At 34.9% G+C, this 72,089-nt stretch overlaps 5 protein-coding genes across 5 annotated transcripts; 2 read left to right on the forward strand and 3 right to left on the reverse strand.

Moving 5' to 3' along the window:
* The first annotated feature begins 12,526 nt into the window (after positions 1-12,526).
* On the forward strand, positions 12,527-14,034 carry LOC131615105 (ethylene-responsive transcription factor RAP2-12-like). The gene is made up of 2 exons (XM_058886610.1): positions 12,527-12,868; positions 12,968-14,034. Exons 1-2 carry the CDS (start codon positions 12,697-12,699, stop codon positions 13,756-13,758), a joined length of 963 nt encoding a protein of 320 aa, XP_058742593.1. The 5' UTR covers positions 12,527-12,696; the 3' UTR covers positions 13,759-14,034.
* A 4,529-nt stretch (positions 14,035-18,563) lies between these two features.
* On the reverse strand, positions 18,564-19,811 carry LOC131652373 (uncharacterized). The gene has a single exon (XM_058922222.1). The coding sequence runs from the start codon at positions 19,809-19,811 to the stop codon at positions 18,564-18,566; it is 1,248 nt and encodes a 415-aa protein (XP_058778205.1).
* A 6,178-nt stretch (positions 19,812-25,989) lies between these two features.
* Positions 25,990-27,655, forward strand: LOC131615110 (large ribosomal subunit protein eL19y). Its single transcript, XM_058886613.1, has 5 exons — positions 25,990-26,152; positions 26,649-26,771; positions 26,918-27,231; positions 27,349-27,416; positions 27,490-27,655. The coding sequence occupies exons 1-5, from the start codon at positions 26,041-26,043 to the stop codon at positions 27,512-27,514; spliced, it is 642 nt and encodes a 213-aa protein (XP_058742596.1). The 5' UTR covers positions 25,990-26,040; the 3' UTR covers positions 27,515-27,655.
* Positions 27,656-33,288: 5,633 nt separating this feature from the next.
* On the reverse strand, positions 33,289-39,739 carry LOC131643943 (fumarate hydratase 1, mitochondrial). The gene is made up of 17 exons (XM_058914315.1): positions 39,461-39,739; positions 39,227-39,344; positions 38,967-39,116; positions 38,045-38,155; positions 37,836-37,919; positions 36,815-36,913; positions 36,647-36,697; positions 36,511-36,560; positions 35,993-36,074; positions 35,751-35,845; positions 35,576-35,642; positions 35,389-35,439; positions 34,783-34,878; positions 34,128-34,226; positions 33,995-34,024; positions 33,849-33,914; positions 33,289-33,582 (listed from the first exon to the last, which is right to left on the reverse strand). Exons 1-17 carry the CDS (start codon positions 39,604-39,606, stop codon positions 33,496-33,498), a joined length of 1,482 nt encoding a protein of 493 aa, XP_058770298.1. The 5' UTR covers positions 39,607-39,739; the 3' UTR covers positions 33,289-33,495.
* A 16,400-nt stretch (positions 39,740-56,139) lies between these two features.
* On the reverse strand, positions 56,140-61,922 carry LOC131643945 (kinesin-like protein KIN-14I). The gene is made up of 19 exons (XM_058914316.1): positions 61,486-61,922; positions 61,209-61,375; positions 60,974-61,117; positions 60,596-60,832; positions 60,433-60,504; positions 60,104-60,172; positions 59,911-59,985; positions 59,687-59,818; positions 59,516-59,597; positions 59,341-59,436; positions 59,065-59,238; positions 58,878-58,984; positions 58,554-58,734; positions 58,258-58,417; positions 57,901-58,154; positions 57,615-57,778; positions 57,332-57,520; positions 56,684-57,171; positions 56,140-56,596 (listed from the first exon to the last, which is right to left on the reverse strand). Exons 1-19 carry the CDS (start codon positions 61,592-61,594, stop codon positions 56,467-56,469), a joined length of 3,030 nt encoding a protein of 1,009 aa, XP_058770299.1. The 5' UTR covers positions 61,595-61,922; the 3' UTR covers positions 56,140-56,466.
* Positions 61,923-72,089: the final 10,167 nt, after the last annotated feature.

The following is a 72,089-nucleotide window of genomic DNA, read 5'->3' on the forward strand; positions in this document are numbered from 1 at the left end:
CAGACGTTTGATCCTTAAAGATGTTATGCCTAAAGTATGGTAAAGATAAGCAAGGAGAAGCTTACCTAAAGAGACCTTTCGACCTTCATGAATCTGAATAGCCAAGGTATGTAAGCTTTGGCAATCTGAACTGATCCTGGACAAAACAGATAGTATGAGAGCCAGTAGGTGAGGAAGGCAACATGCTCTTCGTCAGAGACTTCTTCTGTCGACTTGTCATAATGATCTTGCATATACTTGGTGATGGTAGCGTTGGTGAAGTTGAAATTCATTTCTGTGGGAAGAGTTGGGTCGAAGATCTCACCCAATGGTGAAAGCCCTGTGATGGCAGCCACGTCGAAGAGAGTGGGAGTCATCATTCCACAAGGAAAGTGGAAGGTGTTAGTCAAACCTTCCCAGAAAAATATCGAAGCAAGTAACATTGGAGGACAAACCCTATGACCAGTTCTGGATAGTTGTATGGCGTCGAAGATGCCCAATTCCTCCCATCTTTGTTGCTTTTTCGCTTGAACATTGTTAAGCCAAGCCAAATACTCTTTGTTGCCAGGAGCTGGAGTCGAACGAAACACCCTAAGTGAAGGGTCCATAAACTTCAAGTCGAGGGGACGTGGTTTGTCAAAAGCTACAGGCATAGTGGTTTGGAAGCAAGGAAAGAAACCAGTGGTTTGTTCTGGATGATAACGGTGATCTGGTAATGGCCCTGAGAAAGCCATTAATCTATCAGTAATCTGAAAAGGGATTAACATCTGGTGTTGCCAAATAATGGCTTTGGCCTCTGTGAGGTTGGGTTGAGGAACAAAATCCAACCCTTATTCTTCTTCTTCACGAGACATAATAAACCCTAAAGGGTTAGTACCTGTAGCGTAAACGGTTGTGTTGGTGGTTGCAGCAGCCATTGTTGTGCATGGAAGAAGAAGAAGAAAATGGTGAAAGGTTAGAAAAGAGGGGTATTTCTTTCTGAAACGTTTGAGAAGAGAAGGAAACGAGAAGAAAGAAAGAAAAAGGAGAAGGAACCTGCACATATATATAAGCTGGTAGTGACGTCAGCAGAAAACGTGCAAAAAGAAGTTGTAGAAATCAAAGGTCATGTCAAAGAAACGCTTTGGAAACTGGTTTTTAGAAAGTGGGGAGCAGTTATAGCCCACTACCTAAGATTTAGGTAATAATTAGTACCTAGGGATGCGCAAAGTAATCATGGCGTCAGAAGGGAACAAAAGTCGAAACCTAAGAAAGAACTGAAACGCCATTTTTTCTCTTTCCTAAAGTCAGTCGAAAGAAGTCGCTTGGGGGGCAATTTGTTACCCTAGGATTTCGACTTATTAAATAATGGTAAATAATCCCTGAAACAGGTGAGATTATTAAAGAATCTAAAGAGAAAAGTCTGACTAAAAGGTCTTGTTTAGTCAAAGCTGACGTTCGACTATCTATAAATCATCATGGCCAAGGTTCGACTAGAATTAGTCAATATGCATGTTCGACTAGAACAAACAGAAAAAAGTTAGACGTTTTGTTTAAGTATAGCCCTGAAGTCGGAAGGCATCAGAAGTTAAGAGGCAGTTTCAAGCAGTTTTCTGGCAGTTTTCACAGGACGCGTAGAGGCCTCACAGTTGAAGATATTGCATGTCGAAGACACGTGTTGACTGATAATCAATCGACCGTTAGTAGTAGTTATTTTATTTTTACTATTTAAGCAAGTTCCATAGGAACAGTTTAGGGTCCGCATTGTCTACAAAACACAAGTAAACTCAAATCTCTGTGCAATAATGAGTGACGAGTGCAACTTTGGAATGTACGTATGCGTACCAGTTTGATTTATGCAATCATTTTACGTTAAATCTCATTTTCAGTGCACATTTACTGCTCTTTTATTGCTTTTATTTACTTTAAAGCCTTTAATTTCAGTGTTTATTTTTACTTTAAAGTTATTGTTGCATTTAATACAAACCAGATACACGTAATAAACAAATTAAAGCAATTAGTCCTGGAATATTCTAGTTGATTCCGCAAAAGTAACCTTTAAAAAGGAAACTAGCGCTTGTTTACCATTTTTCTGGGTAAACACCTTGTTATCCGGGACTGTTGGAAGCAAGATAGTCACTTTGAGAGGATTGTTCTCCTAGTGGACTTAGTGTAAAATTCAAGAGGATTGTTCTTGGCCAAGAGGATTGTTCTTGGTGTTTTTGGTTTGTCTTATACAAGTTACCAACTACAGTGAAATCTCTTATTGCGTAAGGGGACTGGAGTACTCTCGAGTTGTAAGGGGAACCAGGATATATCCTTGTGTGATTTATTTTTCTGCACTTTACCTCTTTCATAACCTCACCATAAACTAGAAAAATAATTTCATCTTCACTAAAAACCGTTAAAGCTTTAAAGAACCTAATTCACCCACCCTTTTAGGCGAATTTCATACTTACATAAATGTAAAGACAATCTGAAAGATAAAGAAATATGACTGTAAAGGGTTTGTTTTAAAGGTAAATGGCAAAGGAAGATAAATTGAACAAAAAAGTAAAGGTTTTCGACTGGAAAAGTAAAGGAAATGTAAATGGCTTTGAATATAAATAAATTGCTTTTAAACTGTAAACAAGAAAAGTGTTTCAAACGTACATTTTTCAGAGAGACTCGTTTTCCAATACACTAGACACTTTGAGTTTTTTTTTAGTATAGTACAATGTTGAACACACATAAAATCTATTTACTAAGACTCCTATATATACTAATTCGACTACAACAGTCTTCTACTCTAAAGATGACACGTTTCCGTCTGCATGTGCTTCGTCTCTTGCAAGCCTCCACGCGTCTTTCTCAAGGAACGGATAAAGCCAAAAAAATCCCGCCATTGGCCTATTTGAAAATCTTCCCTGTCGAACTCTAAGTCCGATTAACTTAAAATATTTTCTAAGTCCCAGATAGACCAACAGCCTATCAGTATGATTAGCTTCTTCGTCAAACATCTTTGTCGAAGATGCCTTCTGTTGAGAATAATGTAAGTGTGAGTAAGTGGGGAAATAGTCTCACATTGGATAGGAATGTGGTGATTTGAGCATTTATAAGTGGGAGAACTCACTCACCTATCACCTTAAGGTTTTAGGTGGACAAGCGGTGTGTCTCCCACAAAGGTGTGTTGCTCAAACGAAAAGTCGCGAAAATAAGAATGTTCCTCGCTCAATCCTCCCCCCAAAATTGCGCTAACACCTTCAACCTCTGTCGAAGTTAATCTTCCTTCATGAGATCAATCCTCTGTTTCTTCAGAATCTTTTTTTCAATGAGCGTCGAATTTGCAGCTAACATGTCGTCTCTGGAAATAAGTTGCGTCGCTACCCCTTTTTGGATGACAAAATCAATCTACTATCAAGCTATTAAAAAAGAAGTCCAGCATTCTACCCAAATTATCCTTTTTGTTTCAATAATTTACAAAGCAAAAAGGACTAAATTGTCTTTTCATAATCCAACCATTTTATTCAACTTCCTAACAAATCAAAATGCAACACATGTCCCCCAATCTTTCACTTTTCAAATTATCATTTTTCTTTTCTCTCTACAATATTTTCACTTTCATTTTAATTTTCTCTCTCTCAATTTTCTCTTTTATTTTTTAAACATAAATTAATTAATAAATTGAATTAACATAATTATTAAAAATATTATTTTCAAATGTCAAAATTATTCATAATTATTAACAAAAATATTTTCAAATGTCAATATTTCTATTTTCTCACTGAAAACTATCAGCAAAATACATATTTTATTTAGCAATTGTTTTTATTTGAGACACAAATTTCTTATTTTCAAATGTCAAAATTTTTATTTTTCTCATGGGGCACTATCAATAAAATATCTACATGTTTATTTAAATAAAATCTATATCATATTATATAAATTTGTAACGGGACACGATTAGTTAAATTCACGCAACTTTTTTTTATAAATATTGCTTTCAATATTTCTATTTTCTCACTGAAAACTATCAGTAAAATACATATTTTATTTAACAATTGTTTTTATTTGAGACACAAAATTCTTATTTTCAAATGTCAAAATTTTTATTTTTCTTACGAGGCACTGTCAATAAAATATCTACATGTTTATTTAAATAAGATCTATATCATAATATATAAATTTATAACGGGACACGATTAGTTAAATTCACGCGATTTTTTTTTATAAATATTGCTTTCAATATGCATTTGTGTATAAAACCACCATACAAAATTATTCTAACATATGCAAATGCATGAATATCATTATTCTTTATACAATTATATTTATCATTTAATATTATAAATATATAAACAAATTTTATATATATATATATATATATATATATATATATATATATATATATATATATATATATATATATATAATATTATATAATATCAAATAAATGTACCCATGCGGCAGCACGGGTGATTTACTAGTTCTTTTAAAAAGAACATTCATTGTATTAGGAGACACGACATTGTTATGCATGAGTCTTTACATTATTTGTAAAAAAAATCACTATTTTTGTGTTAGAAAAACAAAAAAAATTATAAATAAATAGTATAAAAACATATTAATTCAATATTATGTTATGAAGCAATGATATAATTTGAATTTTAAATTAATCTTTCGAATGTATTTATTGAAACTGGAAGTTTTTAGTTTTACTATCAACAACCATCTAAATTAGTAGAATTTATTGTGAGTATACCATCTAAATTAGTAGTATTAATTGTGATTAAGTTCTTAGTCAAAAAAGTTGTGATTATGTTCGGAAAAAAATACATCTAAAAAAAATGAAAGAAGCTTATTTTTAAAGACAAATATTTTAAATTAATAGTAGTATTTAGGGGTGGACAAATTTCAGCCGACCGATTCAAACCGACTAATTTATTATAATTTTTGTGCAAATAGTTCGGATCGGGTGTCGGGTTGATTTAGTTGCTTAATTTGGATAGTATATGATTGATTCGGTCGGGCTTGAATGATTATTTTGAATCTGTTGAAAACTGAATTCGACCGAACTCAATTAATATTTAATTTTTTTATTTTTATTATTAAATATTGATAATTTTAAAAATGGAGTTGAATAATATTGTTATGATATTATCTTTTTTTATAAGAGGTTGCTATTTATACACCATTGTTTCTACACTGCATTTTACATCCAGCATGATAATAAAGCAAAATGTATTGGCACATAAATCAAAGTTGAATAAATTATTTAAAAAAATAAAATTGATACTTTTAGTGGATGTTTATAAGGTGTAGGAGTAAGTTATAGTGTACATATAGCTTTTCTCTTTTTATAAATCTAATAATGACATTGCTTATTGAGAAGAATACAAGAAAATGCAATACAAAATTTTAATTGTTATTTACTTTGTGCTTTAAAGTATGACAATGATCAAATTAATTCAAATGATATTGAAAATATTATCACATAATAATAAAAAAATTTAATAATAAAAATATAATATAATTTTAGAATTTTGATTATTTTTTTTAAATTAAAAAATAAATGTTGCTGAATTTTATAAGAAATAATTTTTAAGAATTTGGTTTAATAAATATTAAACCGATTAAATCTATCCGATTTATTTAATAAATCGATCTAATTGAATCCATCAAAAATTAAAATTTTATCGATTAGTATTGAGCCTTTAAAATAAAATTATAATTTACGTCAAATTTAAATTTTAGACCCGATGTCAACAAGATCGAAGGAGTAAACATTCGCGTTAGTGTCACTATCATTCTTTTTATTATTTTTTTGAATAAAATAATAATCTCAACGAAAGAGTGGATTTTGTCCACGAGTTGGCCATACAATGTGCTCACTGTTCCTCCTGACTTCTAGACGTATTACTGGGCCTGGGCGAACCAACTTCTTTGAATTGTTCCTTTCATCTATCCGAGTAAATGAGTTGTCCATCAATAATTAGTACTCTATTTCGTCACCAAAATCTGATTATTAAAATATAAATAAAGTCAATTACCCTCGCTATTTTTAATCAATTTAAAAAAAAATAATAATTAGAATATTCTTAATTTTTAAATCGTTTATGATATATATTTCGAAAATTGCACTTTTTGAGAATACACGTAATTTTGTGAAAAAGACAATGCTAACAAGATGTTGAGCACCCAAAATCTGCACAAGAGCATTTACAATGGAAGTGGAACTTTAAATTTTGAATGTTAAAGTGGTTTCCGTACCTTTTATTATATATTTTTTAAATTATTATTTATTAAAGAGTTTAATGGATATGCATTGTCCGAGAATATAAAGTAGTTTTATACTGTCATCCAATAGAAAACGAACAGTCTGTCATGTCATTAACAAAATTTTAAAATATCTAATTACAATTTTAGTCCTCATATTATCCATTTTATTGGATTTTGATCCTCTATTTTAAAATTCGGAATTCTAATCCCTATATATTTTAGTTTTTTTGAGGATTTTGTTCCCTGCAAATCTGAACGCATTTTTAAATAAAATGACGCTCACATTAATGATGTATCAGTGCCAATTTAGCAGTGAAATGTTCAAAAAAACTAATTTTATTTAAGATTTATATTGAACATGTTATCAATGTGAGTTCTATTTCATTAAAAATTGCTTTTGAATTTGCAAGGGAACCAAAATCCTCAAAAAATTAAAATAAGTGACTAAAATTTCAGATTTTAAAATAGAGGACCAAAACCCAAAAAAAATATAATAGGGAGACAAAAATTACAATTAAATCATTTTAAAATAAAAAAGTGGTATAATTAAATACATGGTTGTGATTAATTAATACTGTAAAATTATTTTACATCACCCATTTTAAAATAAAAGAGTAGTATAATTAACTACATGCTTGTGATTGATTAACAGTTTAACCAATTTTCTCTTTAATAACACATAATATATTCAATCTATTTTATTTCTTTTTAATCAATATATTCTATTAATAATTTTTTATCATAATACTTCAATAAATAAAACTCTTTTTTTTATACAATTTATCAAATAGGAATGTGTCAGAAAAAGACAAAGATAGATAGTGTGATTCCATAGTTACTATTTTCTATAAATAAAATGTTTTGTGCGTATATAGTTTCATATTAGAAAGATAAAATCGAGAACTTGACAAGCATCCCCCAAAATATATCCTTCAAAAATTTGGATTTTATTATATTATTTTTGAATAAAAAAGTTTCATATCATTAATAACTTTTCGAATTTTGAGAAAATATATGCAATTAATTTGATTTTTTTTAACATTCTACCGAATTTGTCAAGTAAATCATTTTTTACGTTAATTTTTTTTATTTTTACCGACTATTTAAGATGTATACCGTATATTTTACAAAAATCATGCATTTTTACATACACTTTCGACGATTTTGAAAAATCTGATTAAATGACATGTATTTTTACTGACATTTTTTAAATGCCTGGTAAAAATGCACACATGCTTATCGGATATTTCAAAAAAAATTGTTATAAGAAATTTTGGTAGCCGAATTTTTCAAAAAATCCGATAAAGCCATGTTTATTTCTGGAATCTAGTAATTCGTATTTCTTTATTTTTATTTTGTAGTGAGGAATAAAGGACGAGACAACACAATTGCTTCTAGACGGACTAACAGTGCTACATAGAGCTCTCGTCGTGCAGGGGCTAATGGGGAGGATTCGTAGCTTTGAGCGGGTAGAATAGTCCTCATCGGTTCTTACAGGAAGGGGATGGTTGAGGGGTCACGTGCACCCCGTACTTTCTAGCATATAAGAGGTAGAACTAGACGCAATAGAGATTTTTATACAGAGCCCGGTGCTTAAGAGGATATAGAAACTCATGCTAAGGCTCAGGCTAACACTGAGGTGGAGATAGGGGTGGCAAAACGGGCCCCGCCCGTTGGGCATGCCCGTTTTGCCTGCACTTTGGTGCAGCTCGGGCCAAGAATTTAGACCCTCACCCTCTAATGTGACTGCCTCGCCCCGCTCGGTCTTGTTTTTTATGCGGGCTTTTGCTGACACACAAATTTTACATGATTTTTGATATTTTTAGGCCTAAAACGAGTAGTGTCTGCGGGTCCGCCCCGTTCCACCCTCTCTTTTAGCGCGGGGCGATCAATATTTTAGGCACGCGTCGTCAAATATGCTTGCCCTCCCCTACCCCATTTTTTTGTGAGCTTTTGCGGGGTGAACCTAAACGGGGCGGGCATGCCCGTTTTCCACCCCTAGGTGGAGGATTAAACTGAGTTAGAGATGACAGGGGCTGACATTGAGCTGGAGACTCATACTAACACTGGGGTGACGACTAAAGTTGGCGAGGACATGGAGAGTTTCACGCCTCTCAACACTCACCGAGAGCATATATGGCATGATGTTTTTCGCACGCATAACATCCCTCAACCACCAATCCCAAATGAGGACATCGTGGGCCTCGAGCCTAATAGTTGGTGTAAGTTCCTTAAATTTAGGGGCATCACATTGAGGACTATCTTCAACTCAAGAAAGAGATAGATCACCTGATCCAAGAGGGACACTTAAAGAAGTATGTTAAGCGTAGCCTCGGTGGAGGATTAAGGAGATCTAGTTCCCAAGGGCAAGACGTCCTCAGGATCACGAAACCTAAAAAAGGAAGATAGCCAAATAAGAAGGACGATAACAGAACTACTTGTCACACGCTTAACACAAATGTAGGAAGATTCATTGGAAGTAATGATACTAGTTGCACCCGAAAGAGATATGTCTGTCAAATCCTAGCCATTGTTGATTCATCCATTGACTCCAAGGCAGGAGAATGAGAAGCTCCAGAGTCCAAGACTATCTTCTCCAAGAATGATTCAACCGACATTCACCCGCACAATAATGACCCCATGGATATTTCAGTTTGATGCAATGATTGGGAAACAAAAAGAGTCTTGATTGATCAAGGGAGCTATGAGGGCATCATTTACTGAGATACATTTGAGAGGCTTTATTTAGATTTGGATGATCTCAAACCCTTATAAGGATCGTTGGTGGAGTTTTTGGACGAGCCAGTGCATGTAAAATGTTACATAATGTTAAAGACCACCTTTGGGTCAGAAGGAAATGCTAGACAGGTCATTGACAATCTATTATGAAGGTTTTGGTAATCATATGGGAAATCCTTGGGGAAAGGGAGGAGATTCTTAGTGAACTTTATAGCATCAAACAAGGCGGCCCTCCAAAAGGATGAAAAAGGGAGGAAATCATCCCCAATCAGTCGAGGCTCACCTTCATCCTTACCATCCTTGATAACCGTTAATTGTCCGCCCTTAGGGGCTTCAAAAGAGCCTTCTCCCTTATTTGGATTCTTGGAAGGGGGTTCATCAATAATAATACAATCCTCAATGCAATTTTTGACCTCCTTTGAAATTCGACAGACCTGGCAGCTTGGGTAGATGAATGGCGACTCACACTCAACCCTCTTCCTAGACAAACATTCATTTCTCTCAGCTAATGGGTTTTTTGACAGTGTTTCTATGCAAAAGATATAGATAAAATGAGTTAGAAAAATATTTAAGAAAAATCCTTAAACAAGGATGTTACCCAATGATAGACTTGCCTAGATATTCGTCTATCCCACCATCGTCTCCTAGATCCAAAGAGATCAAGGTACGGGAACACATAAACTTGAAGTTGGTTAATTCTTGAACCACCTCTCACATAAGGGGGTAAGATTGACGCGAGAAAATCAGTAGAGATCTTTGAATCACTCTTCCAAGAAAATAGAAAGCGGGGTGCACCAGTCGCCTCAACCATGACCATCGAAGCGCCAAATCGCCCATAACCTTCATAAACTTGTCCTTTCAATTTGTATAAGGGTTAGAGTATGGTTTCAGTAGCTTTTTTCCCATGAGATTAAACAAGGTCATCCAACCACTTATGAGGGTAGGTCTGACACTATAGAAAGAAAATAATAACCTAATGGTAGAACGGACCTTCAGTCGATAGCATAGAATCTCGGAGACCCTGATAATGTCGTAAACATTAGGTTTAATTTGAGAAGGGGAGACATTGGCGATCGTCGAGAATTTAGCCTCAAACATTGTGAAGGGAATTAAGACCTTCGAATCATAAATGATGGGAAGATGAAAGTAGAAATAGAGAGTGAGAGAATCATTCCCAATAGTAATATTAGCTTTCACCCTTTCAAAACATGGCTCCAAGATCACGTCTTCTTCGTGCTTAGTACTGTAAAGCCCAATTTGCCACCAAAAAGTCATTATCTATTCCTTATCAAAATACAGAGACACAAATTTCTTCATACTAAAGAGTTTGTCATCATTCCCCATTAATTCCTCACAAGAAATAGGAACGTAATGATTTTACTATAAAAAAAACACGTTGGCCTTCATCTCCTCAGAATCCCAGCTTGTGATGTTAAAAGCGCAACTTCTCCTCAAAAGCATCTCAAATAAAAGTAATTACTAAGAATATAATTGGTAGGAAAAGGATGGAGTCATATTTGTAGCTAAAAAAACTTGTGGAAAATGTGTTTTTCACCCATAAAACTCCTGATTATATGAGTAATAGTTTAAGCAAAAAAAAAGATTAGAGAAAAACACGTGAAATGAGGAAAGAATTTTTCTAGGAAATTTTCCTCCAGTGTGTTCCAGTTGGTCATCACGTGTGTTGGTTGATCAAGTTACCATTTCTTTGCTTTTCCAATCAATGAGTGTCGAAACACCCTCAATGATACTACATACTCTTCAGCTTCTAGAGCTTTGGGTGTACCAGACAACTCGTAAAATTTTGTGAGATGTGTATATGGGTTATCATTATCTAATCCTGCAAAAAGCTTAGTATAAAGAATTTGCAATAAACCTGTTTTAATATCATCTTTGTGGGTATTCCTTTGTGGTCTACCTATACGAGCTAGTCGTTTGAACTGTTGTGGCATGGCATGCCACCACCATTGTTGTTTATATTATTGTTATTTGTGTTGGCATTTTCCTCGTTGTTGTTATTGTTATTTCTAGAGTATGTCATGTTTTATAGCTTTGAGACAGAAATCTCTTCTAGATCTTGTTGCTTGGATAACAACTTTTCTTATCTATTCTTGTTGTTGCTTCTACGTGCAGTTCGTTCTATTTTAAGACCAAACAGAAGTAGTTTTTTCAAGAACCTTACTTCGCATAAACAAATATCAACATACTAGCAAATACTTGTTAGTAGGTTAGTAACTATAAACAAAATACTTAAAATGATTAAAAAAAACTATTGCAATGTCTTTAACACTAACACCTATCCTTGACAACAACGTCATTTTGTTACAAGTACAAAAAGCAAGTTCAGTTATATTGTCTCCACAGGGACTGGTTATGGATAAAGACCGCTCAATAGTTTATACTCCATTTGGTCCTTATTATAAGAGGAATTTCACTTTTTAGATTCATTTAATGATTAATATATTTGTTCTATATATAGACCAAATGCATTAATCATTCCACGAATCTAAAAAGTGAATTTTCTCTTATAATACGTACCAGGGGAGTATGATTTTAAAAATGGTTTATTAGATAAATGATTGTTTGTGAATACTAAAGTGTAAAATAACAAAAAGTGTTGCATTAGAAGTTTCATCCACCTTCACGTGGTCTCGAAACCCTAATTCCAGTCTATCTTCCATTCATTTCTTGATCAACTAACTGCTCTGTGAAGGAGGCTCTTTCTTGCCAGGTAGCCTCTGGCCAACTGAATCGTCGAAAAGGATCAAAGATGTTTCAACATTAGAAGGACAAAAAGTACTATAGGAAGCAAGATCGAGAGATGTTTCTTCATCTTAGTGTGAATGTTACAAGAATCGTGACTTGAACCAAATGAATCTGATTGTGAAAATTGTAGGAATCAGGAGTTAATTCTCACAGACGGTGCTATTATTCTCGATCGGAACTAGAGATTATTAGAGACGCAACGATGTAAAGTTTTGCTACGATAGACTTGAACTTCAAATATGATAGAGAGAAAATTGATCTGCAAAGTTAGCACCTCAACGTCTAATCTAATAAAAAAATAAGGAACGGAAGTTTTAATCATGTCTCTTTTTCTTTATGTGTTTTTCTTTTACGTGTTTTTCTTTACGTGGTATCTTTATGCATGATAGTTGATAATTGAGTGGAGTGTTTCAAATCTAAATTAGATATAGAATTTTTCTTATTATTGAATCTTTGTCCACTTAAAACAAATTTAAATTAAAACAATGAAAAATTTAATTTGTTCAAAACACTTAAAAGAATAAAGAAAAAAAAAATCTAGTCAGTCAAGTTATGTCAAAAAAATCTACTCAGTCAAAAAATATTTTAAAAATAATTTTTGACCGAATTCAATTTTTATTCATTTGAATTTAATTTATTACTATGGCAGCCACGCAAGCTAGTATGGACTTTGGTGAAAAAAAGCACAAGTAGAAGGCATTGCGAACTGTGTTTATGGCGGCGTAGGTAAAAATCGAGGAAGCTTCGCATGACATCTATCACGCATTTTTCTCCAACTTCATATAAAACCCCCCCTTACCCTCCAATTCTATCTACGTCCTGTCATTCTCATTCTCACCACACTCACACTTCACAGTTCACAGCACAACAATTCTTCTTCCTCATTAAAAACATCTTTCTTCCCTGCCTTTTCGTCACACCATTTCACCCTCCAAATAAAACCAGTAAAAAAAATATTCATATCATCCTAACAGAATGTGTGGCGGTGCTATCATCGCTGACTTCATTCCTCGCCGTGGAGGCCGCCGTCTCACTGCTTCCGAGCTCTGGCCTAACTCTCTCGGCCAACAGCTTAACTCCTCCTCGGAATTTGGTTTTCCTGATCAACAACCACCCTCTGCTCTCAAAAGATCAGACCCTCCCAAAGGTAGTACTTAGTACTAGTAGTTACTATTATTTCTTCTTTTTCTCGTTTATTTTTGTTGATAGAGTTATGGTTTTCTGATTGGGGTTTTTGATCGAACAGTTAGTGAACGAGTTGAAAAGCCTGTGAAAAAACAGAGGAAGAACCTCTACAGAGGAATCCGCCAGCGGCCATGGGGAAAATGGGCTGCGGAGATTCGTGATCCGAGAAAAGGTGTTCGTGTCTGGCTTGGTACATTCAACACTGCTGAAGAAGCTGCTAGAGCTTATGACAAAGAAGCTCGAAAAATCCGCGGCAAAAAAGCTAAGGTTAATTTCCCCAACGAAGATGATGCATATTCTATTCAAACTCGTCGTCACGGTAATATTCCTAATCCACCACCTATTCGACCACCGAACCCGAATCCGAATCTGAATCATTCTCTCTATCATCATCAACAACAATATCCAAAAAATCTGAACCTGGAGTTTGGTTATGATCTGAACCAAACTGAACCGTTTATAATATCTGGTTCTGGTGGTTCTGGTGGTGATGAGAATTCTGTATATGGGTCTGGTTCTTGTTCTGAGGTTGGTTACTCTGTGCTGGAGTTCAATGGTTCTAATCAGAATGAAAACGGTTATTTCGGTGGTGTTGTGGTGAATGAACATGAGAAAGAGAAAGAGAAGGTGAAAGAGAAAGTGAAAGAATCAAAAGAACAAGAAGCACGTGCTGTTGTTAGTATTGATCAAGCTGAAGCTGAAGCGGCAAAGAATGAAGTTCAAGAGTTGTCTGATGAACTGATGGCATACGAGGATTACATGAAGTTTTATCAGATTTACTATGATGGACAGTCGATGCCACCGAATATTGTTCAGGAGCAAGTTGTTGGGGATTTATGGAGCTTTGATTGATAGTAAAAAATAATAATAACTGTTTTTCATGTTTCTGTGAAGACAGAATTTTCCCATTGTTATAATTCGGTTATCTCTATTTTGCATATTAGGATGGATGGAATTGTAAATTTGGGTACTTGGTTAGAATTTGTGTCATGAATTTTCGATTTATTTCTTGTTTTTTTGAGTTTTGTTGGCCTTTTTGGTCATGTCAAGTTTTGTTCAATTGTATTTCTTTGGTGTTTTACCAGATGAAATTAACAATGTTTCAATTCCGATTACAAATTTTGTTTACGCTATTTCACTTGTTCATTAGTATATCATGTCGCGTACGTTTTCTTTCATTCATAATATTGGTTTGAATTTACACGAATTTATTTAGTTTTTGGCTCAATCTAAGCTAAAATTATTTAAGAATAAAAAAACGTATTTTTATTTATTTTATTCTTTGACAGAGACCGCGTTCTTGTTAATTTACAGTATATTGGCGTTTCAGCCTAACGAAATTTATATAATCAATTTTTTCTTAACAAGCTCCCAAAGAATAGTTGCAAATGCTGAAAATGAATGAAATTGGTGTTTCTTTTTTCACTAAATCAAATTTATTGGCATAATAGTATTTGTAAAGAAGTTTTTCTTAAGAATAATGAAATTATCGAATTCTTATAATAAAGTTCAATCTATCGATTCTACGAATATCTGTAAAAAACTTTCTATTCTACACTATCATGTCTTTATAAAAAAATGATTCTACGGATATCGGCAAGAAACTTTCTACTCTTATGTCCTTATAAAAGATTTGTTTTGAGATTGTTTTTCGTTAAATTTAAAATCTTTTAAAAAATTTGCATGTATTATTAATGATTTTTTATACCAAAAATGCTTTAATTTTATTTTTACGTAACTAATCTTAGGGTGGGTGTCCACAAAATCTTTTTGGTTGGGGGACAAAGTGGATAGCGTAAGTACTTTAAAATTAAATCATTGAATGGTGCACGTGATGGACTGATGGCGATGCAAAAGTGGAATATGGTAAATATGGTAAAAGAAGTGAAATGGAAAAGGCATAAAAAAGAATCCAGTGGCGCGCGCAGCTGGTTTTGTGTTGTAAAGTGGGCGGTTTCTGTTTCAAGATAAATAAACAAAACAAGCGACGCCGCACTCAATGGGCGCCTACGGGTTCATGAAACTTGTACTCGTCTGTACTTCTGTTATTAGGGTGGCCAAATAAGTCTTGTCTTCTTTTGTTACACTATATTCCTATCACCTACTCACGTAAAATTGACACACGAAGTCAAAGTTTAAGAAAAATATATACTACTATTTACAAAGCAAAAAGGACTAAATTGTCTTTTCATAATCCAACCATTTTATTCAACCTCCAAACAAATCAAAATGCAACACATGTCCCCCAATCTTTTACTTTTCAAATTATCATTTTCTTTTTTTCTCTCTAATATTTTCACTTTCATTTCAATTTCCCCTCTCTCAATTTTCTCTTTTCTTTTTTTATTTTTTAAATAAATTAATTAATAAATTGAATTAACATAATTATTAAAAATATTATTTTCAAATGTCAAAATTATTCATAATTATTAAAAAAATATTTTCAAATGTCAATATTTCTATTTTCTTACTGAAAACTATTAGCAAAATACATATTTTATTTAGCAATTATTTTTATTTGAGACACAAAATTCTTATTTTCAAATGTCAAATTTTTTATTTTTCTCACGGGGCACTATCAATAAAATATCTACATGTTTATTTAAATAAATTTATATCATAATATATAAATTTGTAACGGGACACGATTAGTTAAATTCACGCAACTTTTTTTATAAATATTACTTTCAATATGCATTTGAGTATAAAATCACCATACAAAATTATTCTAACCTATGCAAATGCATGAATATCATTATTCTTTATACAATTATATTTATAATTTAATATCATAAATATCTAAACAAATTATATATATAATATCAAATAAATGTACCCGTTCGACAACACGGGTGATTTACTAGTTTGTAGCTTAAAAAAAAAACTTAATAGTATATGACCAACACAAGGTCTAACTTATAATTTATAAATTCTTTTCTTATAAAAAGTATTTTCTATAACAAAAAATATAATTGTTTGATTATCATTATTTTCTTATAAATGTACAGTTTATAGTATTTTTTTTTTAAAAAAAAACTATTTTGAGTAGTTTATAACTAAGTTCTATAGTTTGTTATTTTCTTCTACTAATCATATTTTTTATTTTACTTTTTTAAAGTTGAATATTAAAGTTTATTTGATGGTAAAATCAATCCTCTAAAAAATTACTTCCTCTGTTTCTTTATAATGGTCATTTTTTTACTTTTTACACATCAAGAAAAATAATAATTATTGTTACTTTTTGAACAATAAATTTTATTTTATCTATAATACTTTTAAGTTATTTTATGATCCTAATACATCATTAATGACTTTTTGCCTAATATATTATCTCCTATTTTATTTTCTTTCTTCTTTTAGGGTCCGTTTGGTTCAACGGAGGGGAGGGGAGGGGAGGGAATTTAATCGAGGGGAGGGGAATGGAGGGGAAGGGAGGGGAGGGAATTTAACTAAATATATGTTTGGTTCAAAGAAGGGAAGAGGAAGGGAGGGGAGGGATTTTTAACAACAAGTATGTTTGGTTCACAAGGGGAGGGGAGGGATTTTAAAATCAATTTACCTTTTTATCCTTATAAATATTATTATTTGTGCTTAGTAAAAATAATTCTAAATAACAATAGTATTGAGTAAATCTCACCAAATAAAAACTTGTTAATTCATAAACCATAATATAACCGTAAACAACAACGCACATTAGTTGAACTATATATCTTTAACGCAAATCAAACTATTATCTGATCTTATGATTCATCTAACCCAATAAAACAATTTCTATAATTAAAAATAAATAAAATAAGGTTAGAATATTAAAAAATAAATAAACAAATAATATTAGAGTTAAAATTTTTATTTATAACATAAATATATTATATTTGCATATATTATATATTGTTATTATTATTAATAGTATAATAAAAAAAGCCTTATTACTATCATATATAAGAACCGATATAAGTATAAGTATGTTATTATTATAAAAAATAATAATAGTATAAAAAAGAGAACTTCAACAAAATAAAAATGAAAAAAACTCATCTGAGAGGAACAATGCATAAATAACAACCGTACAATAGAAAAAAATAAACGTGAAATAATACAGAGAGAAAATCTAGTCTTTAATTTAAAAAGGAGAATCTTGGAATTAAAAAAATGATTGAGGTTAAAATAGGGAAAATAATAAAATTATAATTACTAAAACTTCCCTCCCCTCCAAATCCCTCTAATTTGGAGGGGAGCAAAAAGTGAGCTTAGGAGGGATTTTGCTCCCCTCCCCTCCCCTTATAAAAAATGAACCAAACACAAATTGTTATAAATATCCCCTCCCCTCCCCTCCCCTCCATCTACTCCCAACCAAACGGACCCTTAATTCCCTTCCTATCGCAGTTGCGGAGGATCGAATTGTGGTCCTCCCTATCAAATTCAGCGTCAATCACCACTGAACCAACTAACGATTGATTATATTTCTTAATTCCTTTAAAATGGGCAAAACGTCATATAATTTGGGAATGAGGGAATGTTCATTATGTTAATTTACTTTTTCTCTCTCCATAATAAATATTAAGGGTAATTTTGACAAAACAATAATCATTACAACTTTGAAAGTGACAATTAAAAAGAAAGGGAGGGAGTACAATTATAGACCTAGAAGATATGATATTGTTATTCATAAGCTTTTGAACTCTCTATAAAGATCAATTGTTTCTGGTGCTATGAAACTAAAATTGTAAAAAAAAAATAGTATAAAAGCATGTTGATTGTCGGAACACGCTTTCTCATGTTTGACCATTTTACTTTAAGCAACTTTGAAAACTGTCTATCCCACAATAAAACCACCAACCATTAATTCCACCAGTGGAGAAATTCCAGTCAAGTCTAGGGGTGGAAAACATGCATGCCCGCCCCGTTTAGGCCCGTCTCGAAAAACCCCGCAAAAAACGGGACTGGGTGTAACACCGTATTTTCCCTATCGGTAATTTAATAAAATCAGAGTAAGTAAAAATTTAAATCAACGTCAAATAAGATGCCACATCATTCAACATCATACAAATTGCTCAAACATTTAACAAATGGATACATAACACACTTTTTCGGATGAACCGACAACACAATCATCATGGTGTTCAACTTTGCTTTATTAACGCAACGAAAAACAATTCAAATTATATTAGTCATCATCTCTGACAATGTATCAACCAACATCAAATTAAGTAAAAGAGAGTTTATAATACTCTCACAATCTTTCAAAACAATTAATAATTGAATAAACAAACAAGCGTTCATCCCCTGTTTTTCGTCTCAGAGCAAGACCCGACTCAATCTACGCAATACGAGGCACAACGCCATGCCTCAAACAACTCTAATCCTTGTCACCTGCGTGTTACCCACGTAGAGGCAACATTCAAGCAGAAGGGGTGAAATATCATAACAATATAAACGAAAATATGATAATGAATAGATAAAGTATGGCCAGGGCCGGCCCAATCAAATCAGAGACCTTGTTCTAATTTTAAAAAATAGGCCTAAATAAAAAAAGTTCACATTTAATGATTAAAATGACGTACCAAAAATATAATTATATATTAACTAAATAGAGCACCAAAAAACTCAAAGTAATGTTTAAACTATAAATAACATTTCATACAACTTAAAGTTTCTAACTAATTAAAAAGAGCCTTTCTCCTAACACTTTTTGAAGCAAAATCATCAACTAGGTCTTCATATTTTACTCTCTTCGAAAGATCATTTTCAACAGCTATCAATGTCAATCCATTAAGTCTTTCTAGTGATATGGTAGACCACAAGTAAGTCTTTAATAACTTCAATTTTGAAAAACTTCTTTCCGCAGAAGCAACTATCACAGGAATAGTCAATAAAATTCTATATGCAATAATTGTATTAGGAAAACAATCCAAGCCTTTCAAAAATAATAATATATCAGTAGGATTTATAATTTCTTCCGGAAACATTTCTCTAAGTGACTTTAACTTCGCAAAAAATTCACTCTCATCAATATCAGATTGCTCATTATGTTTCAATACTCTTTCAAAGTTACTACAACAAGACTTTAAAGTTGCATCATCCAATGATTGTAACTTGTGAGAAATAAACAAGAAACCAAAAGTACTTTCATACTCTTGGTATTGCTCAAATCTCTTATTCAAAGAAACAACAACTTGATCAACAAGGTAAAGAAAATAATTAACCCTAAAAGATTCCTCTTCAGATAGCTCGACTGCTGGAGTACTCAAATTCTCATCAAACTGTCTTTTTCTTTTAATTATACGCCTTTGAGGAAATGTTGGGGCGATATTCAATTCAACCGCAATTTCCTTAGCACTAATCAGTGCCTTATAAAAACCTGTTTCTCTATATCCCTCAAAAAATGAAATCAATCCCTTTATTTTTTCCATAGCAACATCAATAAGCATATCCTTTTCTTGTAAAAGCTTACTAACAAAATTAATTGCAGATAATATTTCAAACCAGATAATTATAGCCATCAAAAACTCAAAATCACCAAGCTCATTTGTTGCTAAGGATTTGGCTTCATTTTGTATTTTAGGATCGAGATCATTTTCTGACACTTCAAGTAAAGCTTCTGTAAAATCAGACATTTGTGTTCTTATAGCTTTGACACTTTCTACCTGACTCTCCCAACGAGTGGATGACAACGATTTTGGAGTCAACCCTTTTACACTATCTTTCAAAATTTGCAATCTCTTAGTAGAATTGGCAAAAATTGTATAGATGCGTTGAACAACTCCAAAAAAAATCCTAGCTTTATTATAAGAGTTAGCCATATCACACAATGCCAAATTAAGACTATGAAAGCCACAAGAAGTATAGAAGGCTCTCGGGTTAACGTCTAAAAATCTCTTTTGTACACCTTGATGCTTTCCTTTCATATTTGACCCATTATCGTACCCTTGTCCTCTCACATCAAATAGGTCGAGACCAAGTTCTTTCAATTCATTTTGTAAAACATCAAAAAATCCTTGATAGTTGTATCATTCACTTTTAAAAATCCTAAAAATGATTCCTCAATGCTAACAGAGGTTGAAGAAACATTCACATTTCTTATTATCAAAGACATTTGCTCTTGGTGACTAACATCAGGAGTACAATCAAGTATCATTGAGAAATACTTAGCTTGTTTGATTTTACTAATGATTTCAGTTTTAATTGCAGAACCAAGCAATGCAATCAATTCATTTTGTATTCTATGCCCAAGATAATGAACATGAACTTTTTGAGATGTAACACGTCTAACATGTTCTTGGATAATTGGGTCAAATTCAGGCAAGATTTCAATCAAACCCAAAAAGTTGCCATTGCTATCTTCGTACAATTTCTCTTTAGAACCACGAAAGGCCAAATTATGTTTAGCAAGAAATTTCACTATTGAAATAAATCTTTTTAAAACTTTTTTCCAACGATCCTTTTCTTTCTCAATTAATCTTTGAGTCGTTTTATCAATAGTTTGAAATTTTTGCAGCCTTTGACGATACTCATACCAAGTAGTCATATTCTTAACATGTTCCATGCCTAACTCATGCTCTTTAATTCTTGCACCAACATGTGACCAATCACCATAACCCTCATTTGCTAATATTCCGTACCAATCCCATTTTTAAAAACTTTACAACAAAAACAAAATACTCTATCAAGCTCTTTCGAATAAACAAGCCAATCTCTATCACACATCTCTCCATTTGCTAAAGCTCTAGTATACCAATTAGCTGTAAAGCGTCTATTCAAATTATCTCTAGGACCCTTCACAATGGAATTATCTCTTTTAGGACCTTTTGCAACCAATAAATCAATCAATTTAGGTGGAAGGCGCTCCCAATTTCTTGGATCAAATATATCATAATCAACATTGTCATCATCATTATTCACTTCATCACTATCAACATTATCATTTTCAATTTGCACACTATCAACATTATCATTTTCAATTTGCACACTATCAACATTATCATCATCAATGGGCACACTATCAATAATTTCAACATCAATATTATCAACATAATGACTTTCATTTGAAATTTGTGGTTCTTTTATCAAAAAAATTTCAAGAGCTCCTGCTTGAGATTGAATTAACTCTTCAATTTTTTTCTTTTTCTTACGCTTATCATTTCCACATTCATACTTTCTATTCTTAGGAGGCATGGTAAAAAAGACCTGAAATATCACAATATGTCTCTTGTGTCCGCCGATGATCGACTCCGCAATATTTACCAACAACCGATCTACTAGTAGTCCCGTAGTGAAATTATGTTCCTACAATAAATTATTAAAAATTAATACCAAAAATTATGTTTCATTCTAAAATAAAATTAAACATTAATACTAAAAAAATTTAAAATAAAATTAAAGGACATTGTATGTTTCAGTTTCTTTCTCCAATTAGTTTAAGAAATTAGAGAACAAAATGTTAAACTTAAAGAACAACACAACCACAACCACAACTCTTCATTGTTAGAAATTAATACAACATAAGGGCCATAAAAGGTCACATCGCTACTTGCCATAAAATGCCACATTGCTTTTTGCCATAAAATGCCACATCGCTATGAAATGCATGCAACGCCGACATGCTATTACAACTTATGCAATGAGAATTCATACACATCCAGAATTCTCATTGATATAGTTATATCACATCGTAAACATCATCACATCTTCGCTTATGAACATGCATGCAACACTAATATGTTACAACAACTTATGCAATGACACGACACACATCAAAATAATACGCCAACACAAGCCACCACTTACACATCACTGTTCATACTTCGTCGCCACATCGTCACATCATGAATTCTCAACGATTCCATCATCATATTCACAATTTCACAATTTCACATTATAAAAAAATACCGGAGTAATTCAAAATTCTAGAAAATATCCTCATACTGTTTTCAAATTATTTTTATTAGATAGAAAATATTTGTAGCTTTCCATAGGTTCGAACGACGCGTCAAACAGACACCCGAATCAAAAGTTATGATTTTTCATAATTTTCAAAAACTGCAAGTTTCAGTGGTAACCGATTCCCCTCCAGTGGTAACCGATTACACTACTGTAACCAAAACGCATGCTACTGTTTTGTCTGCGGTAACCAGTTACCCACTTATGGTAACCGATTACCACCTTTTTCAGAAAACACTCATTCTGTCAAAATGCTCGGTACCCGGTTACCCGAGTACCTCAGCTAGAGGCGAGTCCCTCAGCTGGAGGTGTTTATGAAAAAGGGGGTGAGTCCCTTAGCTAGGAGTTTATTTATCATGACCCCTGATGGATGAGTCAACTGCCAGATGTCCTATATTTAACTAAGAAATGTCAACCAGGGATGTTAATCAATGTCCCTGTGTTTATGCTTATGTTTGTTTAATGTAATCAATGATGGCCTACTTTTCGAGGCCTTAAATGTTAATGACATGTGTTAGAAATGTACTGAGTTTTTCTAAAACTTGAGGGGATTTAGAGAGTCTTTTATGCTTTTCTCTATAAAAGACTTCCCTCTTTGCATTTTGCTCCATTTTGCCCTCTTTCTACAAGTCCGTTTGAATTACCTCCCCTTGTCATCTCTTTGTTCGCAATCTTTTCTCAAGTATGAATTCCTTCTCTTTTCTTTATTTTTTGTAGTGGATTTTACAAAGATATGTATAAGATGTGGTTCTTATACTAGATCTAAGGTTTTAGGTCAGTAGTCCTTATGAGGGTGGTGGTGATTTCTTTTTGTTCTACTGTTTTCTTAGGAACAAAATGTCATTCTCCTCCGTCGTGTCCAAGGATGCTGCTGACTTTGCGTCTAGTTACACCTTTGAAGAACAAATCCATCTTTTCCAATCGAGGGTGGATGTTTCTCTAGATCTTCTTGTATAAAAGGTTTGTGGGCATAACCTACAAAAGCCCAAGTTTATAGTAAAATCTCAAGAAGAACTCTTGGGGACAAGAGTAGACTAATGTTTTGCCAAACCTAGATAAATCTCTAGTGTCATCTCTCTAACCCTTATCTTTTAAATTACTGTGATTTACATTTTTTAAAATTTTCCGCTGCTATTTATTCTGATCTTAGACATTCTTAACCCAATTTACAACTGAAGTAATAAAACCTTGAAATTAATCGCAAATTTTGAATACCACGATTCATTCCCCATTTCGTGCTTAGAGTCACTTGTCCAACATTTTATATTCATGATAGCCATCTTGATAAATTATAGTTGAACTTTGGAATTTTTTGGGATAATACTTTGAACAATTTCCATATTTCATACATGGTGAGCTTTTGTTTTCCAAACCACAAAGGTCATGAACCATATGACTCTTCACCAAATTGTACAATTTAGGCTCCTTCAAAGGATCAAGCACTTCAACACTAATAATATTGTCCATGTCCTCAAGTTCTGAGTATTTGTTAGAAGTGTGAAAAAAATCAAGATGAGTACATGTGTCAATCTTCTCTTTTGAAACTCAATGGTGTAAATATATAAAAAACATATTGAAAAAGTTTCTAAGTAATATGACATATGTAAAACATAATTACTAATAATCATAACTTACATCCAGACACTTTGCCTAAACCACTCTTCTTGGCTAAATCTGATAGTAATTGATCAAACTTCATTTCAAATATTTTGGATATAATATGGAGTCTATCCTGTGGCTTCAAATGAAGAGGTCCAAGTAATCTTTGTACCTACACCACCAACATAGGATGATGGAAAAACCACTCTCTTACATCTTACATGTGCTTGAACCTGGTGTTTCACTTTGATCACCTTCCTCAATTAGAATTTTGTACTTCGAAACCTTTAGCTTTGCTTGGTTGTTACGAAGCCACTTCAATATTTCTAACTCTAACATTGTGTAACCACCAATCAAGAATTGCTGAAATAATCTTTTATATGATAACAAAGATTTTGCCTTTTCGGGTATGTTTTGAATTCAAAATGAAAGTCACTCTCTTATTGTAAGTTTATTTCTCTTGTTGTCTTAAAAATTTTCGAAGTTGTTGTGCACTACATTAGGTTTAAATTCACCCCCTATACAAAAAAGTCAATGGATATTCGTAAGTCAAGTAACTTACACGAAACTCATATATTCTTTCAAGTTTCCCTCCGTTGTTCTGCATTGTTATATCTCTTTCTTCTGATGTGTCAACATCACCAACAATCAATGCAACAACTTCTAATGTAGTTTGTTGATTGTACATTCTTCCATTAGTGATTCTATCATAACTTAGCCTCGATTTTAAGTTGTGGACATTATCATCATTCATTCGTTGTTTTGCCATTTGATTTTTTTTGCATGTGTGTTATATTCCTAAAGCATTTCAAACCACTTATGCACAATTGTAGGATCAATCTTTTTGTGTTCTTGGTCATGACTCGAAGAAGGTATTAGTAAACAACTAACAACATAGATGATAGAATATGGTACAATGAATTTAATAGTTGTATATGATAAAATCTGCATGTAATCTTCATCGTGATAGAACATAGTAGAATGTTAATATTGTAAGGTCTTGATGTGATATCAAGAGAGAATGATTTGTAACTTATACATTAAGTAGCCCTTTTTGAAGCTTCATGTTTAGAAAAAGGCGCAACCTCATCCTCATCTTCTAAACCTACATCATCTTTTGATAGATGACTTACATAACACATTTCCAATTTTTATTCCTATAAGGTACTAGGGATGGCAAGCAGACCCAAACCCGCGGGGCCCACCCGCACCCGAATCTGAGTCAATGGGTGAAAACCCGAGTTGACTGGGTTTGGGTTCGGGTTCGGGTGTCACCCGATGTTTCGGGTGCGGGTTTGAGTAGTGTGAAACCCGCACCCGAAACACGAAATCACACCCGTTTATATATATATATATATATATATATATATATATATATATATATTATGGAAAGATGTAGGAAAATTATATTTTATGTGTTTTGCTGCGGGTTCGGGTTTGGGTGAAAAAATCCGAACCCAACGGGTATGGGCGTGGGTGTTATTTTTCCACCCGAACAGTCTTTGGATTTGGGTTTGTGTTTGGGTGCTGATTTCGGGTGCGGGTTTGGGTAGTGTAAAACCCGCACCGACCCGACCCGACTCATTGCCATCACTATAAGATACAAAACTGTACTATCAAAAATAAGATGATCCTTTATGACATTATGTGTACACCGTGATTTTAAGTCTACTCAATTTTAAAGTATCATATGAAATAGTTACATGCAAAAGGATCATAGTCTGAATCCTCTTCATCTTCACTATTAAAATCCAAGTTTTTAGTAAGAGTAAAAATAAGGTGGTACGTAGTTTGCAAATTTGGAATACTACTAATTTGTGTGGGAACAACACTTTCATTTGACATTGTAGAAGTTGTAGTTGTAGGTATTCTTCTGCTAGATTGGTCAAATTAAGTTTGAGTTCCTATATACCAAAAACATTATAAGTACACCTTTATAACGACCGAATATGCAAATTTAAATAGTGCGGTTTTGATTGACTTTCATATTACTATATAGATATTATAAATAATGTGGTTTAGCCATAAGGTTTGTTCTGAAAAAGTGTCTGTATACACATTTTTTTCTTTTCCATATAATTTTTTTTTTACTTATCACCACCGGTATAGTCCATGGAAGCTTTGTCAACTCATAATATATATAAAAGGAGAAGGCATAATTGTTCCAGATGTGATTCGGAACAAAATTGATATCTTACTAAGCTACGTTAATAATTTTAAAAGTAACAATAGCGTTAAAAAAACACTTTAAAAGGAACGGTGATTGTCATAAATATCACAAGGGAGGACATTATACATTATACTTTGATTTTTAAAAAAATCATACATATCTAAAAGTATACTATTGAAGGATGTAATCTTTATACTTATATATATTTTGAATTAAAAATCTAATGTTGAACAAAAAAACCCGTGAACTAAAAAAAAGTTCACTAAGAAGGCCCATGGGTTAAATGAAAAAAAAGCCCAGCAAAAATAAAATTTACATGTCCTGAAAGCACACAAAAATTGGTACAAAAACTAGGGTTTTCTGAGAAACATATATAGCCTCTTTCCGCCGGCAGCGTACCAAACCAGAGAGAGTGAGGGAGGGTAACCATGGTGTCTCTGAAACTTCAGAAGCGGCTAGCCGCTAGCGTCCTCAAGTGTGGCAGAGGGAAGGTTTGGCTTGACCCTAATGAGGGCAATGAAATCTCCATGGCCAATTCACGTAATCACTGCTTTCTCTCTCTTTTATTTATCTCGTTCTGATATTCATTTCCGTTGATCGATTCGGTTACATGTATCAGGAATATGTTTTTTTATCGTTTGTTGTTAGTGATGAAATGTTTTATTAAGTTGCTTTTGAGCTGTTTTTTTAGCTCCTATTTTGTGTTAATAGAAATGGGAAATACATTTGTTTTAGATAGATAATTCATGGCTTATTCAGCTCATTAGCAGGATGTTCAATTCAGCCCTCTTCAATAGAGTAATATGCTAATTTGACCTTAAGATATATAATAATGCCCAATTTACCCTGGGCTTCATTTTCTTCATCAGTGAAAACTACCCTGAATACGATTTAGATTTCATTCTTTACAACTATCTCGGTGTTTTTGTGTTCAATTTTTATTAGAAACTACCCCTAGTTCATATATGGTGGGAGTCTAGTATTGCATGTTTTTGTTCGATGTTTATACTTACATAGTTTATAAATTTCATTGCAGGCCAAAACATTAGGAAGTTGGTTAAGGATGGCTTTATTATCAGGAAGCCAACTAAGATCCACTCCCGTTCCCGTGCTAGGCGCATGAAGGAAGCCAAGAGGAAGGGTCGTCATTCTGGATATGGTATTTAACTATTTTCATCCATGTAATTGAACTCAATATCGTTCCTTGGATATGATACAATAAATTCTGTTGTGCTAGCCCTAGCAGGGAAGGCATTATTTTCATTCTTTGATTATAATTTATGATTTTTGCTAAATGGTGCATAGGTAAGCGCAAGGGTACAAGAGAGGCAAGGCTCCCCACCAAGATCCTTTGGATGAGGAGGATGCGTGTCCTCAGGCGTTTGCTTCGCAAGTACCGAGAAGCAAAGAAAATTGACAAGCACATGTACCATGATATGTACATGAAGGTGAAGGGTAATGTCTTCAAGAACAAGAGAGTCCTTATGGAGAGTATTCACAAGTCCAAGGCCGAGAAGGCAAGAGAGAAGACGTTGTCTGATCAGTTTGAGGCCAAGAGGGCTAAGAACAAGGCAAGCAGGGAAAGGAAACATGCCCGAAGAGAAGAGCGTTTTGCTCAAGTGAGTTTCACACTGCATCGGTTATATTATACTTAATACATTTAGCTGTTGAAAGCATTGTCACTCAACTTGATATTGCGGAATTTGAACATTTCACCTTCCCTTCTGAATGTGTAGGGTCCCGGTGAGAAGGCACCTGCAGCACCAGTGGCGGCACCAGCTGCAACAGCAACCCAGCCTGCCCAGTAAGTATCTAAGCTGACATTTGTTTTTTGGTTCAAATTTTGCTTGTTGTCTAAATGCATGTTTTCTGTGCAGACCTTCAAAGAAATCCAAGAAGTAGATCAAGTATTTGGTTTGAGGTTTAATTTAATCTGATTTTTCAGTTGTACAAGTACAATTTTGTATTTGTTATTTTGTTTTGCCAATTTTGGTATGGATATGGTGCATTTGGTTGAGAAATACATTTGTTATTTTATTATAAGTTATAAATTCCTTATCATCTTTGCTTATCACATATCAAACATTTTCTCATTTTTTGGACCTAGTTACAAAATAACAGTTGTCTGGAGTTCAGCCAAACACATGAGTTAGAAAGCCTCAACATAGTTATACGTTGAACTATCCTTTACGTGTTTCTTCACCAGGGTACAAGAAGCTGTGGATTTTTATATTTATTTTAAAATATAAATATATTATTGGTTACATAATAAAAATATCTATCTTTATATAAGTGAAGGGTATGAAAAGGAAAGACTGTTGTGGAATGATAGTGGAAGATATACAGAATTTGTGAGTGTTTGATTTTCTTAACCACTTCTTAATAAATAGGTTAATTGGTATTTTTTATGTATTGTAAATTATGTATCTGATGTTATGTAATTAGACTCCCACTCTAACTCACATCTTATCCTATTATTATTGCTTACCATTGCAACTCATTTCACCGAAAACAATCTGTTTTGAAGCCTAAATAACCGTCTTCCCCTGTCCCCAAAGGTTGGCGTTTTTTCAAATTGATATATCAAAATTATTTTATTGAAAATCAAGTGATGAGTACAATTAAGAACATAATTCAAAATGGTCTCTAGTTAATGGACAAACTAGTTAGCTTGTCTACTTAAGAGTTTAAACAAAATAATGATATAGTTCTTCTGCACCCAGCAATCAACTTTGACAAATACTACGTAAAGTCGTCATCCTTGTTGATCATGTATGGAAAGTCTTTCGAACACAGAAATAATTTGAATGCATAATTTGTTTATTCAAGTCTAAAGATGAGGCTTGTGCCAACACTCCTCACTCGCCAATCAAAGAATGTAACCCTTGAAAGAACATTAGTCTTCCAAAACCCAGGCCAATTACACACATCGCAATTCAGACTACATACTCAACCAATAGTGTTTAACACTACCTTTGCAACATCAGCTAATAAAATCACATGGAGATAAAGGTTTTAAGTGATGAGTCACACGTCATGGAACATACAAACATGTTGACCATCCACCACATACCACTGGTCCTTGATTTAGGAACTATTGGAACTTTGCACCTCTGGTTGTGTCATCAGCCTCCATCCCTGCTTTTTAAGAAGTGTAATTCTAGAGATTTTGCCTTGCCCTCCTCCAAATTATTCCTGGCATCCCTCAAAATGGTTGAAAAGACTAAAATGTCCAACAAAAATCATTTATCACATTTTTTGGAATTTGCATGGATAACCGAAAATATCAAATCTTTGGACGATATCGGAAATTTGAGCAGCGTACCAAAAATTTCGCGAAAACAAGTAAGTTTGTATTTTTACATAATTTCAGGTATTTAATACAGGAATTTGTGAAATTTCTGGTATTTTATGAGATTTTAAAATTTACAGTATTTTCTACGGAAAATTTCAAAATTTCCGGTATCTTTATAAATTTTTAAAAATACCGTAAAATTTACAATTTCCGGTATTTTCTCCAGTACCGGAAATTTTGAAATTTTACGGTATTTTTAAAAATTTATAAAGATACCGGAAATTTTGAAATTTTCGGTATTTATATATTTTTTTAAATGCTATATTTTTTATATTTTTGATTTTTTTCAGTGAGGACTAGAGGCAGGGATAAGACTGTTGCGGATAAGGCCATCGATAAGCAGATGCTCGTGCTCGGGCTGATGCTGATGAGGTTGATACGTCATTCTTACATGTTGGACGCGTAGCTCCGACCGGTTCTAACCGAAAATGGAAGGCTGAGCAGGCGGGTAAGGGGTTCCGTGGACCTCGGCGTCGGGGTGGTAGAGCTTCCATTACTGTGCATCAAGATGAGGTTGCAGAGGTTGTGTTGGAGGTTGTTGTTCAGGAGGTGGCTATTGCTGGGGAGGGGGTTGCTAATGAGGGGAGTACCTAGAGTTCAGAAGCAGGTATCTAATGCTGATGAGGAGGTGGCTAGAGTTGAGGAGCAGGTGATTGTGGCTGATGAGGGGGTTGCTGAGGAGCAGGTGGTGCATGATACGAACACTATCACAGGTGCATCTACAAAGCCATCAGTTCACACTAATGAGGCTTTTCCAGGAGGACCTTCTGACAGGTTCGTTTTGACAGGATATGTTGCCCATGTCGCATTTAGGATATGGCAGGGCGAGGTATGCAACATTGCTTAATTTTTAGTATGCAATTTGATTTATTTTATTGTGTTTTAATTGAATTTTTTAATTGTATTTTTTTTGTTACAAGAGCGCTCAGTGCTAAAGGTCACTTCTCACGAGTCGAAGTTAAAGATTTTTCCCGAGAGACCGATGCATGAGGAGGTGGCGAGGATTGTTCAGGAGTTCAATTTGCTGGACTTTGCTGGATGCTCCCTGACGATGCTGAACGCCCCTTTATTATAAGCTTTTGTAGAGAGATGGTACCCGAAGACATCATCCTTCCATCTTCCATTCGGGGAGATGACAGTGACTCTGGATGATGTGCATTCCCTGTTTCACCTTCCGATAGCTGGTACGTTTTTTACACCAGTTCATAGGAACTAGGCGAAGGCGGTGCACATGGTGATGGATGCGTTAGAGGTTGATGAGCTGGCTGTGCTCAAGGAGTTTGGTGACACTCGGGACTTTCACCTTAGGATGTCTTGGTTGAGGTTTATCAGCAGCTTTGTGGTGCAGAGAGGTACCACGCTGCCGCTATGGCGTACATGCTACATCTAGTGGCATGTACTCTCTTTGCGGAAAAGTCTGCATACTATATAGATGTCCTATATCTTACTCTCTTCAACGATCTTGAGACCCCGTGTTGGGCTCGGGGAGTGGCTGCTTTGACGATGATATACACGGCGCTTGATGTCGCATCTCATCCTGACACCAGGCAGCTTTCTGGTTACCTGAGCTTGTTACAGGTATATTATAATTTTTCACATGGTTTTTTGTGATTTATTATATTTTACCTAGGCTTGATTATTTTTATTTATGCAATGTTGGATCTATTGAGCACTTCCCTCGCTTCTGTAAGCGGAACACCCAGCGTTGTATCTTTTTCACCGCGAGCATCTTCCTTTTGATGTATCTTTTTCATATTCAGGGTATGTCATATGGGAGAGCCATGTGGCTAGACACTTGTCTGAGAGGTGTCTACGCCAGTTTGGTTATATACAGGGCATTCCACGTCCGGTCCCACAGGCTCTTGCAGGTGGCATTAATCGCTGGTTTCAGAGTCACATCCTCAGCTCCCCCGTGAGATCATGGATATAGCCGCTGCGGTTCAGCAGCCTGGGCAGTGTCAGGATGGATACCTGGAGTGGTTCCTCAGTTTGTCACACTCTAGGATCAACCCCTCATCTGCCGCAACATCTGATGTTCCAGGGCCTTCAGGTACCAGGGCTTCTTCACCACCACCACCACCACCTCTACCTCCCGCTGGTGACCAGGAAAGCCGCCTGCAGTACATCGCAGTTCACTTGGATAGCCTCATGGGTCTGGTGAACCTTGATGGTGAGGTCCACAGTATTTTAGCTAGGTTGGTGGATGTTGCCTGTGAAGGACCTATGTAGATTTATTTTGTTATCATTGTATTATTTGTATATTTTGTACGAGCATCTTATGTCTGAACATCTTTTTTATTGCATAATTTTTTTGGCTAATACATGTTTCGAGTAGATAACGAACATCAAATGACAAATAACAAATAACAAATAGGGATAAACAGTACTCGGAAACATGAAAACCTAGGTACTACCGGAAGACTTTGGACGAATCAGACACTTCATTATGTCGTCAACGGATCTTTGGATCTGCGCATCCAATTCGATTGGAACTTTAGTTATCCTACGGCGAAATGATTTCCACATGGCCTTCACATCTTCATCATTTTTCAACTCGATTAAGTTGTATTTCACTCTTCCATTTTGTAGCAATCTAGTCCTCCCAAAACTCGATCTTTGTCACCCTTTTGTTATCGCAATCAGGCAGCAAATTATTCAATGTTTCTTTCAAGGTGGCAAAGGATTCAGCATCGTCTGAAATCTTGGTTTGAACAGCAAGCTTGCGGCCATTGAAATACACAGATACTTTAATCATATACCGAGGAAGAGGCATTTTATTGAAATGATGTGTAATCTAATAACTCTAACACCCCTATTTATACAAATGGTGGTGCATTCTAGACCACGCAAATGTGTCGGTACAATCAGGACCCTCCAAAAGTGTCGGCAAAATCTCAACCGTTTAAAAAACAAAAATTTGAAACATACTCGAAATTCAGTTTATTTGAAATTTCTGGTATACCTGAAATTTCAAAATTTCGGTATACCAGAAATTTCAAATAAACTGAATTTTCGGTATGGTGTACCGAAAATTTCAAAATAACTAAATTTCCGATATTCTGTACCCGAAATTTTGTGGTGCATACCGGTAATTTGCTTAGGAAATTCTTTATTTTTCACATTTTTATAACAGCGATAAAATTGGATTAAAAAATTGAGGGTGACAAGTTAATTTCTCGTAATTCTGAATACATACAAATGCTCCTTCTGGCTCTAGCCTCTCTGTTTTTTTTTCTCTTAATCAATTTGCACTTTTACTATGATGAATTTGATACATGTATAAATAAATTATTAAATATGTATTTTATAAGTAATATATATATATATATATATATATATATAGAGCATATCAAGTGAGAGTATTTTATAATGAGAGATGAGAGGAATAAATATCAATCATTAGATTCATCAAGAGAGAGAAGATTAATGCATTAATGTGGCTATTAATTTCTCTCTCTTGATGAATCCAATAGTTGGTATTTATTCCTCCTCCCTATATATATATATATAGAGGTAGTTATTAGTAGTTTAGGAAGTTAAGAAATTACTTCGTCTTTTAATTATTAGAAAGTTTAAATGCACTTTTGATTTTTGAAAGTTAGCGAGTTTTTTATTTTTGTTTCAGTAAATCTTTTTTTGGGCTTGAGTCCCTATATTTCACTTTTGCATTCGTTTGTCTATAAAATCAAAATCCGGAGAAAAATTCGCAGAAAACCTGCAGACTTTCCTGCGAATTTTGACTTGACTCAAACCAAAAAACAAAACTTACAGTGGCAAAAATCAAAAACTCGCTAACTTACCTTCTAGGGAGACATATTCTTTCTGCTGTATCACTTTCTATCAGAATTCACTAAACATTGTCTATTGTCCAGACTACTGCCATTTTAAAGCTCCTCTGCTGAATTATATGGTATTTGATTTAAATTAGATGTCGTTTCTTTTATTCGTAAACAAATTAGTAATAATCACAAGGTAATCACACAGCCGTGAGATAATGACATCCAACATATCAATATCAACTTTTTTCATTTGAGCCAAGATTTACTAACAAATTAGTTCTTGTTTTAAAGAGAAATAAAACAAATGACATTTTATAGCTTTAATGCAGTATTATTTTCTCTTAATTTTGTACTCAAACAAATACTATGTGCATTAGTTCTACATGTCAAACTCGAACTTCAGAAATTGAGTTCTCTATAGTCTATTCTTACTAGTTACACACCCTTTTTTTTTGGCCTCAGATTTCACTCTTTATCACAAACAACTCAAATACTTCAGTTCAGAGAAAAGAAAAACAAAAGGAAATATAGTTCAAAGACAGTAAACAAAATTTTTCCTTTATTTCTTGTCTCGTAACAAATTTGGAGGATCTCTTTCCTCAAGAATGTCAACTAAGAAAAGTCAAAATCATTGGTTATTCTGATTACCATTTCCCATTTCATTCAATGGATATGCTTCAAAAATATTAATCCAACCTAGCTGATGAGGAGCCAAGTAATAATTATTAAAACAGAACAACATATGCTAATTAATCAGTTGGGCCAATCATTTTTTCAGGCACCACAAGTTTGTCGAAATCTTCAGAGCTCAGTACTCCAAGCTTCAATGCAGCTTCCTAAACAATCATTTCCATTTCAATATTTCAGAAAACTTGTTAGAATAGCATTTAGAAATCATTAATAGGAATAAATTCATCCATACAAACAATACTACAGTCAATAACACACTCCGATCAATATAAGAGTTGAAATGGTACTTGCAGGAGTAAATGCTTATAAAATAAAATTTGTTAAGAACTAATGTCAATTTCTTTTAAATATTCATTGAGAGGTCAAAATACTGAAGACAAACAGAAAAATAAGAATAACAAGGCATCATTACCTTAAGTGTAGAACCCTCTTTGTGGGCTGTCTTAGCAACTGCAGCTGCTTTGTCATAACCAATTTTCTGAAACAGACAAATTAAATTCAGTTCCAAACCTATGGGAAATTTAGTAAGTGACTGGGATAAGGCAGGAAGAAACTTACCGGGTTCAAGGATGTGACCAACATTAGTGACTGAAAGGTGAATGAAAAGTGAAACAACAGCATACATTAGATACGGGTTTGGAGATTTGATACAGGAAATTTGTTTCAAAATTCAAATAAGTCATTAACTCACCTCATGCAATAACTTTGAAATTCTTTCTCTATTAGCTTCAATACCTCTTACACAATTCTTTTCAAAGGAAGCAGATGAATCTCCAAGCAGTCTCACTGACTACAGAATCAAAATAAATATTGTGACTATTTAAGTACATCTTTAAGGTATTCCATTTTTCATAATTCGGAATCAAAACAAAAGCCAACAGGTGCCCGTTCGTTCACACACCCTAGATTTATCTTCTTTTTTGGGGCATTACCATATCATAATATAACCATGTCATCACAAAGACACATAACATAAGCAGCTTAAACAAACATAACATATCTGAAGTATTGTTCCTTCCCATTTTATACTTTACCAACATAGCAAAGAGTTTGTTTAACATTCTAACCAAGTGTATCTTACTTGCATCTGAAAAATATGTCAGCCAAACTGCCTGAGCCCTGAGGGGAATTATAGAATTTAACCTATGCTTCAATGCCCTAAGCTTAGTGCTGCATCAACAGTTTTTCTTTCTATACTAACTACTAAGAGATATACACTAAGCTTTTTACCAACCTAGAATTAGGTAACATATTTAAGCATATTTAAAGCTACCCAAAAGTTCCTCGTTTTCGTGATGTATAAACTAGAAATAACATAATAGCAAGACAAAGGATAGGAAACATACATGCAGGAGACAACTGGCAATCACTGGCTTGTATACATTGAGCTCAAAATGACCATTTGACCCTCCCACTGTGATTGCAACATGGTTTCCCATGACCTGAAACACATGGATCATAATATCTATTCAGAAATTTATAATAAAAGAGCACCAATAACGATTATTCAACACTCAAGGAACTTCAACAGTGACTTCCAGATATCAAAGCTCTAACAACGAGACTATTCCCCCCTTGCATACGCAGCCTTATGCTAAAAACTCTTCACCCCCTCTTCAGCTTAGCACTTCCCTCCCGATATTACTAGCGACACACTCTTTCTTCTAACAAACTTCAACCACCTAACTAACATAACTGGCTCTCTCACACAAGCTTGCCAACTTGTCCTGTTTCTTTCAGTTTTTCTTAGTGAAACTGTAAAGTGTAAACTGCCAATAGCCCAATACTTTATGCGTCACAACCCATCTTTTTCTGCATTATGTTAGTCACCGTATAATTAAAATTGTGACACTTTACTACAAGTCCTATAAACTGTCTGGTAATCAATACTCCACAAGTCAAAACTCACAACACAAGTATTTTAATGAAATTAAGAGTGAATTGATGACTACCTGTGCACAGACCATAGTCAAAGCCTCACACTGGGTAGGGTTAACCTTCCCCTGAAACAGAATAAGGTTGTGGCATAGAATCAAATCTCAATTCCAAGGCTAGCAAAATAATATGCTATAGGCAGTAACAATAAAAAAAAAAAGTGTTTTGTGACAAATGTATATTCAGTAAGCATGAGGATCTTACAGGCATAATACTGCTTCCTGGTTCGTTTTCAGGAAGAATGAGTTCACCAAGGCCGCAACGAGGACCACTACAATAGGATAAAATTAATAAGACCCATGAAAGAACAGATTACTACGCAAAAACGTGCATACAATCATATAAAAGCAATTTGTCGGTCAGATTTCTAGCATTCTACCTTCCTAATAACCGTATATCATTAGCAATCTTCATTAAAGAAGCTGCAACTGTGTTAAGGGCTCCACTAGTTTCAACAAAAGCATCATGGGCAGCCTGCAAAAGGAGAATATGAGCACACTGCAAGCCAATGTTTCTCTGCATGTGATGCTAAACGCCAAGATTTGTGAAAAATGCTAGTGCAATGAAAAATAGCATGAGAAAAATTAAAGACAAGGAAAATAATTTTTTTTAGCAACTTACCAGGGCCTCAAACTTATTTTCTGCTGTTACAAATGGCAGATGTGTTTCCTCAGCTACTGCAGATGCTATCTTAACATCAAACCTGAATATCATCCAGCAAATTATCACTGTTTAACCAAATTTATTTCTTTTAGTTAAACCACAAATGTTTTCCTCAGCTTAAACTGGCCGGCCTAGTGTCTCTATTTTCGTGATAAATTAAACTCATAGCATATCCATAAGATCTTCAGCTAAAATTTAGTCTAATTTCTAACAATCACATCCATAATAATTTAAATCCAATCATGCAAAATGCACATGCACATCTGTTCTGGTAAAGTCCATTACTTTTAGGTATTTGATGATAGTAAGAAACAAGTGCTCGAAAAAAAGCTCATATCAAATATAATATGCCAAAAGGAATGAAAAGAAAGAAGCTATAACATTCGTTTTGGTAGCTTTCAAATAAGAATATACAAATATAAAACAATAGGAAATATAAGAAGAACAAGCGCTTAGCCATCAGGAAGCATGCATACCCCTTCTTTGTATTCAATCCAGTTCCTACAGCCGTACCACCCTGGGCGAGCTGCTCAAGTAACAACTACTCAGTCAGAACTCTGGAAGAATACATGTGAAGAACAAGCATTTAACATTTGTGTTTGAGTATCAAACCTGATACATGCGTGGCAAACTGCTAATCACACGATCAATACTATACTTCACCTGTCAATATATGAAAAATTTATCAGAAACAACTCCCTATAAATTGTCATGAATTTACAAAGCATACTAATGTTAAACAAAATACATGTCATCATAACCAAATAAAAGCAGGCTTACTTGTGTAGTATACCCACTAAACTCCTGTCCGAGAGTCAAAGGTGTAGCATCTTGAGTATGAGTGCGTCCAATCTTAACAATATCTTTGAACTCAGTTGACTGGTAAAATGGTTTTTTTAAAAACAAAAGCAGAGAGTTAATACTGATATAGCAAACAGTGATAAATGGCATTAAAAATAAACCAATTACAACACAAGTGTCTCCAGTTTATAAAGTTCCAGCTTAGAGGCTAAGAGATAGAAAGATTTTATGAAAGTTAAAAGGTCTCTAAGATGTTTCCTGTCACAATATATTATTTGGAAATGGAAACTGCATACATGATAGACCAAAACAAGAAGTAACAGACTATCATTTTGTTTATCATGCCAGGATTCAACCAAGGGAGACCAGTATGGACAAGTATGAACAATATCACATTGGATCCCTAATATGGCCAGAGCCATAACAAAAACAGGTAAGGTGAACAACATGTTAACCTGCCATGATTTTCACATTTATATTAAGATTTTTGCGGTACTATGAAAGAAGTGTGTCGGGTTTGTAAACTACTAAGGTTCACGTCTAACCAAGATGGCACTTGATTTAACAATAGTGGGGTGAGCTGTGCTGAACTAATAAGAAAACTTAAAAACACTGAAATAAACTGGAACATTAAATACAGTTTTCTTAGTTTGAAATTGTTTGGTTAATTGTGGTACATAAATAATTCAACAAACTACAGAAATAATTTAACATTAGACTCATAGAGCCCCTCCACTGCCTCGATTATCTATAGAAACTAGACATTCATAGAGCCCCTCCACTTTCACAATCATCTATAGACATTCATAGAGTCCCCCATTGCCGTGTCAAAAGTCTTATACCCTCATGCAGCCACACGCACAAAAATTGCTAAATTGTAACTGCCATACCCATACTTAGGATCACAGCAATGTAAGATGACGGGGGAGAAGGTTTGGTTCAGTTTTCTATACGCATTATAAGTTATAACTTGTCTTAACATATGAACTAGAATTCAAACCTTTGCGTTAAGTGTAGAATGTAATGTTTTCAAGCTGGGGATTAGTCTTGAGTTCAATTCCAGTCCCGCAGCAATGTGCATCACCTGGAAAGAGGGAAACAAACGCATATTACAGAAATACGAAACAGTTTACAAGGAATTGCACAACACAGAGAGATTAATAAGAAATTTCTGTAGATGAAATTGCTCAAGATATACAAAAAACTTACCGTTGGAAATGTATCATTCGAAGATTGAGATCTATTGACATGGTCATTTGGGTGCACAAACTTCTCACCACGCTTATGGCCCAGAATCTCTGATGCTCTGTTTGCAATAACCTGAAAAATAGTTCAAACACAAACTTTCTTATTTCATAATAGGTCAATGAGTTAGTGATCAAATAGATGGAAGGTTTATGTAAGTCAAATAACCCTCACTGCCCAAACAAAACAGAAACTGGGAAAAACTAAATAGATTCTCAATTCTTTGACACAGTTATCTAAAAAGTCTACAAAACTAAGATCCTTAAGCACGATGCATAATATTTTGCATAACAAGACCTTTAGGATCGGTACAGCATACAGTAGTACTGAGAGTACAATTTGGAAAAATAGTTTAAATAAACAATCATAAAATAAACAATCATCATATACTAAGTGCATATCTATAAATTATTTTTATAATCATAAAAGTTGCACACTGTTTTCACAAGCTATCGTACAAGACTAATTAAAATGAGCAAAAGCAACATACAAACATGATATAGACCCTGTTTGGATCGACAACTTAACTAAACACTTATAGTATAAGCCATTACTATACAAGTGCTTATGTATAAACTCTAACAAAAAGATTAAATAAATCCAAACTGTACTCATATAAGCTATATGTTGTTTTCATAAGCTATTCTAAAAACTTGTAAAAATAAGCTGCAAACAGCTTACGAACATGTCGTAAGTTGTTTGTACAAGCTCTACCAACTAGTCTCATAGTTCTCATTCCAATAGATAAACCCGGATCAACCCACCAACCAACAAAAAAAACCCGTAAAACATTTTCATTAACCCTTCCAAAGACTTTCACGTGTACTTATATCATCAAATAAGCCAAATTAAAAAAATCAAACTCAGAATTTAGCTTCAAAATAACCTCATTAGCATTCATGTTACTCTGAGTGCCACTGCCAGTTTGCCAAACAACAAGTGGAAAATGATCATTTAGCTTCCCCTCAGCAACCTCTTGCGCCGCCTGCATGATAGCTTTCCCAATGGTAGGATCAAGACCATACTCCATGTTAACCTACATCACATCACAACACCAATTCACCTATTAAATCCATACAATAACACAATTTTCAATATAAAAAACTAAACACAGCTAAAAGAATAACCAATGATTTGAAATTAAACCTTAGCGGCACATTTTTTCAAGATGCCGAACGCACGAACAATTGGTTCAGGCATGCGTTCACGGGAACCGCCGATATCGAAATTCTGCAAAGATCTCTGAGTCTGTGCTCCCCATAATCTAACGAAACATAAACAAAATCAGATGAATGAATGAAAATCAGGATCGAAATGGAAGAAGAAGAAGAAGAAGAAGAAGAAGAAGAAGAAGAAGAAGAAGGAGAAAGATTAACAAACTTGTCGGAGGGAACTTGAATGGGTCCAAAGGTATCTCGTTCTTCCCTGAATGAAGAGGATGAGTAGAGCGAAGTAAAACGCAAGGAGAGGAGTGTCGTTGAGGTTGATCTACTTGATAAACGACGCGAGAGCACGTACAACGCCATTGTTTGATTACGGTGGTGGATGGCGATAGAGACGCCGGAGAGAAATGGAGTAGTCGATCAGGGTACGCGACGCAGCGGTCTTGTTGGAAGTTGTACTCAACTTTTTACTTTTTGGTTTAGAGTATGGCACGAACCTAAATCCTCATGGAACAACCAATGGAACAACCAATAAGAAATAATATTTTTTAAATTTATTTTAATTTTAATTTTGTTTTTAATTGAATTTGTGGGGTGGTTGAGATTATGAACGAGAGAAAAATCAGTATTTATTTTTTAATTAATTAAAATTATGTAATTGATTGTGTGTAAAACAATTTCTTAGGTATGTGTCCACTAAGAATTTTCCTAGAATATGTGCATAACTCGTCTATTTGGTTCTGTGGTGACAAAAATTTATTTTGAGTTAATTAATTATGTAAAATTGACTTCGGATAAAAGTATGTTAAATGTAAAGTACTTTATGTTTGAAGAAATTCTTGCAAAAGTGAGTTGAACAATAAATTTTAGTGTAAAAATCACGTTTGATCAAAAGCTACAAATCATAACTTCATGTAAAATTAATTCTAGAAAGCATAATCAATTCTGCTTGAGATCAACCAAATACTTCAAAAACAATTTTAAATATCTCAAACGTGAAACCAAACATAAATTTAAATTCAATATATTTTAATTTGTAATAAAATAGAAGAAACAAAATTAACCAATCGTTAGTTGGTCCAGTGGTGATTGGCGCTGGACTTGGTAGGTCGAACCACGGTTCGATCCCCCGCAACTGCGATCGGGAGGGGGACAGAACCACTTGATGCCAGAACTCGCACCCGAACTACGGCGCTCTGATTCCTGAAAAGGATACCTAGGCATTAGGTCGCGGGGCCTAAGCGAGCACAACTATTTATAAACCTTTTTTCCCCGTATTTTCTTTTCTTTCATTTGCATGCATTCCCTTAGTATTTAAGCTTTAGATTTATACACCCTTTAGATAGCAACAAACATAGGTGGATACCATCGAGTACGATGGGCGTGAGGGGTGCTAGCACCTTCCCCTTGCGTAACCGACTCCCGTACCCTATCTCTGGTCGAAAGACCTCGTTCTTATTCATCCTAGGTTTTCTGATATTCCTCTCCCTCTTTGGGATAAATATATTGGTGGCGACTCTGTCTATTTTCGCGAGCGTGCGACAGCTGGCGACTCTGCTGGGGACGTCAGACCTATTGCGGGTCCGTACTTAGCGAGTCGATCCTAGCCTTTGTTTGTTGTTTGTTTTTTGGGTGTGCTTATATATTGTTTATGTTTTGCATTGTTTACTTTATGCTTGCATATCATATTTATTTTCTCGCATTCTGGACTATATTATGGGCCCCCGTGGGGGCCACATATTTTTCTGTTTGTCTTTGCAGGTGGGGGGTTTTGTGAGGTAAAAGGCCCACTACCCAGGCCAGTGACACATAGGATTAGCGTGGATGCTCATGTTGACTCCCGTAGCGCTTGCTATGATCGAGCTTGACATGGGGGTACCACAACTGGGCGAGGTTCTTTCATGGAACACCGTGTCTGGCACGCTTGTTGCCTCAAACACTTTGTACCCCATGGGAACTGTAGACCCTGGTGACCATTAGGGACCACTTGTCCGTGTCTAGACTACATACCCGTGAGATTGGGATGGGACAGGAAACTTGACCTTCATCATACCCGGATTTCTGCTATTTAATAAAAGGCGTCGAACCTTTGATCCTGGGACATTTGACTTATACAGAAGTTCTACATCAGTTATCTATCAGAATCAACGTCGAACCTCTGAATCTGTAAGGTTCGACCTTATTTGACTTATGCACAAGCTATTTATCCAGAAAGCCACGTCGAACCTCTGAACCTGGAGGGTTCGACCATATCTTATTGACCGTGAGAAGTTGTTATCCAAGAGGCTTTGATCCTTGATCCTGATTTATGATACATTTGCATCTTCATTAACATTTTGCATCCATGCATATGCATCCATGGTTACCAAGACTCTTACCTCCTACCTCTTCATCAGATCAAGACGATTCCTCGACGCCAATGGCTGACAAAAGGTCACAAACAAAGATTCATGGGGGATTATAAACAAGATCAAGCTACTATCAAAGAACCCCCACGCCTCCTTAGGGGAGCACCTTCTACCAATGGAGCCTAAAGAATTTGTGTTTCTCAGAGAACATTTCATTTGCATCAGAATAAGGCCAATCTTGCCATTGTTTAGATTTCTCAAGCACTTTCAATTGTATTACTTTTGTTGTTATCAAGTACTATTCATTGTAAGAAACTCATTCTGTTTGAATAAATAAAAATAATGCAATATACATGTTTTTCTCAAATCATTTCATCTTTGTCATTATGTTCATTGATATTCAACTCATTTGTCTTAAGCAACTAAAAAAGGGAGAATGATGAAAATCAAAAATACATGAACTACTAACGTTATGCTTTTGGAATAAGATCCTGCTGACGATGTACAGGCATTGTTTCAATTCCTAAACACCGGAGTTATAAGGGAGTGAAACCTTCGTCAACCCCTTTGAGCCTAAGGAGTAGTAGTTTCTTTTCAAAAAAATAATAATAATACAAAACCTCAATTTTAACCAGGGGCAGGGTAGTCTTCAGCTAGTGCAACCGAGCGCTCAACTTTCAGGTATTCCATCGGAGGATCCACCATATTCCATCTCTCACAACAAAAGAAGAAGAGCACTATCCACAATGGATGTTTCTCATTCACTAAGAAGAAGGCAGTCACAACCTTTTCTTCAAGTCAATCACAAAAATCATACAACTTGTTCCCGATCGAGGCAAAAAAAAAGGAATGAAAAGAAAGTATTGAATCATGATCAAAAAGAAAGAAACAATAGCCCGCTAAGTCAAAAAAAAGCTTTGAAGCAAATGACTTAGGCAAAAAATTAGGGCATATCCCGCTGGACAACGAAAACCAAAATCAAGAGAAACTTTTTGTCCAGGAAAAAGTTAGGGAAAGCAAAAGAACAAGAACAAAAATCCTCCAAGGGACAAGTTGTTATAATCATCAACGAAAGCACCAAAGGGTGACTGCCACCTCCATCAAAGCCATAAAGGATCGTCATCCATCACAATCCTTCCTGAAAGGCAAATGCTCGTGTCGAACTAGCTGAACGTAGGACTGGAGAACATCACGAAGAAGGGGTGGGTTAAGTAAAACTTGAGCCTTTATCCTTTGTTTCTTAAACCGTGAACCCGACCACGTTACAACCCTCAAAAGTCCTAATTGAAGCAGGGTTCGTTCCGAAAGCATACAAACTGTAAAATCATGTCAAACTGACTCCTAATGTTGCTGTGTCACTTGTGTTAGTATCAGTAAATGTTTTGACAAATAAAACTTTTCTTTGAGATTAACATGTGCATTGCATTCTCGTTATCTTTTTCAAAACAGAATTGTCTCTAACCTGAAAGTAAGTACTTGATACCAAGGAAAATTCAACATTGAAATTCCATCGAGTAGTCTTACAAAGGCAAAGGTTGGTCATCCGCTGAGCAAATATCCAAAGAATCCATTAAGTGGAAGAGTTCCTTTCAATCTGGGGCATTCAATCATCCCATGATCAACACTGGGGCATACCATTGCAAATCCCCATGATTCAAGCATTATCAAAGTTCTACCTCGAGAGATCATACAAGCTGGGGCAAGTTAGCCACAATTCATCTCTTCATCTTCGATCAAGTGTCAGATATCGAGATAGGTGTTGAGGAGTCGAGCCAAACACCTCACCTCCACAAATTCTATCCTTCAAGCTATGACCTTTCCACAAAGGCATCCTCCATCCACTTATATCTTGGAAACAATTATCCCATTCATACATTCATCACACATGTCATTGCATTCTCATTGTCATATCTCCCTCAATAATTCAATCATCAATAAAGCAGGGGCATCCACCCTGTCATACCCCAAATTTTTCCTACCCTTTAACTTCTAACTGGCTTAGGCTTTGCATTCATGTACATACATCACTTAGGTCATAACTCACATCCATGCATTCATATCATTGGTACTATTCAAAGGCTAGCAAGAAAAAGCTCTATTACAAAGAAGTTTGATCAAAGAACAAGAGGACTGAGGTGTAACCATGTAGTTCCATGTTCAAGGAAGCCCTCCTGGGTTAGGGTTTCTCTCTGTCTCAAGTCAAGGCATTGGTTGAAGGATACTGGCTTGCAAACCATCCGGTTCTTTAAATCAGGGTTTCTTTGACCAAAGTCAACCAGTTGACTTTTTGGTCAACATTTAATCAGGAACGGTTTCTATGTCGGAAAAGCTTCTCATACCGACTGTGTGGATGCGTTTGTTTGACTGGAGTTGACTGGAAGAGATTTAATCGGGAATTTCATCAATAGTCGGAAAAATCAGAACAGTTGACTTTTGGGTCAAAATCAGAAGAATTATTCAAATGTCGACTTTTGGTGGAAAATCGGGCAAGAAAATTCGAAGAATGGATAAAATCGGGAGTTTGATAAAAAGTTGCCAAAATAGCAAAAAGACAAGCTTCCAACACTTAGAAAATTTTTTGGAACTTTAAATCTTGATGAGCAGTCAACTTCGAGCCTAGATTACACGTGTCTAGAGGATTTATTTCAAAGAAAGTCAAACATCAATATTGTTCAAATCATGGAGGTGAACAATTTTGTAGTTGACCTCTTTTCCATTTGAAGATCGGATCAAAAGTTATTCAAGATCAAAGTTGAACATTTTCATTGGAATACAAGTCAAATTGCAAGACAAAATTCTGGGCAACGTGACACGTTTCATCGAACAGGTGGTGTGCTTACTTTGAGATTGATTTCAGAGATATACAAGTGTGCTTTGAAAAGAATTTTGGTGTGAATCTACTCTTTTCTATGCCTTCTACCCAATGAAACAAGAATGAAGCAAATTGAGTGTGTGTTGAACCATTTATGAAGCCTCAAAGTCATGCCTTCATCAAGTCACCATTGCATGGCAAGTTGAGCCAAGTTCTAGGGCACGCGTGTGTCATTTCCACAAACACGTGGTGGGTCAGCTTTGAGTCCAATTATTATTCTCCACAAATCTCCATGTTAAATAATCTTGGTATCAAAATCCTCCTTGCTACGTCCTCCTTCCAACGAGCCATGGATTACATCACTTGGACAAATGATGGACAAGTTAGGAAACCCCAAAGTCAGGCCTCGACCCAATCTCGCTTCTGCCAAGAACGTGAGCCTCAACCCAGGCCAGGTGCGTGTAAGCCAAACAGGTGGGACATGGTGTTTTTATTGCAAATTTTGAGTGACCTCCAGCCTTCATTCTAACAAACTTCCAACACCAATCCTTCCATACTCTATCCCCTCTTCGCATCGAGCCAAAGTCTGATTCAAACGGTGAAGTACATTGGGAATTATGTGTGTGCAAAGAGAGCTACATGAAGTGTTCTTGGTGCAAGGCATTAGAAAAAAGAAGAGCATCCACTACTGCAAGGGCACGCATATCTTTTCCATAAAATCCCTTGCACATGCTGCTCATGTGAAAGGCTCACCAAAAGCTTACCATAATTGAACAACCCTTGTTTATTAAGTTTGTGAGAGGAATGCTACTCTATATGCAAAACCACCATAACACCCATGCAACCACCACTATATAAGTTAAAAGCCCTTCACAAATCGGGAGACACACTCATTCCTTCCATTTTTCTCACAGCCATATCCCTTTTATCCTCTCTCCGATTCCCTCTCATTCCACACACACACTCCCCGAGAGTTTGTTACAAACTATAACAAACTCTTATACCTCCAGTGCAACCACCGTGAACCACCACCAATCTCCATCTTCATCATCTTTCCACCTCCACCATCAATCGTCTCAAGATCTCATTACCTCTGCACTCGCGGTGTTCTCTATCACCATGCTACAAGTCTCAAAGACGAAAAAAAACTGAGTCTACTTTGTGGTGATATCCGGAAGAACCATCACCACTTTCGTTGAGAAAGAATCCTCGGTTTTCAAAATCTTGCGAGTCGGTATTCACGAAGGATCACGTCTTCTCCAGAATCGCTCATCGTTAACAACAAGGAGCTTGAAGAGTGTGAGGCCGGAGCAAGGAACGAACGCTTTTCGGAGGCTTTGCTCAGGATTTGCTTCAGGTAAGAGTTCAGTTTCCTTTACGTTAAAGAAATATGTGACGTCATCTGCATCTTCGCATATTCAAACTACTTGCAAATTTTTTGAATGGTTCAAGCTTTAGATTTATGCACGTGTATGCAGTTGTTGTTCGCTTCGTTACGTTCATTAGTAGATTTACGATCAATGCATAGAGACGAGTCGATCAACGGTGTTCATGTTTACCTTCTGTGTTCGGTTATGTTTTCGGTTAATATGTTAGAGCGAGTTTTAGTGAAATTTAGTGGCGGATCCGAACTCTGCGTACCAAACCGAGTGGACCGGTAGTATCCTTTTCATTTTCTGGGCTTGATTCATTATCGCCGGCGATGCGCGCGGCTGAGGAAGATGACCGGAGGAGGAGCTCCGGCATCTGAGTTTGTTGTTGTTTAGATTCCATTTGCGACGTGGCTTGTTGCTATTGGATTGTCATCCCATTTTTTTTCGAACTCATGCGTTTTGTGATCTTTGGATGTTGCGCTGGACAATTGTGATTGCCTGAGATATTAATTTGTCCTCTAGCGACTTAAGTAGGGTTGACCAATTGATATTATAACTTTTTAACGTGTTACACCAAACTACATGCATGAAGAGATAACAAAATTCAGTCACATGCTGATATTTGGAGGATAATGAAATAAAAGAAGGGGATAACTCAGAATGTTAATAAGTGATAACGATGGGCCCTGCCAACTTGGGCCTTGTTACTTTCCTGGAGTCACACCCCTGTACTGCTAGTGTATATACGCCTCAATGAGTATGGGCTTGGTTTCGCTTGGTGGTCCCACCCCCTGTAATTAGGCCCAATCCTGCCCTAACACAATTTCAGTTCATCTCCAGATTACTAATGCACCCCCCTGCCAGTTTAGATTTTATTCTTATTTTAATTTTGTTTTCTTTCAATTTTTGCCTTATAAATCCTTTTAATTCAAATGATAAAAATACATAAAAATGATTTTAGATATTTTTAGTATGAGTAAATAATGTTCATAATTTTTGTGGATTTTTGTTAATTGTTTTGACACTTCTAATAAACTTCTTCTTTACAATATCTCGAATTTTCTTTTATCTTAAAACCTCTTTGTAAATAATTCTCTAACCGACTTAGAATTTAATTGTGGTCTCGATTTTTGTATAGAATTAATGGATGTATGCGTGTTTGTGAGTGTCATTTACTTGTTGTAGGTCTCAACCTTATTTGTCATATATCGATTTACTTTTACCTATTCCATGTATAGCTTTTTCCCATTAGTAATTGCATAGTTTTTATTTTAATTCCCTTGTATAGACAACTTAGATTAGAAATAGGCTTAGTTCCCGTTTGCATTCTTTTTCTTTTCAACTTTTAAAATACTTAATAAAAATCGATGAAGATCATACCGTTGCTTTATTTCATGGTAGGAAAGAAATGATTGAGGCGTAGGCCTCGATGTATGTTCTTTCCTACTTAGCGGAGAAGAAATGATTGAGGTGTGAAGCCTCGATGTATTTCTTAGCCGTTATTTAGAGAAACGATTGTGGCGTAGGCCTCGATGTGCATTCTCTAAATATTCACAAGCGAACTTCTTTTTATCTCTGTTACTTAGCGGAAAAGAAATGATTGAGGTGTGAGGCCTCGATGTATTTCTTAACCGCTCTTTAGAGAAACGATTGTGGCGTAGGCCTCGATGTGCGTTCTCTAAATGTGCAAAACAAAACTCTTTTGGTATGATCTAAGTCACAAATAAATTCCCTTAAAAATCACCAACCAAAAACACATAAAACACTAATAAATGTTCAGATTTAAAACAAAAGTAAGGAAGTGATGCGAAGCCCTGTAGTGGGTTCTCGTCATCATGGAATTACCCTAAAAGACACAAACCAATCTCTTTTTCTTCTCTTAAGGGCACCGTTATTTCCGCTCATACGCATCGTAGGCGATCCCCTTATGCAAGAGCGCGAACGTTAACGCCGCCCAACTAAAAAACACAAAAACAAACAGAAAATCGTGAGCCGAGCTACGGTAACTCTGATTCCTGAAAAGGATACGTAGGCAGCGGGGTAGGGCCCGTGCGAGTACAATTCTTTGTTTTCCCTACATTTTGCATTCATTTCGCATTTAGACATAGACATAGTTATACACCCTTTAGATAGAAACAAACATAGGTGGATACCATCGAGTACGATGGGCGCGAGGGGTGCTAATACCTTCCCCTCGCGTAACCGACTCCCGTACCTTGTTCTCTGGTCGCGAGACCTTGTTCCTTCCTTTGTGAGGTTTTCTGATATTCCTTTCCCTTATGGGATAAATATATTGGTGGCGACTCTGTTCATTTTTCGCGAGCGTGCGACACACCCTATCTTGAATCAAGCGAAGTTCAGAACTCCACTTAATCTATTCCTCACACAAAGTAGAAACCCTGATCAATCAGTACACTGCATGTATAATTCTTTACATTGCATATCCAAAAGTGCATAAAACAAATCAAGCCTCACATATGAAGCATAAGCCAAGTTACTCATCAGACGAGGTCCCTGCAAGTATTCAAATTGATATTCTACTGGATCACTCAGAGTTACCATTGTGGTGTCATCTCCCAAAGTCAATCATGTTCATCTTTCTTCAACTCAGAGTTGATGTTTTTGTGTTCAACCCAGAGTTGACTTTCCTTTCATCTTTTAACCCCGAATTAATTGTCTTTTCCCACTCAACCCAAAGTTGACGGCCATATTGTTTCTTTTCCCACTCAACCCAGAGTTGACGGCTATCTTTTCTCTTTTCCCACTCAACCCAGAGTTGACGGTTATCCCTTGTCTTTTCCCACTCAACCCAGAGTTAACAGTTATCATTTGTTCAATCCAGAATTGATTTCTCCTTTCCCACTCAACCCAGAGTTGACGGTTATCTTTTGTCTTTTCCCACTCAACCCAGAGTTGACGGTTATCTTTTATCCTTCCCCACTCAACCCAGAGTTGACGGTTACCTTTTATTCTCTATCCTAATCAACCCAGAGTTGACGACTATCTTTTCTCCTTTCCCATTCAACCCAGAGTTGACGGTTATCTTTTGTCCTTTCTCACTCAACCCAGAGTTGACGGTTATCTTTTGTCTTTCCCACTCAACCCAGAGTTGACAGTTATCTTTTGTATTTTTCCCACTCAACCCAGAGTTGACGGTTACCTTTTATCCTTTTCCCACTCAACCCAGAGTTGACGGTCATCCTTTATCCTTTTCCCACTCAACACAGAGTTGACGGTTATCTTTTCTCTTTCCCACTCAACTCAGAGTTGACGGTTATCTTTTGCTTTTCCCACTCAACCTAGAGTTGACGGTTATCTTTTGTTCCTTCCCACTCAACCCAGAGTTGACGGTCATTATTTGTCTTCCCACTCAACCCAGAGTTGACGGTTATCCTTTGCCTTTCCCTCTCAACCCAGAGTTGACGGTTACCTCATGTCTTTTCCCTCTCAACCCAGAGTTGACGGTTATGTCTTGTCCTTTCCCACTCAACCCAGAGTTGACGGTTATCCTTTGTTCAATCTATAATTGATTATCCCTCTTTCCCACTCAACCCAGAGTTGACGGTTACCTTCCTTCTTTCCCACTCAACCCAGAGTTGACGGTCGTCCTTTACTCAATCCAGAATTGACTTCTTCCTTTCCCACTCAACCCAGAGTTGACGGTTACCTTCTTTCTTTCCCACTCAACCCAGAGTTGACGGTTATCTTTTACTCAATCCAGAATTGATTCCTTTTCCCACTCAACCCATAGTTGACGGCCATCTTGTTTCTTTTCCCACTCAACCCAGAGTTGACGGTTATCTTTTACTCAATCCAGAATTGATTCCCTTTCCCACTCAACCCAGAGTTGACGGTTATCCTTTATCCTTTTTTCCACTCGACCCAGAGTTGACGGTCACCCTTTGTTCAATTCAGAATTGACTTCTCTTTCTTTTCCCACTCAACCCAGAGTTGACGGTTATCTTTTATCCTTTCCCACTCAACCCAGAGTTGACGGTCATCTTTTTCTTCTTCCATCTCAACCCAGAGTTGACGGTTATCTCTTGTCCTTTCTCATTCAACCCAGAGTTGACGGTTATCTTTTATCTTTCCCACTCAACCCAGAGTTGACGGTTATCTTTTATTCGACCCAGAGTTGATCTTTTATCCTTTCCCACTCAACCCAGAGTTGACGGTTATCTTTTATTCAACCCAGAGTTGATCTTCTTCCCACTCAACCCAGAGTTGACGGCCATCCTTTATTCAATCCAGAATTGATTATTCCCACTCAACCCAGAGTTGACGGTTATCTCTTGTCTTTTCCCACTCAACCCAGAGTTGACGGTTATCCTTTGTTCAATCCAGAATTGATTATCCTTTTTCCACTCAACCCAGAGTTGACGGTTATCCTTTATTCAATCCAGAATTGATTTCTTCTTTTCTCACTCAACCCAAAGTTGACGGTTTTCTTTTGTCTTTTCCCACTCAACCCAGAGTTGACGGTTATCTTCTTCCTTTTCCTACTCAACCCGGAGTTGACGGTTATCTTTTGTCTTTCCCACTTAAGGAAATTTATTCAGTGTATTTTAATTTGTATTTATGGTAATGCACCATGTATATAGTATTTTCTTCTAATTATAAGACTGTTTTCTTTTTTCTCCGTTAATTTAAGACATTTTTAAATGTGTTTTATTTGATTATCATTTAAAAATATAATTTTCTTTCTTTTATGATATAAAAAATTATATGAGCTTGACCAAAAAAACAAATTGTATGGGGTGAATGTATAAAAATAACACATTTTAGACACGTTTACTATCACAATTTTTTTTAATAATTATAAGTTTTATTGGAGAGTTTTATAATGAAGGGAATATATAGTATTTGATAAAACTATAAATAAAAAATAATTTTAATTTTGTTTTTGATAAATATCTCTCTTACTTTAATATATTTATATTCATGATATTCAAGATTGCCTCTTCATCTCTCATTTTTATATTATAGGATTTTTCTTTAGATTTAATTTATAAGTTCAGCTTTGAAAAGTAGGGTTTAGATGTTTAAGTAGGGATGAAAATAGAGAATGTCTGCTCCACTTAGATCAGTTATATGAAAATCTGAAGAAAAAAAAAATAGAGTGTGGCAAACATAAGAGATAGTACAGATAAAAAAAAATGTTTGTTTGCTCCCCTAAAAATTTGGACGGCACAGGGCACATTGCACTTTAAAGCTTCAAATTTGCAAAAATTCATGTTTGCTCTATCAATGTTTGCACCAACAAAAAATTCTAACGAACATAATCGGAGTGTACATCTAAAACTTAAGTTCAACCCGCAAAAAGATATGAAAAAAAGGATATGTCCGACGGTCCAATTCTATTTTTGCCACCCTTATATTTAAATCTATATTTTAATATATTTAAAATTTTAAAAAATTAAAAGAATAACATAATAAATATGTAATACTTCAATCATACTTTATTTATATAAAAAATATATTATAATGTTCTTATTTTAAAAAGAAAAATAAATACTTTCATTCCTTTTGGAATCCAGTTCGTAAAAACAAAAATCGACAAAAAAAACTTTGATATTCATAAGTATGAATTATCATATTGTTTTAGAAATAATTAAATGTATCTCTATTATTCTTAACATTTATTTTCTCAACAATATTTTTCCCTAGTCTACTTTCCATCTTATTTTGTAGATAAAATTTTAAAGGTTAGTTTAATATGTTTAAAATTAGATAAGAAATTGAATAGTTTTAAATAAATGGAGTGCAAATGCAATACTTTAAGAGTGTAATAGATGAAAAAGAAGAATTTTGTCCAATCCCCACCCTCGAATCTATTCCCCATCACCGCTTCTGATCCCCGCTACAGAGGAATTTTGTCCCCCATCTCCGTCCCCGTGGATTCTCGCGGGTACCCATGGATCCTCAAGATTCATGCGGAGATCCATAAACTTAATTTTTTTTTATTTTAAACCAAATTAATAATAAAAACTTCAAAAACTAACCACAAGAAATTTAAAAATTATTCCTTTATGATAAATATATTGTTTAACAATATTTAATCTATAATATTGAGTTTCATGACCACCAAAATTTCAAACTAAAAAAAAATTTAAATAATCATTTAGATCTCACTCTTTTACCAACAATACATATATGTTTTAAATTTGTGTATAAGATTAATTATATGAAATGACAAATAAACTTACATAATAATTTAAAATTATATATAAATTAAGGACATTATGCTATTTTAGTAAGGACATTATTCTAATTTAGGCAGGGCGGGGACTCCAGGGGGCGGGGGATATTTACGCCACCCCCGTCCCCGAAGTGCCTTCGGGAAGACTTTGTTCCCCATCCCCGTCCCTGCGGGGGGAAAGTTCCCCGTCTTTGGGGCCCCAAACGGGAAATTCCCACGGAGATCCCCGCTAACGGAAGCAAGTTGACATCCGCAGCACACCTTCAAACACCACTCAGAGAGCACTCCGCTCAGAGTAACCCTAGCAACATCACTCCAACTAGGGGCGGCAACACGGGCCGCCCGCCCCGCCTTAAGCCCGCAAAAAAACAAGCGGGGCGGGCATGCCCGTCATGTGAAATGGGCATAAAAATTATGCCTACCCCGCCAAGATGGCGGGTTGGCGGGCGGCGGACTTGCCCGCCTATTTTTATTTATTTATTTTTCATTTTTTTAATATATTAATAGGTTTTTTTACCTTTTAATTAAATTTTTCACTTATTTTTTAAAACAATTTTTTATAAAAGCAACTTTTTAACAAATTTTACTTAAAAAAATATTACATATATTTACAAATAAATATATAAAATATACCATGAAGAATTGGAATTACTAAAATTAACTAAAAAATAAGGAATTTTGGAGGAGGGGCGGGCTTTGGCGGGCGGCGATCATTGGCGGGGCGGGCTATGGCGGGCGGCGGATTTTGGCGGGGCGGGCTATGGTGAGCGGAGGGCCTAAAATCCCAACCCAACCCGGCATTTTTTGGCGGGTGCGCGGGCCGGGCCGGTGGGCCACGACCCGTTTTGCCACCCCTAACTCCAATCGCTCGCCTGCGACCTAGCAGCGTCGGTCAACAGTAGGGTCTCTCACCTCACATGAGTTGGTCCTTTAAACAGCCTCAAAAACCACCGTACATGGCTACTCTCCGACGTGAGCTAGCCCTCACCCCCAACGTGTAATATACCTACTAGGGCCTCTAAATCTCTCTGCCCTTACAGGGGAAACACACACACTTGTACTTTTTTGGACAATACAAATACCCTCAAGGTTAACGAAGAAATTCGGTAAACCAAGCCTAGTTCTAATGAAATCGTCATTACTAACGAAACGGATACTATCACACTAACCAAAGAATCTATAATTAAAACAAGATTGGTCATCTTATTTGTGCAATAATTATCTTCTTTGAGTCTATGAGAGACTAAGAAAGACATATTTAAAATCAAATGAATATAATTATTCCATAAAGCCTTTAGTTATTAGGGGACTGAATGAGGTGAATCAAATGTCAAGGTAGTTAATATAGAGTCACTTTACAACCTCACTTACCTCACTTGATATCAACCTTTACTCTAAGAAATTTCAATGGCAGTCATAGCCTAAATAATGTTAATAGTTATGTCATTAGATATACCAATGTTAACAACAAAGGAACAATATAATCTGTTGAGTCATTCCTAAAAATCACACCATAAATTGACAGGTCAAGGCAACCAAATGCAAGACCATTTGCATTGTATTTTATCCCATCAACCAAAGGAGAATACTTGATTATTTATTTGTTTGAATCATCCTTAGGATGTTGTATTTGAACATCAAAGACTTTAATAATCACAAAATCTATGGTAGATAAAGTAATATATAAGTGAGTGGAATTTTCAAATAAGGAGACAATTGAAATTACCATATCATTAAGAGTTTTCCAATTGATGGGAAAATTGTTAAATCTTTTATTATTTTTGGAAAACCATATGACATTGATTATGCTGATGATAGTTGCAATAATAACTTGTTAGCATTAAAGCGACCAACTTCGATTGTAAGCTTCCAAAATATAAGAAAAAGAGGATAAATTGATAGGAGAGTTATAATTAATGGAAAGTCAAATCCAAATATTAATAGTAATTGAGCAATCCATAAATAAGTTATTGGTATATTCAAGGAACTTATCACAAAGACCATTGAAGGAATATTGTAACTTTAAATCATAAGGTTTTGGACTAGGATAAGTTTATTGGACCTAAAGGGAGCAACCCATGGAAAATAGTCCAAACCAGTTACACGACACTTGGCAGGCACATTCCAGGTTGCCAAATTGGGGTTTCCAAATTGGACCATGGAAAATAGCCTTTGGACTGAGCAAGGTGTAAGCATTTTAGAACACCTCATAATTTTGAAATAAATACATTACATACAACTATACTATTTGAAAAACACACAACCAATCTCCATTGCCACTCCTTGCTATGCCTCTACATCCAACTAATATATTCTTTTGGACTGCTTCATATGAATCGAGACATATCTAATCCTTGTCCGATTTCGTCTAGAAAATGTCAATTGTTTGTCTAGCTTTTTTTAAATAATTTTTTAATTTAAAAAATTAATTGAAAAATTATATGCTGTATTTTTTTAAAAGGCCAAAATGAGATATATATTATTTCCTCCATTCCTTTTTAAGTGTCATTTTAGACGAAAATTTGTTTCCATTTAAGTGTCATTTTTATAGTTTAATGTTATAATTTGTCAATTATACAATTACTTTCTCAATAACCTCACTTCACATTTTTCATAAAATTAATTATGTTCTCAATTCGTTATTGGAAAAAGAGGGAGGGTATGATTGAATTTATTTGGAAAGACAAAATAAATGAGGGTATAATTGGAAAATTAACTCTAACAATCCACTATCTTGGTTGAAGAACTTTATGTTAAAATGACACTTAAAAAGGAACAGAGAGAATAACTATCAAAACAAGTCACTCCAGTACAAGATGTACGGAAGATGACAAGAAAAACCCGAAATTACAACCCAAAACACTAAAAACGAAAAATCAAAAAATGGGTTGCATAACAGCTGATAAACAAGTTAAAGGATTTTAACCTCCATAATTGGTAATCATAATCAAAAGTTACATATTTCGACTTTAACCATTGAAACTTTAACACCTCAGTTTTTCTAAGTTGTTTAATTTTGAATTATTTGTGATCTACAATGGTTTTCAGTATTTTATTTAATTATTATGTGCGATAATTAAAATAATTTGGGTGATGGGGGTGCGTGACCTCGATATGGGAGTGTATGAGTAATTAGAGATGGGTACAAGTGGGCTATAATTAGTAGAAATTATTTTAGTATTTAAAATATTAATATTATCTTTTAATTTATTTAATTAAAATAAAATAGTAAGAGATGAGGTTGAGTTGCGAATTAGGAGAAACAGAGGGGAGGAAGGAGTAAATATGTTAGTAAGTGAGGTAGACTTAGAATTTTAAGAAATATTAACATAAGGATATAAGGTTAAGCCTAAATTAGGTTTATGAGAAATTTATAGATATGTGTAATTTGAGAAGAAAAGAGAGAAGGAGGCAAGAGTGAAAATCAAAGAGGCCAGAGGTAGAAGAAGAACCTAAGTGTGAGATTCCATTGCTTTTGGGAAAAACAACTTAAGGGGGAGAACTACTTCTCTAATGGTTATATGCATGAGGGGTAGAATGTTTTGGAAATCCACCATATGGAAAATCTCTATTAATTTTGATAAACAAGACTCAATCAACCCGATCGAAATCCCTTGTTCTTCACTCTTCACTCGATTGAATCACCAACATTGGTGCAAGATGATTATCGCTCCACAATGACAATGAAAGAAGGAAGAAAGAAAATATGAAATGGAAAGATAGAGGATTTAGGGTTTGAACAAAAGGAGAAGAATATTTTATCCAGAGTTTCTCTCTGCTTTCAAACTGGAATTTTATTCACTTAGCAACTGTAAATTCTCAATCGTTACAATAATAGGGGTTACTCCCTCTATTTATAGTTTTTAGGTTGCTAGTCAGAATCTTGTGTCAAGAAACCTGCTTCGACATCTAATATAACTCGATACACATTAGACTACTTCAACACTTGTGTCTAAACTATCTACAATTTTTTATACCATTTTTTCTGCTATAACTAGCTCTATGTCTATACCTTGATGACCATTTCTTACAACATTTTTTTCTTCCTCTTTTTTTCCCTTCATTTCAATATTTTATCAGTCATATTTTCTAAATTTGAGTTGGTTCAAAAGTGACAAGAAAATTGAATACAAGGGAGTACAGTTTTTTAAAGGAAAGGGACAACATAGGAGAAAAGAAAAATTGTCAAGCAAACAAGTAACAAATCAAATCAGACAACTCTTTAATTTTTACAAAACCTGAAAGCTCTAAGGATAAATAAAAGAATGTCATGCCATACACATGTACAAGCAACGGGCATTATTGCTCCATTATCTCTGTAAATACAACAAATTACAAAACTATTACAAGCATAAAACCCAGCCAAAAAATATGAATTTTTTCTTTTTTGTGTAAAAACTCTCCTCAAACTAAAAAAATTGTGAAGAAACAAACAAAAAATACAAGGAAAAAAAAAAACCCTTTTGACGTGCTTAATAAGAAACATCATGTTCATTTTCTAGAACCAGTTTTACGTTTCATGTCAACCGGAGCTGGTTGCCTTGTTGGTGTTCGATGTGAGACACTACTTGTTTGTTTCCGCGAAGGTGAAGGAGCTGTAGAAGAATGAATACTTTTCTTGCTGCAAAAATATCATGTATATATTATAACATGTTCAATATTGAAGGTGCATGAAAACTAAAATCATAGTAACATATATATGTATTACCTCAATTCAGGACTTTTTGCTGACTTTGAGACTAATCTTCTACCCTTTGATTCATTTCCATTGGCTATGTTTGTAACTTTGGAATGATTAAATTGCCAAAGTAAATCATGTTCTGAGGAATCGCTGGTTGCAGCATCAACATCATCGGTGTCATCTGAGCCAGCAATGTTAAACTGGTTGCCTCTCATGAACATATTATAAGATCGTTCCGAGTATACTTTGGAAGAGTCTGGAAGATATTTCTGATAAAATTCCTCGGATAAGTTACCATTATCTGCTTCCCAACATCCTAACATGTTACCAGTTTTGTTTACATCTAGCTTGTTTACCATGACCTTATCAACCCACTCTCCTGTACCGGTTTCTTTATCGTCTTCCACACAGTTTTGAACAAGACTGTTCACCGGGGGCCAGGATGGGGAATTTGTTAATATCTCATCAAAATCAAAGCTCTGAGTTCTTTGTCTCAATGTGGTATTGCTCTGAAGCTGCAGGACCAGTTTAAAATTTCCATCAGATTTCATTAAAGAATAGCAATAGTTAACAAATTTTGCAAGATTTATTTCCATTAGATTTCTCATTAAGGTATCAGGGAAAGTTATATTTTTTATCTTTATCAGATAACAATGAACAAAAGAGTGTGCATACCGCTAAGTTGCCTACATCAACCATTGGTTGCCGGCATCCAAAGGGATCATCCACGATATCTGCACCTCGCTGAACTGCACGATAGGGTGATAGTTCGCTGGCTGTTGTTCTATGTTTTCCAGAGCTTCCGGACAAAGAATAATCTGAATTTCCTTCATTTCTAGCCAACGCTGCCTTAAGACTTGCAATCTGAAACATGATTAAATTTTTTAACTTAACTGTAGAATTAAGGCTTCCTAAGATTATTATGAAGAACTAAAGAGGTCAAAGTTTGAAAATAAACCTGTTCTTTGAGGTCTTTGACATCTGCCCCGTCCTTGTTTACTCGAGCAGCGCCAAGTTCAACTGTAGCAACTCTTTCTGCAAATTTCAGTGTGCTAATTGTTTCTCCAATAGCATTGGCCTCTGGACTAATGTGAACAAACATTAATGTCTTGGCCTGTCCTCCTGAAATTAGCCCAAACAACATAATGAGAATTACAAATGCGATAGAATTGTATAACTGAGGTCGAAAATATAGTAGCAACTACCCAATTATGCATTTGCAAACCATGTTCTTAAAAACTTACCAAGTGAATCTTGGAGTAACTGCGTGAGCTTGCTATTTCTATAAGGGACATGTTGGTTTTTTTGAGCAAGGGAAGCAACGACATCACCCAAAGCTGAAAGAGATTTGTTAATATGCTGTGCCTCTTTCAGTCTATCACCTGTCGCCTCGGACTTGTCTACCCTCTCACTCCCTGCCAAGTCAACCAAGTGCATGCATCCCCGTAGGACAGCTCCAGATGTCAAGTCTCTTCCTTGAACATGAACCGTCAAACAACTGCCAAATGATAATTTAAGAAGCCAATAGTCAAGTACTTTTAATAACAAAAAATGTCACATAAGCAATTGGCGGATAATAGGACGATGACTAGGATACACACCTGTGAGATCGGCTACTACGGTCATTTAGTGCTGTTGCTCCAACAGCGCGGTTCTTGTGGCCCAGGTTCATTAGTTCAATAACATCATTTGTTGATGATACTTGGACAAGGCTTGCATCCGGTACACTGAGCCCTCTTTGAGAGTTACTACGAATTTCTAATGTATAAATTGTTAAGGGCAAGCATTGCCGATAGAGGATGTTTTAATCTTTAGAATAATCAGTATCTTTAGAAAACAAAAAACAAAGCAAAAGTTAGTCATGTATTCTATAATTTTAAAGTAACACTAAAAGGATATCTTTTGTTTGATCCATCGGTAATCAATAGATCTCTGACTTGCTCATTATAAATTTCAATCATTTGAACAGAAACATCATAGCGAAAAGTGTCTTTTCTTTGATTCGCCATAAAAAACAGATCACTTAGAGCCCTGTAATTTACACCTTGGCTTTTTTCTGTGATCTCTTTTGGTCCCGTCTACATTTAAAATTAAAAAAGAAAAAAGTCATTAAATATTCAAGGTGACAACTTCAACTTGTATATACATAGTTTACATTTTGAAATAACTAACAAAATGACATGAAAATATTAAGTTTTTTTCTTATGATAGTGTATCTTACCATGGTGAAAGTTTTTCCCGATCCTGTTTGGCCATAAGCAAATATGCAAACATTAAAACCATCAAGAACAGACCTAATGAGTGGCTGCATATCAGCGAAGACCTCCCCTGAGCACAAGACAAAATTTTCAAATATATACTAAAATATAGTAATCTTGTATTTAACTGAAACTGAAACATTAACGAACCTTGGGCTGCGGATGGTCCAAAAACTTTGTTGAAGTTGAAGGATCTGCGTGCTTTCCCATTCTTTGAGGGAACGTTAATCGTGATAACTCCATCTTCTATGTTCTCCACCGTACTCAAATGATTTGGTTGTCCAGATAAGAAAGGTCTTACTCGACAGTACACCCTAATACTTCCTAATTAAACAAAGTTACATGCCTTAATTTTGTTTTGCCATAAAATCTTTACAAAAGCACAAATAACATAGAAGCTTAAAGTACAGCTATTAATCTTATTACCCTTAAGATCCTGGACTTCATTGTATAATTTGCGATTTTCTTCAAGAACTCTATGATATCCAGAAGCAGCATGAGCTAAGCCATGAATGTGCATGCCTATAAAGAGAAATGGAAGCTAAAATATTGTAATGTGAACTTAAGATAAATCGATCACAAAATATTAGCAAAGTATTACCTAAATTGGAGAACTCCTCATGAAATTTCATTTGCATGAACTGCATACCAGCTTTGGTTGTTTGAACTGTATATTTCAATTCCTACAAAAAACACAAGGATGGAAATATTTTACTAATAAATTAGAAATCTTAAAGTTTAAAATGATCTTAATATCTTTGTTGCTCCGTACTTGAATATCTTTTTGCCGTTCATCAAAGAGAATTTGCTGCTTCAGAACTTTTTTTCGTGATTCCTCATCGGCAACATGGTTTTTATGTATGACCTCCTCTTTCTTTGTTACCACAAGATTCTTGTTATCCACCTAATCATTCAAATACTGCAGCATAAGAATCAAGCATTTGAAATATTTAAGAAGATCCATAAACATGTTAAGTGTGAAGCAAATACTATTACCTTTTTACGTGCCATGGTAAACTTCGCTAAGGGTCCATCGCTTTGGGGCAACGAACCTCTTGAAGTTGTTTTTGTCTGTGTCATGTTAAATAACAAAGAACACAACTTGTCATAAAATTCAACTTCAGCAAGAATTTCTCTCCTAAGAATTAAGTAAAATAAGGACATCACATACAGGCGACAAGTATCGTACCTGTTCATCCTGGCTTGCAATGCGATGCTCAAACTCCTCTACGACTTTAGTCAAAACAGATTCAACCAACTGTTCCATGCAGAAGAACAATATTACTTTAAGAAAGTAATCTCATAGGCACTCTTATATTATGAGAATTGAGTGACAAGATTGAAACGCAGCAGCAAGAGAAATTCTGCATTCACGGTGCATTTTTCAGTGTTTCAAGCAAATGAAATTGCCACAGAAACTAGCTTTATTTATAACGATTGTTTTAGATATGTGTCCAATTTTTGGATGCATAACAATCTAGCAAACGCATAGCATTTATAACGTGCATATCCCCATACCGTTGGAACTTCATCCGGCTTCTTATCGAATAGCATTGCGCGAACAAGCATACCTAAAGAATGAGAACTAGACTGCAAGCATAAAAAAATTACACTTAGTTATTCTGTTTGCTAACTAAGCACCATAGCACATATAAAACTTAAAAAAATAAAGCTTACCAACCATTTTATTAGACTCGACATCAGAGGTTAGAGAAGTCATAGATTTTTCATTTACTGAAGAGGTTCTTGACAAGGAATTGGTAAATGGCTCGGAGTTTTTCCTCACAAAAGATTTTGCAGTGCTTGCCGGCTTGATAGTTCCACCAAATTTCCACACACCATTAGCCCCAGTTTGTTTCCATTCACTATAGGATTTAAGGGCCAACACACTGTTCACAATCCTCGACGATTTTCCTCCCTAAGAACACAAATCAATTGCATACAAGAAAATCAAACAAAATGTTAATGAACTTTCATAATAAGCAATGCTCAATCGTCACGATACATTTGTTACTATTTTTTTTTTGAAAAAGCAAACAAAATTTAGTCTTTTACATACTTGTTCTAGATCAGAATTCTCAAAGGTAGGAATTCCAATTTCCTGAACAGCCACTAGAAAGTTCCTAACATTTTCAAAATACTGAAACGCCGATAACGGTGCTCCATCGGGGATTAATGCAGAATCAACCGGACTCTCCACAACCTTAAAAGAAAAACACATAATTCACCTTAGTAAACAACAAACAAAAAGTCAAAAACCAAAAACATAGTAAACAAATCAGAAACCATCTCACCTTAGATACAGCACCAGGTTGAACCTTATTAATAACATTACAAAGAACGATCCCACTCCTCAAACCAAGCCTAAACTCTTCCTCAGAAGGCTCTGCTGGTAAATCTTTAGCTGCAACAACTCCAACCATTTTCCTCAACCACCCCGCCGCTTCATATCTTCTTAATGCTGCATTTCAAACATCATTTTCTCAGCCTAAAAAAACTGATACAAAAATTCCATACATCTTTTTCAATTTCCCAGAAAAAAAACAACCATAACGGGAAAATGAAAATTACCAGCTTCTTCTGACTTTCTAGATTCCAAATCAAGATCCTTAAGCCGAGTACCATGTTGTTGAAGAACATCCTCAACAACAGACGCCACAGAAAACGAAAATGCCGCCATAACAAACAATGTTCACCTCCAGTACAAATTTCAACTCATCAGCAATTCAGCATTGTCCTCTTACTATGATCTTACTATACTCAATGACGATGTTGTTGATGTTGTTGTTATTATGAATGAATTTTCAAACATAGAGAGATATAGATTCTATTGTTCTTGGTTGTTATGTTACCTTTCCCTTTTTCTCTGTACACAACGCAACACAAATACTTGTTCCTTTTTCTTTTTCTTTTCTTTTCTTTCTCTCTGTATCTGCTTTATGCTATATAGTTATACTCTTCCTTCCCACTACTCTTTTTCTTCCTTCGGTTTTCTCCTTTCCACATGCTTCGGTTCCGAACCCCACCCACTATCTTCCAAACAACCTCTTTCATACTACAATTTTGGACTAAATTGTCATTTTGATTCTTTTCTTAATTTCACAATACCTAACTTTTGTAACGTTATTATATTTCACTTGTTTAAATTAATTAACAGCGCGTGCAATTCACCTCTAATTGAAATTTAAGTGCAACTAACTATTTTTATCTTTGGTTTATTTTGTTTTACTTGTAGATTTAACATTTTAATCTGTAAGGAATGATTGCCGCGTTTTTTTTTTTTGTTTTGATTAAACTTTAATTGTGATGCAAGTCGGAAGAAAAATAAACTATGGATAAATCTGAAAAGGAAATTGAATAATTATTTGATATGAACTTGATTGATGTAGATCACAGTGATTATGTTTGATCAATTTTGGTAACTTTGATTTTTGCAAATTTTAATTACTTTGCACAACATGTCATGTATGGAACAAATTTAAATGTAGTTATCTCATATATTATGATGAGACATATGAATTCAGTGTATTTGAATTTTCAGGCATAAATTGTTTGATCTTAATTGAAAGGATTAAGATGGTCCGATTTTAATTGAAATATATATATAAATTTTAAAATATTATTTCTAAATCAAGACGATTTAAATTTAATCAAATTATGGTAAATATGAGGGTGAAGCTGACTAACGAACACTGCACTTTTTTTAGTTTAAAAATTATAAAATAAATTATTAATGTTTGTCGCCTAAAAAAACAAAACGAAACGAACATATTAAAAGTTGCGGTCTAAAATATATGGTAAAACAGACATATGTCTAACAGTGTTTTGGACTTGTGAAAAATCAACTTGTGTGTACTTTGTATAATATTGAGATTTTTTTTTGTTTTTTCAATAAAATATAATATGAAATGATTAGAGTCACTTAACACCATTGAGACGACCTCTTGTTTATTAATGTATAGTAAAATATAATATGAGGGTTGCTAAGGAAAAAATATATATAATGGTGGCCTAGGAAAAGTTAAGTGCAACGTCCTTCCTAACTTAACTTAGAATAAAATCCCTCCTTGAGAATTCAAAATAAATATTTGAATATTCAAACACTAAAAAAATCTTATTGAGAAGTTGGAAGTGGTTGAGTTTGTCTACTTCGTTAATGCTCAACCACAAAACATCACGTTTGCTCAATCAACTTTTTTGTAATTCAAAAACAAAAAAATTAGTTTAGTCATTGATTCAAATTGTATAAGAATTTAGTGGGTCCTCTTAAATCGCTGGAATTTCAAATTAATCATGGTTGTTTTGGAATTTTAAGAATAAGATTATGATGAGTTTGTAACACTTTGATACTCCTAATTTGTTTTATGATAAAGACTCGTATGAAATGACACGTCTTTATTAAACAAAGCCAATTAACTATACTATTGTGTTATTAATGAGTAAGATATTGACTAGTTCAGATTCAGAAAATGTCACTTCAATTTGGATGCAAAGCATGTGGCATTTTTTCTCCTTAATTAAGACACAGTGCAGATAAGAATATGGAATGCATCTATCATGGACAGAAGGGGGTTAATAAGTTTTGAAGTTACGAAAGTGGGTTAGGAATAGACTTCAGATAAATAGCCACATATATAGTTAAAAAGGTTGAAAGCATTTCCTAGAGAGTTGTCTTTTGAAAATTTTAGAAACTAGTTTGATTGAGTTTCACTCAAAACTTTAAAAAAAAACGTAAGAAAATTTTCATTGATTTTTACAAGGTGTTTTTAGATATATTTGGGAAACTTACTTTTACTTTTTAAATATCAATATGATTTTGTTATGGACGTTTTATTTGATATATTTTGAGTGGACTGAAGAATTTGTGAAAAAAATGACGCACGTGAATTTTTTTATTAGTCCACTTGAGGAGAAATCAACACTTAACTCAACAGATGTTCTGGTATATAGGTGTGTAAGAGGAAAACAAATATGTGTGAATTTGACGGGAGTTTCTCTACTGGTATAACTGAGGATTAAAAGTTTTATCATGGGACAAGAAGCCTTCAAAGGGGTCAAGGATGAGAAAGCATATTCCGACGATCAATACTTTCATACCATTTGTATTTGACTTCTTAATTTCCTATCACAAAAACCAAAAGTAGTGGGTGTTTTACATATAGTCTAAAAACTTATGCATAGCAATGTAGTATCTTCTAAAAAAAATTGATGTAATTTATAAAATGATTGATTTTGTCATAAAAAAAATAGCAGCGTAATTTGCTGTGAGTAAGCATTTTATTTCTAATATGATATTTTAATGGATTGAAAAACACATTTAAATATATTGAATTAGTGTGATTTATGTAAATTTGAAAATTTATTTTTTATTTGTTGTAGTAACTCCTGAGTAAATCTATTTAATTGAATTGGATAAATAAATTGTGTGGTTGTCTTTTTTTTTTTTTTTTTAATTTTGTTCACTTTTTGACTATTTAACTTTTGTCCAAGGTCATTTATTTTAACTGATATTATTCTTTGTCTCACACATTATTATTATTATTATTATTATTATTTTGGTGTCTTTGATCTTTGATATTTCATTTTCACAACAAGTGGCGTTCGTCATGAAGAAAATGAATTAAGTTAACAAGTGAACATTGTGGGTTTTAAATGGGATATCTAGAAGTTTTTTGGAGACAAGGACTTTGGGTTTGTGGAAAGTGAAGATGCAAATAACCTTAATTCAACAAAAGTGTATAGAAGAATTGAAAGTTGAGTCATTGATGTCTGTAGACCTAAGACAAACAGAGAAGATCGATATATTAAATAAGACCAGGATTGTTATCATCTTGCGTGTCGAAGATAAAGTCCTAGGGAAATTGTCAAGGAGAATACCACATATGAGACGTAAATCAAGGTTGAATCATTATATATGATCAAGTCTTTGACTTATAGGTTGTGTTTGAAACAACAATTTTATTCATTTTAAATTATGAAGAACAAATACATTGTGGATCAGTTAGTGACTTGTAAAATATTAAGGTGAACTTTGATGACCACGATAAGCTTGTGAGACTGCCTAAAAAACAAATGATGATATTAAGAGTCCCACATCGAATAATATATGACCTGAACATGTCTTTATATGTGGAGGAAATCCTCACGCTAAAATCCAGTTTTGTAAGGATGAGTTAGCTCAACCACATTTTTTAACATGGTATTAAAAGTCTGGTTTAAGATCCGGTGGACCATCTGCTATCAAATTTTTACTATCGGGTCACCCACCATTTATTTCCATGCTCTAGATGTTCAGTCCTGGACATTAGGGTATGTGTTAAGAGTCTCACATTGAATAATATATGACCTGAACATATCTTTATATGTGGGGGCAATCTTCACGCTACAAATCGATTTTGTTGTGATGAATTAGGCTCAATCACATTTCTTAACATATGCAAATTCCTATATCAAGGTTCAAGTATTGTTTGAACTTGATCAAGTTCATTGAATAATGATTCAAGCTTTAAAGAGAGAAGTAAGGTGGTTGGTGGATAAATTGACATCACCGTCAATTTTAAAGTCAATGTGAAAATTTGTGGCATTTTCTTGAAAATCTAAAAAAGTGTGCGCCTGCCTGAACACATTGTGCGCAGGGAACACATTGTGTTCGTGCATTTTTGCATAAACGCATCGCATTTGAGGAAAACGCATGACATTTCTCATGAAACCTTTAAAAGGCGCTTTTTGACTCATTTTTATACGAAAAACATACAAGTGTCATTGAAAACTTTTCTAAAAAAGAGAAATTCAAATAAACAAAATGATATACTCTTAGAATTTATTATTCTAAAAATTGGAATACCTTTGAAAATATTTACGAGAATTGAAAAATAATTTTAAATACTTTAAATTTGTGTAATTCATATATTTAGTAAATGAGATTGAGAAACATTTAAGTAAAAAATATGAAATATTTTTACAAAATTTTGAATGTTATTTCCTTATTATAACTTATAATTTACTACAATTAACAACTCTTGAATATATAGTATCGGTCACAAAATAGATCAAATTGGTCAAATTGAATAAACATATTATACGTGGATTTGTCTTCTATTTTCTTCTCCTTCTTGTAATTTTAAGATTACTTATTTCAGTTATGATTGTACTTTAAGTCACACTTTTTTTAATATGTTTGACTTTGATATTTCAATTTCATAATATTTACTATGTCTTTTATAAATAAAAAATGTATGATGGTAACTTAAAAATGAATGGAGCATGGCATGGCATGGCACCACAACAATATAAGGTAGACAAAATGTCTCTGTCGGTTAGTGAAGTGGTTGATGGAAAACAGATGATTCTGCTTCACAAATGGTAAATGTGTGGGGCTTCTAGTTAATAATGATCAAAATTTAAATTAATGAAATGCAACTAATTAATAAACCGTGGCCTTCTCATCCAAAATATATAGCAGATTTTGCTCCCTATTGTAGGACCTAACCTAACCTAGGGAGACAAAGTCCAACTGTGTGGAAGGATACCCCCTACCCAAGCAACCTTCTATAGAATATTTTGAATAAATTTGGTGTCTAATTGAAATCAATGTTCTGTACATTATAAATATCTCTATGTATGAATGATATAAAATCACCCCCTAATTATGGGATAAGCAAATTACATGAATCTCATCCAATTGTTGATATACAAATAAAAGTGTTGATGTACATATAGATGCATGCATGTGTGGTGTTTTTCTATCAAGTTTGTACCCAAGAAAACTAAATAATTTGATCATTATCTAAAATAAATTAATTTTGCTTAGTATTGTTGAAGTCTCTTTTGAATTAAATACTGTCAGCACTTTTAGGTTGCATAGTATTTAGAATTTTATGTATATTTAAACTCCCTCATCGCCTTATTTTTTATAGAAATTAATTTAGGATTGAAGATCTATTTTGGTCCCTCACAAAAATTACACAACTCAAATTAGTCTCTCGCAAAAAAAAAGGACTCGATTTAATTCCTTACAAAATTTAACCGAACCATGTTAGTTCTTCTGTTAATATTTTTTTCAAATCGAGTTTTTTTATACTTTTAAACCATGAATGGACTGTCACGTTGACTTTTATTTTTTATTTTTTATTTTTTAAATACTAAATTGATTTTTAATTATAATTTTATTTTTAAACAATTCTAAATTAATAATATCAAAAAAGTCAAGATTATTTTTTATATGGAATTGAACCCAGTATCTTTAACCAATATTTTGAGTCTTTACCACTAGTTCAATGTACATTCATGACAAATATATTATATGATTTTTAGTAATATTAAATAATTATGAATTTTAAACCAAAAAGTTAAAATTTGTACTAATGAGGTATTAAACCCATATCCGTTCAAGTTAAATGATAGTCACTTTAGTAAATAAAAATTTAAATAATACAAAAATTTAAAAATAAAATTAATAAAATATAAATCTTAAATATAATTAATCAAATAAAATAAATAAATTAATATTTAATTGAATTACTGTTAAACTAATTAATCACTTTTTAGTTTGAATTAGTTAAATAATTTTAAAAATTAATTGATTATTTAATTTAAATTGATTAAATATTTTAACAATTTGAATTACTATTAAATTAACTAATTATTATTTAATTCGAATTAGTTTGAAATAGGATTTACATTTTATAGAAATTGATTTGTTTAGTTGTAAAGTGATTATCATTTATCGGACTTATGTTCGAAATCTCATTGGTACAAATTTTGTAATTTTTATTTTATATTCTGAATTATTTAATTATTAAAATCCTTCGAAGTTATTTATCATGAATGCATATTGGCCTAGTGGTAAAAATTTAAGATATTGTTTAAAAGTCTTGGGTTCGATTCCTTATAATTTACACTAAAAAAAACGGTTTGAAAAAAATATTAATAGAAGGACTAATATGATCCCCTTAAATTTTGTAAGGGATTAAAGTGGGCTCTTTTTTTTGTGAGGGACTAATTTGGGTTGTGTAAATGGGTCTTCACTCTTAATTTAATTAATTACTTAATTAATTATAAATTGATATAGTTAATTATTATTCTTTAGAGAAATTATAAATACAAAATATAAATAAAATGATTAGTTTTTGGACTTGTTTGTTTCAGCTTTAAAAAAAATATTTTTTTTTGTATTTTTGAAAATAGATTTTCCAAAACTGTTTTTTAAAATATTATAAGTTTTTTTATATTTATTTTTTCTAAAATGAAACACTAATTTTGACATCCTATAACATAAACATACATTATGAAGACCAAAACTTAGTCAAAATCGCTATTTTTTCAAAAAGTTGTATTTCAAAAATGATTTTTATGAAAATCTATTTGAAATAGCTTCAAAATTAATTAATTTTTTGAAATTTTGATATCCAATTTTTTTCTTCCATAAATAGATGAAATACCTAAAATCACATTTTAAAAAATAACTGTTCAAACAAAATTTTTATTTGAAACTTTTATAAAAAATTTCTTTATAAATTTTTTTACAAAATTATGTAAGACTACAAAAATTATTTTTTAAAAAAAGCCAAAACAAACGGGCTCATGTTTAAATAGATTGTGATGTTTTGTATTATTCAGCTAAGTTCAGTAATAGATTTGTATTCAGTGATGTTTCATTACATTAAAAAATTAGATAGCAAATAAGGATAATTTACTTTTTATATTTAATTCTTTCTTTGCTATCGTCTTTCTAATTCTAAGGAATATACTGCTCATTAATGTTTATTTATATTATAACTGTGTATTTATATAATTATTTAAAGATCAGTCGCGTTGAAAAAAAATTATTATAAATATATGATTTTTTAAATACCAAAAAAAAAGAATATATGATTTTAAAATTTGCAAGTATATATATTTAACTATTTTAATTCTTAATTAAACTTACGAGTAAATTTAGAGAATATCTCAATGCATCTCTTGACACTCTTAGACACCTGACAAAATTCTAATTATATTTCCTGATTGCGTACACATTTGGAAATACTTTCTTTTTTAAACAAAATTTAGTTTTTTCAGCAGGTACATCTACGGAAGCATTAAAAATATAGTAAACGTTGAGAAAATTCAAATTAATTCAGTTCAGTGAACCTTCTGTAGATGTACCTACGGAACCTTTTGTTGTATTTTCAAATCAACTACATTTCACTTCTAAACTCCAATATTTTAAACAAAAATGGAACATCAAATATAATTCACTAAAGTCAATGGAATATAGTACACCAAAAGAATACATCGTATAAATAATCCAAATAGTATCAAATACATAACCAAAATAAAATACATAAATGTAATTAAAATACAAATATCAATAAAATCACAAGTATCACAACTGTGTGTGCCGGACAACATCCTCCTCTGCCTCTGGCCCCGCCTTTGCGTCTACCACGTCGTGTGCTGGCTACTCTGCCTCTACCGTCAAGTGTTCCACATCTCCTGGCACGATGTCGACAGTACAAAAATGTACCATCTGCCACCTGTATGATCCCATCTAATATACGCCTGTGATCATACCCTTCAGGGAAGAAAGCATCGGCAATGCTTGACTGCGCCATCTCAACTATCTCACGACAGCGAGGAAGAACATCATCAATATTGTCCAACTGAGACTGATGAGTCTGCAAGATCTCTTCATGGGCTGGTCTGGGTGGTGATCTCGCTATAGTGGGGATCATGAATGGGTGAGACACCGTGAAGTACCAAGTAATGTACCCGTCGACGCAACTCAGTCTCTCTCTGATCTGGTTGCCCGAGCTTCTTTAGGAACCTTGTTGTTCTGGACCGACCCAATCATTCTAATTGGGCCAATCCAACCTTCGGCCCAAGGCGCCTTAGACCACGCGTGGCAGCCTCCCCCGGATCACTCCGGGAAAACGCCCAGGATAACCGACCACGAGAGAGCCTCGTGCCCAGTAAGCAGCCAGCTCGCGCGTCACCTAAATCCCCGCCTTAGAAGGAGGAGTCAATTCCGCATGAGGACACCCTATAAATAGCCCTCTCATCATAGAGGGCAAGGTAATCTTTTCTTACCCCAAAATTCTCTCACTTTGTTGTACCTTGTGGAACACATACTTACTTTGGAATCGGAATGCCTTGCAGGTACAACCCCTTTTTCCCCTCTCAACCGTTCCAAACTTCAAGCCTTCATTGTTGCTGGCCATCTGATCTGCTCGGTAAGATCAGTGGCGCCGTCTGTGGGAACATCCAGCTCCCCCGTTCCTCTTCTTGCACCTTCTTGATCCATTATTGCCTCCTGCAAGAACCTAGGAACCAAAGCTCTAATCAACTATTACCCATGGCTGGCAATAACGAAGACTCCTCTTCATTAGACGCTACGATACTCAACAAAAACGACATCTCCGTCGTCATACCTCCATCCAGGAACACCGTCCCTCGCGACGGTGCCACAGCATCTCCTTCCCCAAGAGATATCCAAGACGATGCACTCCAGCGTCTCAAGAATACAGGCGGAAGGGACAACCACGAAGAGATTCTGGGCAACCCTTTCCCCTCCAAAGGTCAGACTCCCCAAGACCAGACCATGACCGCCGTTCTGGCCGCTCTTGCCCAGACCAACGCGCTTATTCAGCAGCAAAACGATATGATCGGGGCACTCGAGCAAAAACGTCGTTCGAAGACTCCCTCCGGTCACAAACCTCGCTCTCAGCGCGACATGGTTCCCAAGAAACGTCCTCGTTCACCCTCCCCCAGGGAGAACGCGGGTCCTGCCTCCAAGAAAGGATCAAGCGACCACCGCTCCCGACACCGATCACATTCCCCTCGACCAAAAAGAAGATCCCGGTCACCTCCAACAAAGCACGACGATAACCGGAGGCGACACAGGCGGAGTCGCAGCCGATCCTCCATTCCTTCCGCCGGCGACGACGAAGAGGAGCGCAAGGGCCCTCTGTCCCACTCAATCCTGGAAGCCCCCCTGTCGGCCGGTCTCAAAAAACCCCCGCCGCTGGGCACATACGATGGGATCATCGATCCGGACGAGCACATAGAGAACATCGACGCCCTTCTGGATTACAGAAGGGTGTTCGGTGCCATCAAATGTCGTTTGTTCCCTACCACCCTGCGCAAAGGATCCATGACTTGGTATAAAAGCTTGCCCTATGAATCCATCACTTCGTGGAAGGTGCTCGGGAAACTTTTTTCCAGACACTTCACGGCCTCCTGAAGACACCCCAAGTCAAAAGCCTCCTTGGAAGCCATCATCCAAGGAAAAGACGAGTCCCTACGGGCTTATATAGAAAGATTCAACAAGGAAGCCGTGCAGGTATCCACAACTACCCATATGAAGAAATTCTTGCTCGGGCGAGGCCTCCGGCCACGCTCAGACTTCGCCAAAGCCGTCGGGATCGAAACACCGGCCACTCTGGACGAATTCTTCCTCAAAGTCCAGGCATATATACAATATGAGGAAAAGGAAGCCGCTCATGCAGTCCGTAACTCCAGACAGGAAGAAAGCAGTAAAAATGGCCGCCAAGACGATTCCCGTCGGGGAGCGGACAAAAAGAAAGACGACAAGGGTCGAGATCCCAAGGACTACAAAGCCCCAGCCGGGAAGTTCTGAGAGTACACCCCGCTCAAAGCTTCGAGGGAACGCATCTTAAACGAATGCGCAAACGCCGAATTTTAGACAGGCAAGGTCCGCTTCCCTAAGACCATGCCGGCGCGACCAAACGTGGATAAATCGAAGTTCTGCCGATTCCACAAGGGCCACGGGCATAACACTGAGGACTGCATCCACCTGAAGGATGCCATAGAAATATTAATCCGAGAGGGACACCTGAAGCAATACGCGAAGAAGCAAGAGGCTGCCAAAGAAGCTAAACCGATCATCGAGGAAAAGCCGACGGAGGATACGCCCGCCATGCAAGTAGCCATGAGCATCACCAGGCCAGAAGACTTTTACCTCCCTGATTGGGCTAGATCGGCAACCGCCCCTCTCCTCATAGCTCATGGGAAATGTTCCCCTCCGCCATGGTCATATCCGGCGGGGGATTCAGCAAACTCACCGTCGGATCCGTAAAACGAAAATTCGACGAGCTACTCTCAGCCAGTTCGAGCAAAGCCGCTGCTCTCGACCACGCCAAAGGCAGCCCATCCTCTATATCTTTCTTCAAAGA

The sequence above is a fragment of the Vicia villosa genome, linkage group LG1 (genome assembly GCF_029867415.1).
Source record: "Vicia villosa cultivar HV-30 ecotype Madison, WI linkage group LG1, Vvil1.0, whole genome shotgun sequence".
Taxonomy (NCBI): domain Eukaryota; kingdom Viridiplantae; phylum Streptophyta; class Magnoliopsida; order Fabales; family Fabaceae; genus Vicia; species Vicia villosa.

Excerpts from the sequence above, each read along its gene's own strand:
- LOC131615105 (XM_058886610.1), top strand. The coding sequence starts at position 12,697 with ATGTGTGGCGGTGCTATCATCGCTGACTTCATTCCTCGCCGTGGAGGC. Across the intron at positions 12,869-12,967 it reads AAGATCAGACCCTCCCAAAG|TTAGTGAACGAGTTGAAAAG; the intron begins GTAGTACTTAGT and ends TTGATCGAACAG.
- LOC131652373 (XM_058922222.1), bottom strand. The coding sequence starts at position 19,811 with ATGAAAGGAAAGCATCAAGGTGTACAAAAGAGATTTTTAGACGTTAAC.
- LOC131643945 (XM_058914316.1), bottom strand. The coding sequence starts at position 61,594 with ATGGCGGCATTTTCGTTTTCTGTGGCGTCTGTTGTTGAGGATGTTCTT. Across the intron at positions 58,985-59,064 it reads TGGACCATCCGCAGCCCAAG|GGGAGGTCTTCGCTGATATG; the intron begins GTTCGTTAATGT and ends TCTTGTGCTCAG. Across the intron at positions 58,735-58,877 it reads CGGGAAAAACTTTCACCATG|ACGGGACCAAAAGAGATCAC; the intron begins GTAAGATACACT and ends TTTTAAATGTAG.
- LOC131643943 (XM_058914315.1), bottom strand. The coding sequence starts at position 39,606 with ATGGCGTTGTACGTGCTCTCGCGTCGTTTATCAAGTAGATCAACCTCA. Across the intron at positions 34,879-35,388 it reads TGACTATGGTCTGTGCACAG|GTCATGGGAAACCATGTTGC; the intron begins GTAGTCATCAAT and ends CATGTGTTTCAG. Across the intron at positions 33,583-33,848 it reads AAGAGGGTTCTACACTTAAG|GAAGCTGCATTGAAGCTTGG; the intron begins GTAATGATGCCT and ends ATGATTGTTTAG.
- LOC131615110 (XM_058886613.1), top strand. The coding sequence starts at position 26,041 with ATGGTGTCTCTGAAACTTCAGAAGCGGCTAGCCGCTAGCGTCCTCAAG. Across the intron at positions 27,232-27,348 it reads GAGAAGAGCGTTTTGCTCAA|GGTCCCGGTGAGAAGGCACC; the intron begins GTGAGTTTCACA and ends CTGAATGTGTAG. Across the intron at positions 27,417-27,489 it reads ACAGCAACCCAGCCTGCCCA|ACCTTCAAAGAAATCCAAGA; the intron begins GTAAGTATCTAA and ends TTTTCTGTGCAG.